Source organism: Pristiophorus japonicus, chromosome 9 (assembly GCF_044704955.1).
Source record: "Pristiophorus japonicus isolate sPriJap1 chromosome 9, sPriJap1.hap1, whole genome shotgun sequence".
Lineage (NCBI taxonomy): Eukaryota > Metazoa > Chordata > Chondrichthyes > Pristiophoridae > Pristiophorus > Pristiophorus japonicus.
This window is the reverse complement of record NC_091985.1, coordinates 189,439,908-189,511,996: the sequence shown is the minus strand read 5'-3', so window position 1 is coordinate 189,511,996 and position 72,089 is coordinate 189,439,908. Positions and strand designations below refer to the sequence as shown.

Below are 72,089 nucleotides of genomic sequence, written 5' to 3'. Positions count from 1 at the left end.
ACATTAAATGTGCTTTTTCTATACTACCTGTACTGGGCTCGACTGCTATTGACCTCTTTCACAGCACAAGCAGCTGCTGTCGGATAGTGATTTGCACATCTGAGTAACAGCAGAAAGACACAAGCCACTTTATAAACTCGCTATTGCAGCCAAAATCTTCCCTCGTGTTTCGTCTTCCACTCTGGGCTTAATGTATGTGTGGGTATTTACTGCGTCCTCCCCCTGATTTACAATGGTACCCATCCAGACACACAAGCTAAGTTCGATCAAAAATATATAGGTTATTAATTTAATATGTATTGACTTAAATCAAATCCAAATCAATTTTTAACATATAATTTAAATGTATTTCTTTTTTAAAACTTTTAAATATATACATTTTTATTGGCTTTTTTCTGAGTTGCTTTTATTTCCCAGCCCCTTCCTGCCTGTCTATCCCTGGGGCTTCAACAGCCGTCTCAGCACCCCGTGGTCCTGAGTTCCACGCTCAATCACGCACTGCACAATTAACTTCAGGGATGGTAGAAATCTCACTTATTTCTTTTAAAAGGGATGTGCTGTCAGTCCAGGATCATGATGCATCTGTGTAAAAGGGATTTGCTTGCAGTCCCGAATCATTCTGTGCCTGTTTAGAAGGGATATGTTATCAATTCCGTTTCATAATCTCTCCCTTTTAGGCGGGGTTTCTCATTGTACCGGATTATTCGGTGTATTTTTAAAAGGAATGCGATTTCAGCTGTGATGACCGGATTGTAAAGTTTTTGTGTTCCAAGTTACCTCGGGTTTCCCAGGGCCGCTGCGAACGCAGATCGGAGCGCACCTGTTCAATTACTCGAATTATGCTCATCTTTACATGAATACATTCCTCCAGAGAGCTGTTGCCCCGATTTTGCTCCCAATATAGCCAACAACAATTTTTTGTCGCAGACAGCGGAAGCGTGGACTAATGCAAACATTTCGGACTTCGGTTCTAACTCCGATTTTATTGGAAGATTGCAGGTTTGAGTCCTGCCGTGGTGAATTCAGTCGCTGCGCGAAATTTCATCTCATCTGTTGTGATAACCAAGAATGTCGTAAAGTTTCTCACTTGAAATAATGTTTGATTAAGAAGCTGATGGCACATTTTCAACAGTGTGGATCTGGTTCCACGCGTTGAACTAGACATTCTTGCAGAATATTTCTGCTTGGATGCCAAAAGCAGGAGATTGAATGGCTGATGTTGCTATATTTGGGGGAGGGGATGGCCAAGATGATTCAGGCGATGGACTTCGACTCCATTGTGCTGTGTACGCGTTAGGTTCGAATCCCATTCTCGTCGTTATTGTGTTACAGACTTTACGCTGCTGTCTGTTTTGTTAATTACAACTCCTTGATAAATTCAGCTTTTAATGTCAAGGATGTTGCACTTTGGTCATGTCCTGTCTTAAATGACTAATATATTCATCAAAGGGAAAACATGAATAGGGCGATGCTGAGGGGAACTTATACGACAGCACTCTCAGAGACATTACTCTGGAACAATGGGCCGAATAGCTTTCTCACCACCATTAGAAACTGAAAGCTACTCTGCTCATTGTCGCCGGCTCGTTTGTCTCGGGGTATGATTCTCGCTTTGGGATCTTCACAGTTGAAATGCGAGAGATCTCGGGTGCAAATCCCGGACGAGCCCCGCCATCTTTTAGTCAAATTTCTGCTTCTCACAGCCGGTCGATATGCGAGAAAACAGAAATATTTCAAATTAAAACGAGAGATTTCGCGCCTTGTTCCTACAACGTACAAATCCCAGACTTTCACAGGAGCAAAGTGAAATTCACCCTGCTGAGTAAAGTTAAAGTTCTCAGATGTACTCGGCTCTGTGTTTCATTGGAGAACCTAAACACGTGTTCGATTCCAGCTCAACTTGATCAGTATATCTTCCTTGCTGCACGCATGAGCTCACTTGAGTTGGGATAAACATACATTCAGCATCAATCTGTACGTCAACGTGAAACGCACTCTGCCCTGAATATGATTGTGTCATGATTACTCTAGCGCTGAAAAGATGTGAGAAGCTGACTTTTGAATTAATCACTTGGTTCCCGAATTCAAACCGTACAAGAAATTAATCTGTGGTGGCCAAGCTATCTAATCTGATTAAAAGGTTTTTGCAACCTACCTTTCGATTAGATATGTTATAGTCTTCTGGCCTCAGCAGTACGTTCAACAACTCGGATTATAAGCACCGCTCCCATTGTCTGGGGCAGCAGATGATGCTAATGGTTCTGCTGCTCCCACTAACAACTCCTCGCAACCATCCTTTGTTACTTTATTGCCCGATTACCACCCACTTTGCCTTTTCCCATTATGCCATTTATTATTTATTCACTCCTGCGATCCTCTGAATCACAACACTTTTGTCCTTTCTCGTTGCTTAGTTGTTCCAGGCGCTGCTGTTGTTGCAATAATCTGTAATGTTTAACTTTTTCAAAAAAGATCGAAATGATCATCCGACTGAACTTGAAACCGGGTTCTTCATCTACGAAATCTGCACGACCTGCAGAGTTTTACGGAATTCTTTGTTTTATTCATTCTGTTTCCGTATCCCTTTTAAGGCGCTATGCTGTCTGCCCGGGATCATTCTCTGTCTGTTTAAAAGGATGTGAGATCAGTCCCGGATCATTCTGTCTCTGTTTCAAAAGGATGTGCTGTCTGTCCCGGATTTCAAATGTCAAATATCGAAAGATGCCTTTGAAGGATGCAGAAATTTTAGTTTGTTTGAGAGTTTGGGTTTTAGGAAGATAGCGAGTGAAAACGTGCTGTGCAATCTGACAGTACATGTCATGTCATCTCTGAAAAAAGGCATTACATGCAAATTGATGCCATGATGATTTGATTGAACACTTTTTGAGAACAGTGTGACAGTAGAATTATCTGCTGTGGGATTTTGCTATTCCACATCTGAAAGAAGGCAAAATACACAAGTTAGGAACATAGCGATTTCAGCTCGGGCTTGCGTTTGGGCTGTGTGACATGACGCCCTCCTCCTCCTTTATTCTCAAATTCAAATCAAATCAAGACAAGACAAGACATGACTGACTGACAGACTGACATTGTTTATATATATAAATATATTTAATACATATATTGATGTTTCATGTATACATCTCTGCTTTGTAACTTTCACATTAAATGTTCTTTTTCTATACTACCTATACTGGACTCTACTGCTATTGACCACTTTCGCAGCACAAGCAGCTGCTGTCGGATAGTGATTTGCACTCTATTAGGCGGGTTTTCTCATAGCACCGCATCATTCTGTGTGTTTTTAAAAAGAATGCGATTTCAACTGTGAAGACCGAATTGTTAAGCTGTTGTGTTCCAAGTTACCTCGGGAACACCAGAACCATTAACACCATCTGCTGCCCCAGACAATGGGAGCGGTGCTTATAATCCGAGTTGTTGAACGTACTGCTGAGGCCCGAAGACTATAAAATGCCGAATCTAAAGTTAGGTTGCAAAAACCTTTTTATCCGACCAGGTAGCTTCACCACCACGGATTGATTTCTTGTACGGTTTGAATTCGGGAACCAAGGGATTAATTCAAAAGTCAGCTTCTCACAGCTTTTCAGCGCTAGAGAAAGCATGACACAATCATATTCAGGGCAGGGTGTATTTCACGTTGACGTACAGATTGATCCTGAACGTATGTTTATCCCAACTGAAGTGAGCTCATCCGTGCAGCAAGGAAGATATACTGACCAAATTTAGCTGCAGTCGAACACGGATTTATGTTGTCCAATGAGACACAGAGCCGAGTACATCTGAGAACTTTAACTTATTTCAGTCGGGTGAATTTCACTTTGTTCCTGAGAAAGGCTGGCATTTGTACCCAGTGCGAACAAGGCGCGAAATCTCTCGTTTTAATTGGAAATATTTCTGTTTTCTCGCATGTCGACCGGCTGTGAGAAGCGGATTTTTGACTAAAAGATAGTGGGGCTCGTCCGGGATTTTAACCCGAGACATTTCGCATTTCAACTGCAGATCCCAATGCGTGAATCATACTCCTGTACCAACGAGCCGCCGACAATGAGCAATGTACCTCTCAGATTCTAACTGTGGTGAGAAAGCTATTCGGCCCATTGTGCCAGTGTAATGTCTCTGAGAGTGCTGTCTAATAAGTCCCCCTCTCCATCGCCCTATTAATGTTTTCCCTTTGTGATATATTAGTAATTTGAGACAGGAGATGACCAAAGTGCAACATCCTTGACAATAAAAGCTGAATTTGGCAAAGAGTTGTAATTGACAAAGCAGACAGAAGCGTAAATTCCGTAATACAATAACGACGAGAATTGGATTCGAGCCCCACGCGTATAGAGCACAATGGACTAGTAGTCCATCGCTTGAATCTTCTGGCCACCACATAGCAGAATTGTAGCAACGTCAGCCATTCACTCTCCTGCTTTTGACATCCAAACAGAAATAATCTGCAAGAATGTCCAGTTCACCGCGTGCAACCAGATCGACACTGTTGAAAATGTGCCATCAGATTCCTAATCAAACATTATTTCAAGTGAGTAACTTTACGACATTCTTGGTTTTGAGACAGATTCAGATATCAAATTTCACGCAGCGAGTTAATTGAACAGGGCAGGACTCGAATCTGCAATCTTCTAATAACTTCACAGTTAGAACCAAAGTCCGAAATTTTTCCATTAGTCCACGCTTCAGCTGTCTGCGACAAAAAATTGTTGTTCGCTATATTGGCAGCAAAATCGGGGCAACAGCTGTATGTAGGAATGGATATTGGTAAAGATGAGCATAACTCGAGTAATTGAATAGATGCGCTCCGACCTGCGTTCGCACCGGCACTGGGAAACCCGAGGTAACTTGGAATACAACAACTTAACCACTCGGTCATCAAACCTGAAATCGCATTCCTTGACGTGTTGCCTTGACTTCCCCTATTTCTAATGAATGAGTTAATGTGCAACCCTGACAGTCACGTTTCCTGTATTTGTTATTAAACAGTTAAAATCTCTCCATATCTTCTAGTTCTAAATAATGGTGTAGCTGCCACACCACGCCCCTATTGGTATTAAACCTAAATTTTCCTCTTTGTTTATACTTAAACTTTTGCGGCATTCCACTAACATTTACCATTCTCTAATTCGAATGAAGCATTCACTGTTTTCCACTTACTGCCCCCATTCTCGATTTCTAATTAAACACTCAATGTGTTCCCCTTATTGCCCCCATTCTCTATTTCTAAATAAACACTCACTTATTCCCCTTACTGATCCCACTCTCTATTTCTAATTATACACTCACTGTTTTTGCATTACAGTCCCCACTCTCTATTTCTAATTAAACACTCACTTTGTTCCCCTTAGTGCCCCCATTCTCTATTTCTAATTAAACACCGTGTTTCCCTTCCTGCTCCCACTCTCTATTTCTAATTAAACACTCACAGTGTTCCCCTTACTGCTCCCACTCTCTATTTCTAATTAAACACTCACTGTGTTCCCCTTACTGCTCCCATTCTCTATTTCTAATTAAACACTCACTGTGCTCCCCTTACTGCCCCCACTCTCTATTTCTAATTAAACACTCACTGTGCTCCCCTTACTGCCCCCACTCTCTATTTCTAAATTAAACACTGATTGGCAGGGGGCGGGACAGTGTGTGGGACAAGCTGCGGTACAGTGGGCGCGGCAGTGGGCGGGACAAGGGGCGGGCAGTGGGCGGGAAACTGGGCGTGGCAGAGGGTGGTGCAGTAGGCCGGACAAGGGACGGGACTGTGGACGGGACAAGTGGCGGGACAGTGGGCATGTCCGGGGGCGGGATAGTGGGCTGGACAAGTGGTGGGGCAGTGGACATGTCCGGGGGCGGGATAGTGGGTGGGACAGTAGGCAGGACATTGTGCGGGAAAGTTGTCGGGACTTTGGGCGGGACAGTGGGCGGGACAAGGGGCGGGACTTTTGGCGGTACTTTGGGCGAGAAAGTGGTCGGAACAGGGGGCGTAATAGTGGGCGGAACTTTTGGCGGGAAAGTGGGCGGGACAGTGGGAGGGATAAGGAGAGGGGCAGTGGAATCGACAGTGGGCTGGCTGGAAAAATACCAATGTTCGCCTGTTGGAAACAAGGCGACTTCACCCAGGGGTGTGTTTTAGGCAACCAAACAAGATGGCTAGGTTCCGGCAGTATCTGCCCTTTCTTTAGCTCAGCTCAGCTCATGCTCATGTCAAGTCATGTCTTTTGGTAATCAATGCTGCTGCTGCTGCTAGGGAAGCAGGCAATGCTTGAGGAGGGTCACTATGGAATGCAGCCAGCCGGCCAGCTATTCCACATGGCTCCCTTCTGTTTGGGACATTGAGCGGGACAGTTGCCGGGACAAGGTGAAGGACAAGGTGCAAAACAGTGAGCGGGACAGTGGGCCGGACAAGGGGCATGGGGCCGGACAGCGGGCGGGGCATTGGCCGGGACAGAATTTTCGGCGAGGCCATAGGTGGGAGAGTGGGCAGAACAAGAGGCGGTACAATGAGCGTGTCCAAGGGGCGTGGCAGCGGGCGGGAAAGTAGGCGGGCCAGGGGGCGGTGCAGTGTGCATGACAAGCGACGTGGCAGTGGGCGGTGCAGTAGGCGGACAACGGGGTGTAGTGGGTGGGGCAGTGGGCGGGACAAGAGCCATGGCAGTCGACTGGGCAGTGGGCGGAGCAAGGGGCGGGGTTAGGGGTGTGGCAGTGGCCGGGACAACGAGCGGGGCAGTAGGCGACTCAGGGGCGAGACAGCGGGCGGGAAAATTAGCGGGGCTGTGGGGGGGAATGTCTTTGGGAAACAGTGTGGGACAGGAGCGAGAATAGGGGAGTGGCAGTGGGTGGGTCAGTGGGCTGGACAAGAGGCGTGGCAGTGGGCGGCGCAAGGGGCGTCGTAGAGGGCGTGTCAAGGGTCAGGCCAGGTGGCGGTGCAGTGGGTGGGACATTGGCCATGAGTGGGCGGGGCAAGGGGCGCGACATTGGGCAGGTCAGTGGGCAGGACAATATGCTGGAGAGTGGGCGAGACAAGTGACGAGGCAAGAAGCAGGGCAAGGAGCGGGAAAAGGGGCGAGAGAAAGGACGTGGCTATGAGCGGGCCAAGGGGCGGGGCAGTGGGCTTGGCATGGGCGGACCAAGGGGCGGGGCAATGGGCGGGGCAGTGGGTGCGACAACGGGCGGGGCATTGGGCGGGACAGTGGGCAGGAAAATGGGCCGATCAAGGGTCGGGGCATTGGGCCGGACAAGGGGCGGATGAAAGGGTGTGGCAGTGGGCGGGACAAGGTGCGTGGCAGTGAGCGGGGCAAGGTGCATGGCAAGGGGCGGGAGAATGGGCGGGAAAAGGGGCGGATCAAGGGTCGGGTCATTGGGCGGGACACGGGGCGGGACAAGGGGCGCGGCAGTAAGCGAGGCAAGGTGCATGGCAAGGGGCGGGAGAGTGGGCGGGAGAAAGGGCGGGTCAGTGGGCGCAGAAGTGGGCGTGGCAGTGGGCGGGAAAATGGGCGTGGCATTGGGGGGGACAAGGGGAATTCCTGTGACGGTAAGGATAACGAGGTTAGGTGCAAGCAGAACCCAAGGAGAGTAGAGTTAAGACGGTCTGGAAAACATCACGAGGCCATGAGTAAGCCCCTCGTTAAACATAAGATGATCACGCAGTCTCCTGGTGCCTGGGGGTCAATTCCATTTGGCCCAAAGAAACCGATTTGCTATCAATAATCATTATGATTGGATTGTGTCCAGCTGACATGGGCTGAGAAATTGTGATGAACTGTTGTAAAACATACACATATTGGCAGATTTCTCTGGTCAGCAGAGGGTAGTGCCTCGAGTAACCCAGAGGCTTTCTCATTGCTGGCATAAATTAACGGTTTTGACGTTTGGAACCGACCAGAGTGACGAGTGATTCTTCCGGAAAACATTCGCGCTAACAGTCCTGTTGGAGGATAAGCCGCACCCTGAAATTTCACAGGGATGCTTCACTGGCCCTGCCCATACCAAGGTCACCATTAGGATGGTTAGAGTAGGGACACCATCGGTAATGTTAGAGAAGGGTCACCACTAATAATGTTAGAGAATTGCCAATACCAATATTGTTCGAGTTGGATCACCACCAGCAGTTTAGGGAGGGGGATACCCTTCCGATAATAAGGCGACCAGAACTGCAGTACTCCAGCTGCGGCCTTCCAAAGAATTATACAATTTAAGCATAACCCCCCTGCCCTTATATTCTAAGCCTTGGCCAATAAAGCAAGCATTCCATATCCCTTCTTAACCGCCTTATCCACCTGGCCTGCTACTTTCAGTAATCTGTAGAAAAATGGGTGGAGCTTTGGAGGCGTGGCCTATTCAGTTGGAGCTGAGCTGCTGTGAGAGAAGGAACTCCCTGCTGAAGCTCCTGTCTCGAAAGCCTGGAGCGAACCCTGAGAACAGCCCAGGAAGAGGAGGAGAGTGCTGGCTTACTACACATTCAACGTCCAGAGGGAGAGGAGGAGAGCAGAAAATGTATCATTTATTGCTACTACAGAGAGTTGGAGCGAGGGGGAAAAGAGCAACAACCTGTGTGGTAGGAGGGAGACTCTACGACATTCTACAGGTGGGTGTTGGTGCATTCCACGAAAGACATTGTTTTATTGGTGGGGGGCGGAAAGAAGACTTGCTAGAGGCCTGGAACATCGCGGGGGTGTGTGTGTGTGGAAGTGTGTGTGGGGGTCTTGCTTACAGCTAGGCCCCACACACCACGGAAGCACCCCTCCCCCATTGCCTAGCCTGGGATAGCTGGAGCTACCTGGCTGAAGATTTACTAATCACCCTATTAAACATCGTTGGGAGTGTGTGCCTGGGTGGCTTCAGCTGTCCCAGGTGAAGACATCTTCTCCTACCACCCGAAGACCATCCCATAAGACTGTGCCTTGCTTTGTTTTCCATCATCTAGTGAGTGCGCCCCAGAAAAACACCCACCCATCGCTGTGAGGGGAGACCTGCCCTCACAGCTTCCCTCTTTCCCACCCCCCACCCTCTCTCTCTGTTACTCGCTCTGTCTCTCCCCTCTCTCTATGAGAGCTCCTTTCCTCCTTAATTGGAAAAACAATTAAGATAACTGAGCAGAGGGAGTAAGGCCCCTTCCCAATTGACAACTAGGGGAGAGGTGTGCCTCATTGAGAGCTCCTCTGCTCATACATTCAAACGAGGACAATTTAAGACCATTAAGGCCTGTGACTCTGGGGTGGGTGTAGCCCTTAAAGGGGCCCCGTGATGGGGACTCCATCCACGCCGGTGGCAGGGCCAGCTAAGACTTATGCGCAGGCGGCGTCCTCATCCACGGCGCCTCCTGTGCCTCCTGCTGCCCTGCCACCATTCAGACTAATTACTAAGAAACACAGGGTCAAGAGCTACACTCACCCCACAATGAGCATTGAGGAGTGCGTGCGGGCGATGGCCGGGGTAGTCGGCTCCTCGGCCATTGTCGCGGCCTCCAAGATGTCTGGGAAGGCTGTATTCTTCCTGGGGTTGGAGCGGGCAATGTCCCTGGTCCTGGAAAAGGGGCTCACGGTGGCCGGGACGTTCCTGCCCGTGGACCCTCTCGAGGCCACCGCGCAGAGGGTCATCCTTTCTAACGTCCCGCCCTTTGTTCCCGCTGAGCACCTCCTCCCTCACCTACACCAACTGGGGGAGTTAAGGTCAGGGATCAACCCCATACCGCTCGGCCTCAGGGAGAGCAGCCTGCGCCATGTGTTCTCCTTCCGCCGCCAGCTCTTTGTCCGGCTGGCGCGGGAGGAGACAAAAGAGGGATCATTTAATGTGGTGCACGAGGGGACTGCTTACCGCGTCTTCTGGACGGCAAGAACTGCCCCGCCTCCAAGGCCACCAAACCACCGAGGGCGGCCAAGGCTGGCGCCGCCGCCACCCCTCCCCCTAGTAGCGTCCGCGTGCCGGGAGCTGTAGGTGCGCGGGCATCGTCGGGGCCTTTGCTTTTACGGCCACCAGCGGGGGGGAAGGAGAGCGTCCGATCATAAGGAAGGTGCGGAGGAAGGCGAAACATCTCGAGGCGGGTCCCCTCATTGCGCCAGACAGCTTGACCATCGCGCTCAGCCCCAACCCGTCACCGGCGAGAGCAGGGTGCCCTGAGTCCGTGCCCGAGCCCTTGTCCAATACCACAGAGGGGCTCGGGCGTGGGCAAGATAAGAAAAAGGGAGGGGTGGAGTGGGAGGCCTCGGCAGACATGGAGGTTTCCCTGCCTCCGCGCACCCCCAGGAACAAAAGGATTCGCCGCTCCAATGAGGCGGAGGGGGAACAACATCCCTCCGCGGAGGAGTCGGTGCCCGCCGTGTGTGCCGCGTCCCCCACCAGCGCCCCCAAATTGCGCCGTAGACGGGAGGAATCTGTCCCCGGGGAGGGTGAGACTGTCGAGGCTGCCCAGCCTGTGCCTCCCGGGGATGGTGTGGAGGATCTGTCTGTCGTGGGGGGCGTGGGGCCAGCGGAAGAATACGATGCCGCCGGTTCGAGCGTCCTGGGGAATGAGGCGGGCGGGGCCGAAAAGGCCAGCCAATATCCAACTTCCCCTGGGACTTGCTCGACTCGGCAGAAATACACAGTATTAACAATTTTAATGAATCTGTACACGCTGGGCCGGGTGGTGGCGGCGGGGAGGGAGAAGAACACCAACCCTCGCCCCCTACTTTGGAGCTGGGTTACTTGGAGGACCTGGAGAATTACTTTGGCCTGGTCTCTCCGTGTTCCCCAGTTCCTGGGGCGGAGGAGGAACCCCTTCCGCTGTCAATTCCTGACCCAGCACCGCTTTTAAAGAGCCGAGTGGGGACTCCTCTGTCGATGATCCTGGGGGTGGGATCGGGGCAGAGCCAGGGCCGGATGGAGCGGCCGGGCCGTTTACCGTACCTCGTGCGGTCGACGGGCCGGCTGCTAGCGGCGACCTCCCGGAGGAGGACAGGGACTGGGTGGAGGACGCGGGTGAAGATCTCGAGTCCATCGCCAGTGAAGCGGTGGATCTCCTCGTCCCCGCCGCTGAGTCCCCCCTCATTCCCGTAGAGGAACTCCGGGACTTTTTGGTCCAGAGACAGGGTCGCCGCAGCCGAACCCATCTGGCCCGGGAAAGATGGTCCGAGCCGGGACTGCTCATCGCTTCCGTCCGCGTCGCCACTAAAACCATGGCCGCGGGCGGGCCCTTATCAAAGGCGCAAGGCCTTGAGCTGCGCCAGCTCAAAAAGTTCCTCGCTGGGCTGCTGAAGGAGTGGAGGTCAACAAACGACTCCACTCCACCCCCCACAATAGGTTAGGTAGAGGTTGCACTATGCTTTTGTCATGAAGATAACCATAGCCAGCCTCAACATCAACGGCGGCAGAGAGGTACACCGTAGATTTAACAATTTTTCGCTCCCGCGGGAGGGGAAATATGCGGTGTGCTTCCTGCAAGAAACCCACACCGTTCCGGGAGACGAAGTCACGTGGCTCCTGGAATGGAGAGGAGAGGTCCGCATGAGGCACCTCACTACCACTTCTTGTGGGGTGGCCATCTTGTTGGCCCCGCATTTTCAGCCAGAGATCTTGGGGGTCGAGGAGCCCGTGCCAGGCTGCTTGCTGCATGTCACGGTTCACCTGGGGGACGTGACGCTCCATTTCGTGAACGTGTACGCCCCTCAGCCCGGCCTGCAGCAAATGCGATTCTTTGAAGAAGTGTCTGCTTTTCTTGGCTCCGTTGACGTCCACGACCTCATTGTCCTCGGGGGGGATTTTAACTGCACCCTCGAGGCGAGGGACCGCTCCGGTGCCCCGCAGAGCATGACGGCAATGGTGAAGTTGAGGGACCTGGTCGACTTGGTGGACGTCTGGCGAAATCTCCATCCCGACTCCAGCGCCTTTACTTGGGTGAGGCCGTAGTAGGATGGTCCAGAGTCGACCGCCTTCACGTGTCTCGGGCGTACGTTTCCTGTGTCCCGGCGGCCTCCATGCGACAGGTGCCGTGTTCGGACCACCACCTGGTGTGGGCGGAGCTCGCTTCACTCAGCGCGAGGACGGGGTCCGCGTACTGGCATTTTAACAATCAGCTGCTGGAGGACGTGCGGTTCCACGACTCGTTCCGTCGTTTCTGGGCCGACTGGAGAAGGAAGCAGGGGGGCTTCCCCTCCTTGAGGCTATGGTGGGACGTGGGCAAGGCTCACGTCCGCATCTTCTGTCAAGAGTACGCGAGTGGGTCGACCAAGAGGCGGGCGGCCAGGGTCGGGCGCCGATAAAAAGAGATGCTCGAACTGAAGTCCCGTCTCGGTAAAGTCGTCGAGGACCCGGCCCTGCGGATGGTGTATGAAGCAAAGAAGGCCGCGCTGAAGGACCTGCAGCTCGTCGGGTCCCGAGACGCGTTCGTGAGGTCGCGGATCTGGTTTCTGTGGGATCTGGACCGCGGCTTCCCCTTCTTCTACTCGCTGGAAAAAAGACAGAGTGTCCATAAGCAGCTCTTGAAACTGCTGGCCGACGACGGCTCTCTCGTCTCGGATCCGGAGGGCACCAACAACAGGGCCCGTGATTATTACGGGGCTCTGTTCTCTCCGGAGCCGTCCAGCGAGAAAGCACGTAGAGCTTTGTGGGAGGACCTGCCGAAGGTCAGCCCGGAGGGCGCCGAAAATCTGGAAGCTCCGCTAAGCCTGGCGGAGCTGACCGGCGACCTCGCCCGGCTCTCAAGGGGAAAAGCCCCGGGGATGGATGGGCTGACCGTGGAGTTCCACAGGGTGTTCTGGGACGTCCTGGGGAGCGACTACGCGCGGGTCCTGGGGGAAGGTCTGACGAACGGACCGATGCCCCTCTCTTGGCGCAGGGCAGTCATCGACCTGCTGCCTAAGAAGGGCGATCTCCGCCTCCTTAAGAACTGGCGCCCGGTCTCCCTCCTCAGCACGGACTACAAAATCTTCGCCAGGGCGATGTCTGCTCGCCTTGGCACTGTGCTGGACCACATGATCCACCCCGACCAGTCCTACATGGTCCAGTGCCGGACAACCCACGATAACATCCATCTGGTCCGGGACCTCATCCATCATTCCCAGGAGGCTGGTCTGTCGGTCGCCCACCTATCTCTCGACAAAGCGAAGGCGTTCGACAGGGTGGATCACGGCTATCTGTTTGGAACACTGCGCGCTTTCGGGTTCGGGACGCATTTCGTCGCCCGACTTTTGTACGCCGCCGCGGAGTGTCTAATAAAGGTTAATGGGTCCTTGACGGCGCCCCTTCACTTTGGGAGAGTGGTGCGCCAGGGATGCCCCATGTCCGGCCAGTTATATGGCATCTGCGTGGAGCCTTTCCTGCGCCTCCTGCGGACGAGGTTGACGGGACTGGCTCTGCAAGGGCCGTGCGTGGAGGTCGTCCTCTCGGCTTACGCCGATGACATGCTCCTCGTGGAAGAGGGTCCCGCTGACCTGCGGAGGATGCGTGAGTGCCAGGAGATTTACTCGGCCGCATCCTCTGCCAGGATCAACTGGGAGAAATGTTCCGGACTCCTGGTGGGTCAGTGGCGGGTGGACTCCCTGCCGGAGGAGCTCAGGCCTTTTGCCTGGAGCACGACCCATCTCCTCTATCTGGGAGTCTACCTTAGCCCCGACGAGGAAGCCTGGCCGCCGAACTGGCAAGAGCTGGAGGCCAAGGTCACCGCTCACCGAGGGCGCTGGACAGGACTGCTCCGAGTGCTGTCCTACAGGGGTCGAGCGCTAGTCATAAACCAGCTCGTGGCCGCCATGTTGTGGTACCGACTGGCCACTTTGACCCCTTCCCCTGCGTTTGTCACCAAGATACAGAAGAAGCTGGTGGACTTCATCTGGAACAACAGGAGGCACTGGGTCTCTGCCGCGGTCTTGAGTCTCCCGCTTGGGGAGGGCGGTCAATCGTTGGTGTGCATCAGCACCCAGCTCGCGACTTTCCGTCTTCAGACCCTGCAGAGATACCTTTACGTCGAGCCCCCTCCTAGGTGGCGTGCTCTGGTGACGTATTTCTTCCGCCAGCAGCGCGGCCTCAACTACGACACGCAGTTCCTGTTTGTGAGCTTGGGGGGCGTCAGGACCGCCTTCCAGGAGCTGCCTGTCTTTTACAAGGAACTCACCAGGGTCTGGAACAAAGTCTCCACCAAGCGCAGCTCTCCACCGGCTGGAGTGGCGGCTGTCCTGCAGGAGCCGCTGCTCGGGAATCCGTACCGCCACGACCGAGGTTTTAGATGGCGGTCGGACGAGAGGGCTGTGGCTGGTGACGTGACCAGGGTCAGGGACCTGCTCGATAGCGGAGGAGCGGGCGGGATGGCGCCAGACACGCTGGCGCGGCGCCTAAATTCCACCAACGTCCGCCGCACAGCTGATGCCATCGAGTCGCTAAAAACAGCTCTGGGCCCTGACTCCGTTAGGTGCATCGAGGAGGCTCAAGCACGTGGGGAGATCCCGTCCGAACTGAAGCCCGTCCGGACGGAATCCTCATCGGCGCCAAACCCCGGAACCTCCGTCGGGAGCCGGCGCCTCACAACTTGAGCCGGCTCGAGGAAATCCCCTCCGTGCCTTTCAGTTCCGCGCGGAGGGGTTTCCTGTACGGGCTGCTCCTGCACACTCTCAACTTTGCCATCCTCGCCTGCCGTCCGGACACGCCATGGCATACCATCTTGCCATCTGGAGGAGGCGGGAATCCCCGATGGAGGGCACTCTACGCGGGAGTCATCCCAGTATTTATCGGGCACTTGGCCTGGAGGGTGGTGCACGGAGCAGTGCCGTGCAATAAATTTTTAAGCCGGTTCACCGGCTCCCAAGCCGCCTGCAATTTCTGCGGTCTGGAAGTCCGTGTTCCATGTTTTTATTGAATGCACGAGGTTGCAGCCCCTGTTTTGTTGTTTAAAGGGGCTGCTCCTAAAATTCTGGCTGCACTTCAGTCCCACACTCCTGATCTTTGGGCTCCCTGTGTGGAGGGGAGCGGGTAGGTCCGAGGGCCTCCTCGTAGGACTGCTCCTGGGAACGATGAAGGGTGCCATCAGCCGGTCCAGGCAGCGGGCGGTCGAGGGGGTCGTTCAACCTGACTGCCTGTCTCTCTTCCGCGCGTACATATGCGCCAGGGTGTCCTTGGAGATGGAGCACGCGGTGTCCACCGGTACGCTCGCGGCCTTCCGCGAGAGGTGGGCACCGGAGGGACTGGAGTGCATCATCACGCCCGGCAACCAAATTTTAATTTGATTTTATGTTTTAAAGTTTAATTTGTTTTAATTGCCAGTGTTTTTAGTGTCCCCCTCCCCTTTTATAGGGGGCACTTGGAGGAAAAATATATGATTTTAGTGCCTAAAAAAAAAACTTTAAAAAAAAAACAACAAAACAAAAAAAAACACAAAAAAAGGGCCTTGGAAATTTTGGTGCGCCCCCCAGATCGGGGGGACACGATTTTATGATTTCATGTTTTAATTTCTTCCCAAAAAAGAGTTCTGTAGACCAATGGTGGAGCTTTGGAGGCGTGGCCTATTCAGTTGGAGCTGAGCCTCAGTGAGAGAAGGAACTCCCTGCTTTTGCTCTGTCTGGAAGGCCTGGAGTGAGCCTTGAGAACAGCCCAGGAAGAGGAGGAGAGGGCTGGCTTACTACACATTCAACGTCCAGAGGGAAAGGAGGAGAGCAGAAAATTCATCATTTATTGCTACTGCAGAGAGTTGGAGAGAGGGGGAAAAGAGCAACAACCTGTGTGGAAGGAGGGAGATTCTATAACATTCTACAGGTGGGTGTTGGTGCATTCCCCGAAAGACATTGTTTTATTGGTGGGGGGAGAAAAGAAGATTTTCTTCGAGGCCCAGAACATCGCGGGGAGTTTGTGTGTGGAAGTGTGTGGGGGTCTTGCTTACAGCTAGGCCCCACACACTACTGTAGTACCCCTCCCCCATTGCCGAGCCTGCGATTGCTGGAGCTACCTGGCTGAAGATTTACTGATCACCCTATTAAACATCGTTGGGAGTGTGTGCCTGGGTGGCTTCAGCTGTCCAAGGTGAAGACCTCTTCTCCTCCCACCCGAAGACCATCCCATAAGACTGTGCCTTGCTTTGTTTTCCATCATCTAGGGAGTGCGTCCCAGAAAAACACCCACCCATCGCTGTGAGGGGAGACCTGCCCTCACAGCTTCCCTCTTTCCCACCCTCTACTCTCTCTCTCTGTCACTCACTCTCTCTCTCCCCTCTCTCGCTGAGAGCTCCTTTCCTCCTTAATTGGAAAAACAATTAAGACAACTGAGCAAAGGGAGCAAGGCCCCTCCCCAATTGTCAACTAGAGGAGAGGTGTGCCTCATTCAGAGCTCCTCTGCTCATAACTTCAAACAAGGTCAATTTAAGACCATTGAGGCCTGTGACTCTAGGGTGGGTGTAGCCCTTAAATGGACCCCGTGATGGCGACTCCATTCACGCCGGTGGCAGGGCCAGCTAAGACTTATGAGCAGGCGGTGTCTGCATCCACGGCGCCTCCTGCGCCTCCTGCTGCCCTGCCACCATTCAGAATAATTACTAAGAAAAACGGGATCAAGAGTACACTCACCCCACAATGAGCATCGAGGAGTGCGTGCGGGCGATGGCTGGGGTAGTCGGCCCCTCGGCCATTGTAGCAGCCTCCAAGATGTCTGGGAAGGCTGTATTCTTCCTGGGGTCGGAGCGGGCGGTGTCCCTGGCCCTTGAAAAGGGGCTCACGGTGGGCGGGACGTTCCTGCCGGTGTACCCTCTCGAGGCCGCCACGCAGAGTGTCATCATTTCAAACGTCCCGCCCTTTGTTCCCGCTGAGCTTCTCCTCCCTCACCTACACCAACTGGGGGAGGTAAGGTCAGGGATCAACCCCATACCGCTCGGCCTCAGGGAGAGCAGCCTGCGACATGTGTTCTCCCTCCGCCGCCAGCTCTTTGTCCGGCTGGCGCGGGAGGAGACAACAGAGGGATCATTTAATGTGGTGCACGAGGGGACTGCCTACCGCGTCTTCTGGACGTTGGACGGCGTGCGGTGCCATGCCTGTAGGGAGGTGGGGCACGTTCGCAAGAACTGCCCCGCCTCCAAGGCCGCCAAACCACCGAGGGCGGCCAAGGCTGGCGCCGCCGTCACCCCTCACCCTAGTAGCGTCCACGTGCCGGGAGCTGTAGGTGCGCGGGCATCGTCGGGGGCCTTTGTTTTCACGGCCTCCGGCGGGGGGGAGGGAGAGCGTCCGATCGGAAGTAAGGCGCGGAGGAAGGCGAAACATCTCGAGGTGGGTCCACTCAGTGCGCCAGACAGCTTGACTACCGCGCTCAGCCCAACCCCGTCACCGGCGAGTGCGGGGTGCCCTGAGCCCGTTGCCGAGCCCTTGCCCAATACCGCAGAGGGGCTCGGGCGTGGGGAAGATAAGAAAAAGGGGGGGTGGAGCGGGAGGCCTCGGCAGACATGAAGGTCTCCCTGCCTCCGCGCACCCCCAGGAACAAAAGGAGGCGCCGCTCCAATGAGGCGGAGGGGGAACAACATCCCTCCGCGGAGGAGTCAGTGCCCCCCGTTTGTCCCGCGTCCCCCACCAGTGCCCGCAAACTGTGACGTAGACGGGAGGATTCTGTCCACCGGGGAGGATGAGACAGTTGAGGCTGCCCAGCCTCTGCCTCCCGGTGATGGCGTGGAGGATCTGCCTGTCGTGGGGGGCGTGGGGCCAGCGGTGGAATGCGTAGCCACCGGGTTGAGCATCCCCGGGACTGAGGCGGGTGGGGCCGAAAAGGCCAAACCTGAGCCCGCCCTGCCAATATCCAACTTCCCCTGGGACTTGCTCGACTCAGCAGAAATACACAGTATTAACAATTTTAATTAATCTGTACATGCTGGGCCGGAGGGTGGCGGCGGGTAGGGAGAAGAACACCAACCCTCGCCCCCTACTTTGGAGCTGGGGTACTTGGAGGAACTGGAACATTACTTTGGCCAGGTCTCTCCGTGTTCCCCGGTTCCTGGGGCGGAGGAGGAACCCCTTCCGCTGTCACTTCCTGACCCAGCACCACTTTTAAAAGAGCCCAGTGGGGACTCCTCTGTCGACGATCCTGGGGGTGGGATCGGGACAGAGCCAGGGCCGGATGGTTCGGCCGGGCCGTTTGCTATACCTCGTGCGGTCGACGGGCCGGCTGCTAGGGGCGACCGCCCAGAAGGGGACGGGGACTCGGTGGAGGACTGGGTGAAGATCTCGAGTCCATCGCCAGTGAAGCGGTGGATCTCCTCGTGCGCGCCGCTGATTCCCCCCTCATTCCCGTAGAGGAACTCCGGGACTTTTTGGTCCAGAGACAGGGTCGCCGCAACCGAGCCCATCTGGCCCTGGAAAGATCGTCCGAGCCGGGGCTGCTCGTCGCGTCCGTCCGCGCCGCCTCTAAAACCATGGCCGCGGGCGGGCCCTTATCAAAGGCGCAAGGCCTTGATCTGCGCCAGCTCAAAAGGTTCCTCGCTGGGCTGCTGAAGGAGTGGAGGTCAACAAACGACTCCACTCCCCCCCACAATAGGTTAGGTAGAGGTTGCGCTGTGCTTTTGTCATGAAGATAACCATAGCCAGCCTCAACATCAACGGCGGCTGAGAGGCACACCATAGATTTAACAATTTTTCGCTCCTGCGGGAGGGTAAATATGCGGTGTGCTTCCTGCAAGAAACCCACACCGTTCCGGGAGACGAAGCCACGTGGCTCCTGGAATGGCAAGAAGAAGTCCGCATGAGCCACCTCATTACCACTTCTTGTGGGGTGGCCTTCTTGCTGGCCCCGCATTTTCAGCCGGAGATCTTGGGGGTCGAGGAGCCCGTGCCAGGCCGCTTGCTGCACGTCACGGTTCGCCTGGTGTCCGCTCTTCTTGGCACCGTCGACGTCGGCGACTGCATTGTCCTCGCGGGGGATTTTAACTGCACCTTCGAGGCGAGGGACCCCTCCGGTGCCACGCAGAGCATGACGGCGAATGAGAAGTTGAGGGACCTGGTCGGGTCCTTCGAGTTGGTGGACGTCTGGCGAAATCTCCATCCCGACTCCAGCGCCTTTACTTGGGTGAGGCCTGTAGTAGGATGGTCCAGAGTCCACCGCCTTTACCTTTCTCGGGCGTACGTTTCCTGCATCCCGGCGGCCTCCATGCGATCGGTGCCGTGTTCGGACCACCACGTGGTGTAGGCGGAGCTCGCTTCGCTCCGCACGAGGACGGGGTCCACGTACTGGTATTTTACCAACCAGCTGCTGGAGGACGTGCGGTTCCAGGACTCGTTCCGTCGTTTCTGGGCCGACTGGAGAAGGAAGCAGGGGGGCTTCCCCTCCTTGAGGCTATGGTGGGATATGGGCAAGGCTCATGTCCGCGTCTTCTGTCAAGAGTACGCGAGGGGGTCGACCAAGAGGCAGGCGGCCAAGGTCGGGCGCCTAGAAAAATAGTTGCTCCAACTGGAATCCTGTCTCGGTCAAGTCGTCAAGGACACGGCCCTACGGATCGTGTACGAGGCGAAAAAGGCCGCGCTGAAGGACCTGCAGCTCGTCGGGTCCCGAGGCGCATTCCTGAGGTCGCGGATCCGGTTCCTGCGGGATCTGGACTGCAGCTCCCCCTTCTTCTACTCGCTGGAAAAAAGACAGAGTATCCATAAGCAGCTCTTGACGCTGCTGGCCGACGACGGCTCTCTCGTCTCGGATCCGGAGGGCGTCAACAACAGGGCCTGTGCATATTACGGGGCTCTGTTCTCTCTGGAGCCATCCAGCAAGGAAGCGCGCAGAGTTTTGTGGGACGACCTGCCAAAGGACGGTCCGGAGGTCGCCGAAAATCTGGAAGTTCCGCTAAGCCTGGCGGAGCTGACCGGCGCCCTCGCCCGGCTCTCGAGGGGAAAAGCCCCGGGGCTGGACGAGCTGACCGTGGAGTTCCACAGGGCGTTCTGGGACATCCTGGGGGGCGACTACGCGCGGGTCCTGGGGGAAAGTCTGGCGACCGGGGAGATGCCACTCTCTTGGCGCAGAGCAGTCATCGTCCTGCTGCCTAAGAAGGGCGATCTCCGCCTCCTTAAGAACTGGCGCCTGGTCTCCCTCCTCAGCACGGACTACAAAATCTTCGCCAGGGCGATGTCTGCTCGCCTTGGCACCGTGCTGGACCACATGAGGCATCCCGACCAGTCCTACACAGTCCCGGGCCGGACAATCCACGATAACATCCATCTGGTCCGGGACCTCATCCATCATTCCCAGGAGGCTGGTCTGTCGGTCGCCTTCCTATCTCTCGACCAAGAGGAGGCGTTCGACAGCGTGGATCATGACTATCTGTTCGGAACTCTGTGCGCTTTCGGGTTCGGGATGCATTTCGTCTCCCGGATCCGACTTTTGTACGCTGCCGCGGAGTGTCTGATAAAGGTTAACTGGTCTTTGACGGCGCCCCTTTGCTTTGGGAGAGGGGTGCGCCAGGGATGCGCCATGTCCGGCCAGTTATATGCCATCTGCGTGGAGCCTTTCCTGCGCCTCCTGTGGACGAGGTTGACGGGACTGGCTCTGCAAGGGCCGCGCGTGGAGGTCGTCCACTCGGCTTATGCCGATGATGTGCTCCTCGCGGTAGAGGATCCTGCTGACCTGTGGAGGATGCGTGAGTGCTAGGAGATTTACTCAGCCGCATCCTCTGCCAGGATCAACTGGGAGAAATGTTCCGGACTCCTGGTGGGTCAGTGGCGGGTGGACTCCCTGCCGGAAGAGCTCAGGCCTTTTGCCTGGAGCACGACCCATCTCCTCTATCTGGGAGTCTACCTTCGCCCCAACGAGGAAGCCTGGCCGGCGAACTGGCAAGAGCTGGAGGCCAAGGTCACCACTCGCCTAGGGCGCTGAACAGGACTGCTCCAAGTGCTGTCCTACAGGGGTCGAGCGCAAGTCATAAACCAGCTGGTGGCCGCCATATTGTGGTCCCGGCTGGTCACTTTGACCCCTCCCCCTACGTTTGTCACCAAGATACAGAAGAAGCTGGTGGACTTCTTCTGGAACAACAGGAAGCACTGGGTCTAAGCCACGGTCATGAGTCTCCCGCTTGGGGAGGGCGGTCAGTCGTTGGTGTGCGTCAGCACCCAGCTGGCGACTTTCCATCTTCAGAACATGCAGAGATACCTTTACATCGCGCCCCCTCCTAGGTGGCGTGCTCTGGCGATGTATTTCTTCCGCCAGCAGTACGACCTCAACTACGACACGCAGCTCCTTTTTGTGAGGTTGGGGGGAGTCAGGACCGCCTTCCAGGAGCTGCCTGTCTTTTACAAGGAACTCACCAGGGTCTGGAACAAAGTCTCCACCAAGCGCAGCTCTCCACCAGCTGGAGTGGCGGCTGTCCTGCACGAGCCGCTGCTCGGGAATCCGTACCTCCATGACCGCGGTTTTTTGTGGCGATCGGACGAGAGGGCTGTGGCTGGTGAGGTGACCAGGGTCAGGGACCTGCTCGATGGCGGAGGAGCGGGCTGGATGGCGCCAGACACGCTGGCGCAGCGCCTAAATTCTGCCAACGTCCGCCGCGCGGCCGATGCCATCGAGTCGCTAGAAACAGCTCTGGGCCCTGACTCCGTTAGGTGCATCGAGGAGGCTCAAGCACGTGGGGGGATCCCATCCGAACTGACCCCCTCATTCCTCATCGGCGCCAAACCCCGGAACCTCCCTCGGGAGCCGGCGCCTCACAACTTGAGCCGCCTCGAGGAAATCCCCTCCGTGTCTTTCAGGTCCGCGCATAGGGGTTTCCTGTACAGGCTGCTCCTGCACACTCTCAACTTTGCCATCCTCGCGTGCCGTCCGGACACGCCATGGCATACCATCTTGCCGTCCGGAGGAGGCGGGGTCCCCGTTGGAGGGCACTCTACGCGGGAGTATTCCCAGTATTTTTCGGGGACTTGACCTGGAGGGTGGTGCACGGAGCAGTCCCGTGGAATAAATTTTTAAGCCGGTTCACGGGCTCCCAGGCCGCCTGCAATTTCTGCGGTCTGGAAGAGTCCGTGTTCCATGTTTTTATGGAATGCGCAACGTTGCAGCCCCTGTTTAATCATTTAAAGGGGCTGCTCCTGAAATTCAGTCCCACACTCCTGATCTTTGTGCACCCTGTGCGGAGGGGAGCGGGTACGTCCGAGGGTCTCCTCGTAGGACTGCTCTTGGGCACGGCCAAGGGTGCCATCAGCCGGTGCAGGCAGTGGGCGGTCGAGGGGGTCGTTCAACCTGACTGCCTGCCTCTCTTCCACGCGTACATACGCGCCAGGGTGTCCTTGGAGATGGAGCACGCGGTGTCCACCGGTACGCTCGCGGCCTTCCGCGAGAGGTGGGCACCGGAATGACTGGAGTGCATCGTCATGCCCGGCAACCAAATTTTAATTTGATTTTATGTTTTAAAGTTTAATTTGTTTTAATTGCCGCTGCTTTTTAGTGTCCCCCTCCCCTTTTATAGGGGGAACTTGGAGAAAAAAAATGATTTTAGTGCCCAAAAAAAACTTTAAAAAAAACAAAAACACAAAAATATACAAAAAAACACAAAACAAGGGCATTGAAAATGTTTGGTGCGCCCCCCAAATCGGGGGGACACGATTTAATGATTTAATGTTTTAATTTTTCACAAAAAGAGTTCTGTGGACAAGCACTCCAAGATCCCTTTGTTCGTCTGCACTATTAAGTGGCCTATCGTTTAATGTGTATAACCTTTCCTTATTATCACTCCCAAAGTGTATCACCTCACACTTCTCTGAATTAAATTCCATTTGTCACTGCTCTTCCCACCTGACCATTAGATTGATATCTTCATGTAGCCCATGACTTTCCTTTTCATTAACAACCACAATGCCAATTTTGGTGTCGTCTACAAACTTCTTAATCATACTCCCTATATCCAAATCTAAATCGTTGCTATATACACAAAAATCAAGGCACCCAGTACTGAGCGCTGCGGAACACCACTGGAAAATTCCTTCCAGTCAAAAATATCCATTAATCATTTCCCTTTGCTTCCTACCTCATAACTCCTACCTTCCTACACTCGAGTTGGTGCAGAGGAGAATTACTAGGATGCTTCCTGGCAATCTTAGTTCTGAAAGGCTGGGTTTCTTCTCATTGGAACAGAGGAGGTTGAGAGGAGACCTCATTGAGGTGTACAAACTATTGAGGGGCCTATAAATAGTGGATAGTAAGGGCCTATTTCCATTGGTGGATGGGACTATTACGAGTGGGCATAGATCCAAGGTGGTTGGCTGGAATGTTTAGAGGGGATTTGAGGATGGGGCTTCTTTACACAGAAGGTTGTGGGGATCTGTAACTCGCTGCCTGGAAGAGTGGTGCATGCAGAAACCCGCACCACTTTTAAGAGATGTTTGGATGGGCACTTTAAGTGCCGTAACCTGCAGGATTACAGACCTAGAGCTGATAATTGGAATTAGACTGGATGACCTTTTGTTGGACGGCGCAGATATAAAGGTAAGTGCTGCAGGGAGTAGAATACGGCCAGGTTGATCTCCTGGACCATTTTCGATCGTCTGGATGGATCGGTGAGGAATTTTCCGAGATTTTCTCTCCATAAATTGACCTGGGTTGTTACCTGGTTTTTGCCTCTCCCAGGAGATCACATGGCTCTCGTTGGGGTGCAGTGTAGAATGTTTCAGTACAAGTGGTGTTACATTTGTGGGGGCCGGCTGGTTGGGCTGGGCGCTTTTTGCCTTTCCATCGTTGTTCGTAGGTTTATATGTAACCTATAGGACTGCTGACCAAGTGCCGTGCAGCTCTTTGTCAGCCAGCGTGGACAGAATCGGCCGAAATGACCTCCTTCTGCGCTGTAAATTTCTGTGTTTCTATGTGACCACCGGTCTTGCAAAAGTAAGATCACCACCAGTAATGTTAACACCAAAATGATAGAGTTGAGGCACCATCAATAATGTTCAAGTAGTATCAGCTCCAGTTATGTTGGCGTTGGATCACCACCAGCAATGTTAGTGCAGGGACAAAACTAGTAATGTTAATTTAGATTAACCAGCAGTACTTTAGAGTAGGGAAACCACCAGGAATGTTAGAATAGCGTCACCACCAGTATGTTGGAGCAGGGTCACCAAAATTAATGTTATTGTAGCGACACCAAAAGTAAGTTTGGAATAGGGTCATCAGCAGTAATGTAATAGTTGTCTCAAAACCAGTAATAATAGAGTAGGGACACCAGCAATAATGTTAGAGTAGGACCATAATCAGCAATGTTAGAATAGGGTCACCACCAGTAATGTTATATTTGGTTCACCACCAGTAATGTTGGAGTAGATTCAACAACAGCAATGTTATATTTGATTCACGACGACTAATGTTGGAGTAGATTCAACACCAGTAATGTCAGATTAGAGCCAGTACCAATAACGTTGTAGATGGGTCACCATCGATAATGCGAGGCTCGGGTCAATATCATTAATGTTAAATTAGGGTCAATAACTTTATGATCAGTGTAGAATCTGCACCATTAACATTAAAGTAAAATCTCCAACAGTAATGGAAGTGTAGCGTCATCACCAATAACGTTAGCATAGGGTCGCCACCAGTAGTGACAAAGAAGGGTCACGACCATTAATATTAGATTAGAGTCACCACTAGTAATGTTAGCGTAGAATCACCACTAATAATGTTAGAGTAGAGTTCACACCTGTAATGTTAGAATAGTGTCACCACCAGTAATGTTAGACTAGGTTCACTACAAGTAATGTTGGAGTAGGGTCACAACCAGGAATGTTAGAGGAGGGTCACCACTAGTAATGTTAGAGTAGAGTCGTCACTACCAGTTATGTTAGAGTAGGGTCACCACAAATAAAGTTAGATATGGTCACCGCCATTAATGTTAGAGTAGGGTCACCACCATTAATGTTAGAGTAGGGTCACCATCAGTAATGTTAGAGTAGGGTCACCACCAATAATGTTAGATATGGTCACCGCCATTAATGTTAGAGGAGGGTCACCACCAGTAATGTTAGAGTAGGGTCACCACCAATAATGTTAGATATGTTCACCGCCATTAATGTTAGAGGAGGGTCACCACCATTAATGTTAGAGTCGGGTCACCATCAGTAATGTTAGCGTAGGGTCACCACCAATAATGTTAGATATGGTCACCGCCATTAATGTTAGAGTAGGGTCACCACCAGAAATGTTAGAGTCGGGTCACCACCAGTAATGTTGGAGTAGAGTCACCATCAGTAATGTTAGAGTAGGGTCACCACCAATAATGTTAGATATGTTCACCGCCATTAATGTTAGAGGAGGGTCACCACCAGTAATGTTGGAATAGAGTCATCACCAGCAATGTTAGAGTAGGGTCACCACCAGTAATGTTAGAGTAGGATGACCACCAGTAATGTTCGAGTAGTGTCACCATCAGTAACGTTACAGTATGTTCCCCATCACTAATGTTCGAATCACCTCCAGTAATGTTAGAATAGCTTCACCACCAGTGATGTTACAATACGGACACCACCAGTAATGTTAGAATCACAAGCAGTAATTTTAGAGCAGCGTCATCTCCAGTAATGTTCGTATAGGGGCACACCATTAATGTTAAAGGTCATTCATGATCACAATACAGAGCAATTGTACTTATGTACAGCACTCACTGAAGTAATATGAGGCTGCAAAAATCTGATGCAGAACCCGGGAGGGATCGTCCCTTGAGCGTAACTTCCCTCTGGGTTTATTTTCAGTTCATTGATTTAATGGACGGAGTTTCACTGACGGAGTTGTACAATTTCCCCATAGGCTTCCGGCCGCGCTGCAGTGGAAAATCTAGTCTTGTTTGTTAAGTGACTGGAACTAACGCCAATTATTGTATAAATTTACTTTCTCACTGGGGCACCGATTATCCTATAAAGGGCGAGCGTTAACGGGATCACTGAGAAACTACAGTCAGAATCGTGAAGCCGGACAGCGGTCAGATATTTTTCCAAAATGGCACGGCCAACAATTATGCAGTTTAGGGACATTTACTATCCTTTCCTCGCAACATTCGGTGTTCCCGGTAAGTCAATATATCCTGTTGCCTAACAGCTTTTGACAACGTTACTGTTAATGATTGTATTACAGATTTCCGATAACTCATTCATTGCAGTCATTGATGCACTGAGAGAAGTCGGTGAATATCAGCGGGAATCCTCCCAGTCCGTGCAGCCGCTGAGGCGCTGTTCTGGTTGTTGGTGAGTGGGTGCCAGGAGCTCAACTTTGGTCCGTATACTGAGGGAAGGCGAGGCTGGTGCCCCACCGCTCTAACAGTACATAATTCACGACAACTTAGCAAAGTCATCACATAGGTGCCTTTGTTCCCTGTCTCCATAAAGCTGATAATCCCTTGTACTGCAGCCAGCACCACCCAACAGGGGACTGTGAAAGATATTTGGAGCAATAATTGTCGCTCACGTAGCTTCTCCCCTCCCCTCGGCTTCCAAGAAGCTTCGCAGCTCCACCAGCTCCCGCCCTGTTACCGAACAGCGCCTCCGGGTGATTGGATACAGAAAAGCGCGACGCTTTTTCCCAAACTTAATGTTTGTCTCAGCTGGATGCTTTATTTGTAGTGATATATTTCTGGTAATTGTTTTGAAATTATATTTAAGACAGCTGACACCCGGTGCACTCCCGGGATCCACTTCGCCAATTAAACCGATCAAATTCAATGTAAAATCCCATCGTTTACCCCCTGCATAATACCTTATAAAACTGGCTCCTTGCATCACTCAGTACCCGCCTAATGGTGGGATGGTTTCAGTGCTCCACACTGCATTGAAATGTGTGTTTGGATGTATGTAAGGGAATCTGCTTCTTTATTATCTCTCGAATATGAACAAGTTACAGAACCATCCAAAGATGTAATACTTTTGCACATATGGTCATCACCACTCGCCTTTAGAGGGGCTTTTGTCTGTAACTGTACCACCCCGGAGAGGTACTGCAGCTTGGTGTGGACCGCAAAGTTAGATTGCGCATAGAGCCTCACACTGGTGTCAGGGGCGGTATCGGTTGGAATAATAACCAGGAGAGATGTATGACGGATGACTGATCCAATGTCGCCCAGATTGAAAGTTGGCCTCCGACCTCACCCCAGCCCTTGATCCATCTGTGCCTGGGTGTCGGTGGTGGTCGGGTCGCTCTCCGTTACAATTTCCCCGATTGATTCTGATTGACCCTCGGCCACAGCCCCGACAACAGCCGACTGCAGTAAAAACAGAAAATGCTGGAAATCTCAGCGGTCAGGCAGCAATTGTGGAGAGAGAGAATCGGAGGTAACTTCTCAGGTCGATGACCCTTCGTCAGAACAGGCAATAGTTGGAAAAGTAACAGATTTTATGGAAGTGCTCGGGCCCTGAACAGGGGAGGAGCTGGGTAGGTGGAAAGAACAAAATTGAAGCTTACTTGATTGGGGGGAAGGCAGAATAGGTTTGATGGACAAATGGGATGATGGGCAGTATTGAGATGGTGATAGCACAAGATAGGAAACAAAAGGTGAGTCTAGATAGGGTGTGAATGGCGGACTAATTGCCAGCTTCCATCGAAAACAGCTGGAAACAAAATAAAAATAAAGCATGGGGAAAGTTTTTATAAAAAGAAAGCGAGGAAAAGGAGTAAAATGTGGGGAGAGATTATGATCTGAAATTGTTGAACTCGATGTTGAGTTTAGAAGGCTGTAAAGTGCCTAAACGAAAGATGATGTGCAGTTCCCCGAGCTTGCCTTGATCTTCATTGGAACAGTGTTGGAGGCAGACGGTGGAGAGGTCAGTGTGGGAGTGAAGTGGAGAATTAAAGTGACAGGCGACCGGAAGCTCATGGTCACCCTTGCAGAATGAACAGAGGTGTTCCGCAAAGCGGTCACCTAATCTGCGTTTGGTCTTTCAATATAGTGGAGGACGTCTGACTTCACTGCTTTTATATTCCATCCCCTATGCCATACGTCTGACTGAAGTATGTTGGACTGCAGGTTCTCAGTCCCTCGATATTGATTGTAGAATGACGTAATATGTTTGCACAAAATGTCATCACCACTCGACTTTATAGAAATGTAATAGGAGGACATCTCAAAATCTCCCTAAAAGACCTGCAAGATTTACCTGAGTTCCCTGTTACTGATTATTTACAATCTATATTAACGTCTTGGAAGAAAGGACGGAGTGTAACCTATCCAAGTTTGCTGACAGTGCAAAGATGGGAGGAAAAGCAATATGTGAGGAGGATACCAAAAAGATCTACAAAAGGACATAGACAGGCTAAGTGAGTGGACAAAATTTTGTCAGATGGAGTATAATATTGGAAAGTTTGAGGTCATGCACTTTGTTGGGGAAGTCCAGAATCAGGGGTCACAGACTAAGGATAAGGGTAAGCCATTTAGGATCGAGATGAGGAGAAACTTCTTCACCCAGAGAGTGGTGAACCTGTGGAATTCTCTACCACAGAAAGTTGTTGAGGCCAATTCACTAAATATATTCAAAAAGGAGTTAGATGAAGTCCTTACTACTAGGGGGATCAAGGAGTATGGCAAGAAAGCAGGAATGGGGTACTGAAGTCGCATATTCAGCCATAAACTCAATGAATGGCGGTGCAGGCTAGAAGGGCCGAATGGCCTACTCCTGCACCTATTTTCTCTGTTTCTATGTTTCTATGTTTGTCAAAAAAAGTCAAAGAGGAAGTTATTATTTAAATTGAGAAAGATTGGTAGGTGCCGCTGTACATGAAATACAAAAGGATAGTATGCAGCTACAGGAAGTGACCAGTAAGGGCAATGATATCTTGGCATTTATTGCAAAGGGGATGGAGTTTATAAGCAGGGAAGTCTTACTACAGCTATATAAAGTATTGGTGAGGACACACCTGGAATACTGCGTGCAGTTTTGGTTTCCATATTTACGAAAGGATATACTTGCTTTGGAGGCAGTTCGGAGAAGGCTCAGTAGGTTGATTCCGAGGATGATGGGGTTGACTTATGAGGAAAGTTGAGTCGATTGGGCCTCTACTAATTGCAATTCAAAAGGATAAGAGGGGATCTTATCGAAACGTATAAGCTTATGAGAGGGCTTGACCAGGTGGATGCAAAGAGCAGGTTTCCAAGGATGCGGGAGACTAGAACTGGAGGGCACGATCTTCGAATAAGGGGCCGCCCATTCAAAACAGAGATAACAGAGATGTGGAGAAATTTCTTCTCTCAGTGGGTTATAAATCTGTGGAATTTGCAGCTTCAGAGAGCTGTTAAAGCTGGGACATTGAATAAATTTAAAGAGAAATAGACAGTTTCTTAAATATAAAGGGATAAGCTGTTATGGGAAGCTGGCGCGGAAGTAGAGCTGAATACATAAGCAAATCAGCCATGATCTAATTGAGTGGTGGAGCAGGCTCGAGGAGCCGTATGGCCTACTCCTGTTCCTATTTCTTATGTTCTTATGTTTTATGTTCTTATGAGCTCCTGTCTCTCTCTCTTACAGCGAACCTACTGACAATCTTGATCCTCTCCCGCGGAAATTGCGGCCTTTCCAAATGTATCTCTGTCTACATGGTGGCCATGGCAACAGCAGATCTACTGGTCATGATTTTCAATGTAATGGTGTATCACATTTGTACGTATCACTTTCCACATTCCTTCCTGTCCTACACTGCCGTTTGTAAGTTTATTATTTACATCAATGTTACCAGCCTGAATATGTCGGTGTGGTTTACAGTCTTGTTCACAGTTGACCGATTTGTAGCTATATGTTGTCAAAGTTTTAAAACAAAGTATTGCAGAGTGAGAGCGGCAACCTTGCTAATAACAACGGTCTCTGTCCTGATCTATTTCCAGAGCATCCCATTTTTGTTTGCGTATAAATTTGAACGAATAATTAACAATATTGATTGGGGTTGTCGCCCCAGAATTGACTTTTTTACTTCGCCTGCAGGCGTCGGATTCTCATGGATGCAAAGTATATTAACGACATGGATTCCGTTTGCTTTGATATTACTGTTGAATTGCTTGACAGTCAGACGTATTTTAGTGGCCAGTAGAGCGCGCAGGGGACTCCGGGGTCACAGCAGTGAGAATCAGAGCGATCCCGAGATGGAGCACCGAAGAAAATCAATTATTTTATTGTTCAGTGTGTCGGGCAGTTTTATGGTGTTGTGGCTAACAGCTATGGTTAGTTCTTTGACTACCGGACTCAGGAACACTGCGCATTACCGAGGTGATTATAAAGCTCCTGCATACATCGCTGCAGAAACCGGATATATGCTCATGTATTTGAGTTCATGTACAAACACGTGTATCTATGCAGCGACCCAAACTAAATTCAGGGAAGAGCTGAAGAAGGTGTTAAAATCTCCTTGGACATTGATTCTGATGTTGGTTAAAAAGTAAAGAATGGGCCCAAAGTATCCTGTCCTAACGAGAGCTAATTTACAGCCTGTGTTCCAGTTTAGAATGGCCGTCTCTCTGTTAGAAGTAAAATGGTTTGTTTTTGTTATGATGAACAGGTATCATAAAATATTTCTCCCACGTTGTGCCGTACGTGTGATGCCTGAGATTTCCCCGGCTGAACATTATCAATTCCCGCTGAAACAGCTTTCATTCCTTTCAAGGTTCAAAGCGATTTCATATAAATGCAATTGATGTTTTAGACTAATTGATAAGATGTTGTTTGCTGTGACTCGTCAAAAGCTCAGTTATCAGCTACAACAAGATTCACAAATGACACCGATTAACAATGCTACACAAAAGCAAACCAAGCACTGGGGTTCATTTCTATGGCGATAGAATTGAAAATAGAGAAGTTATGTTGAAATACATGGAAACGTGGTTAGACCGTACTTGGAGTACTGAGTGTAGCAGTGGTCTCCATATTAGAAAAAGGCTATACAAGCACTCTAGAAGGTGAAAAAACGACTGACCAGAACTACGAGTTTATCTCCTGGACCAATATAACGAAGCCCTATCTCCTGATCAGTGTCTAATGATGGAGACAATAGGAACTTGACACTTTAACATCTTTGTTCTCAGATATTTGCTAAATATCTCACCTGGTCATCACAATGTTGAAACGTTCGAACAGGAGAATTACCCATTCGACCCAACCAGTCTCAGTCGGCGTTTAGCCAACACCCTAAAAAGCATTTTGAGTCACTTTATCGGCTCTGTATCAACATCCCTTCCACCTACATTTTTTATTGATCTTCTCAATTTAATCTTGAATATTGACATATTTTCTGACCAGGTCCATGCCACTATGCCACAACTCTCCCTGTATAATGGGTTCTCCTACTATCACTTATCGATTAATCTTTAATCTATGGCTTTTCTTTGCAGATTCCACAACTAATGGAAGCAGCCTGCATGTACCTGCCCTGTCCCATCCCTTCTTAAAATAAATCACCTGCTTACTACGGGACAAATGATATCAGCCTGGTATCAACGCACAATCTATTAAAAGTTAGAAAAGTGTAGCTAAAATTGTAAATTGATACCGTACGTTTGGAGATGGTTGTGTCCTCGAACACAGTGAAAAATGTGTTTGATAGCTTGATCAATAAACAAAATCAGGACATTCAAGGGGAGATTCCAGTCCATCATGCCCACACCCCATATACATTGATCGGTCGAATAAAGGGCAGCTTGGCTTGTATGAGATATTTGATGCTGCCTGATCTTAATATATTGGTGGGAAAATTGCGGTCGGAGGATTCTTTTGGACGATCACATCTGACCAGAAACAAATCTACAAAACTACCTGTGAGCTGGAAATACGTTGGATTCCGGTCTGAGGCCTTCATTCATCATGAACGCGGATATGATTTTCACGTTCAGATGTCTATGTTGCAATGACGTGGTCTGGAACACCAATCACAACCTAGTATTCTCATTGATAAACATGGGAACTCCCTCTGTACGTGTTCCCATTACTATCAATGAGAATAACCGCTAAAATAAGAAACACAGCAGAAAAAAATAAAGAATGCACCTCACATACTTAAAATTAATTGATATTAAACGTAATTAAATGTTTTAGAAAAAATATATATTTTTCAATGTATTTTAGCACGGTTAACAGTAAAATTACCTCAATGGTCAGGGTTTTTAACTTAAAAATAAAAGAGTAAAGTAAATTGTCTTTGTTTTAAAAGTGTTACGCTAGTAAAAGTAAGCTACGCACCTGCTTTTACCAGATGTAAAATTTTGAAGGAGATTCGCTGGGCATGAGTTGGGCAAATAGCCCAATCTCTGCCGCGTGGATGTCCTTCTCCTGGGCATGCGTTCCCTCTATCTAAAGAAACTTTGCCAGATCGTTAAAGCCGATTTTTGGCGCATGTGCATTGCACCCCGAAATCAGGTTTTTGCAAGGCCTCTCCGGGTCCATGCATACTTCGCTTGGACACGGTGAGATCGCAATTATCGGTCCATTGATATATGTGCAGAAATAATGTCCAATCCATGAAGCAACCGGCATCTGATATGCATGAAAAATCTGTCTTGAGGAACGGTTCCAAAACAGTCAAGCTGACAACATCACTGCATGAAATGGTTAATTTGGCTCTAGAGATGAGAATATATGTAAAACCAAAGAGTAGAAATCGGCGAAAATGTCAAGATAGATATATGATAATAATGAGATGTTGTTTCGTGACAGCATTACGTATTCTATTGTCAACAGAGGAGGCACAGTAACGGATTGATTAAGCAGACTGCCCTGAACTGTGATAATGTCATATTGTATTGGTTTCACTTTATATTGCAGTAATGTCAATCTTTAGCCTTTACATATTAAGTAGGGAAGTATAAATGACTCGAAAGTACAGTTGGATGTTGGGTCATGGGTAAATGCTGAATAAATGAATACGAGCTATAATTAAAGACATGCATTGTATACAGATTCATAAATCTCAGAGAAAGTTAATCATTTGAGAAAGTGTTGGGTGGTGCTGGTCTGCAAGTGAAAATATCTGGGCACGCATCATCATTTTCATTGCCATCAATGATACATAAACAAAACAAGACTCATAACTTAAAGTTTCCCTTGGTACGATTGCAATTATATTGATCAAGAGTGAAACTATCGATAAGCTAACAAGCTAAGATTATAATGCTTGTTCGGCCACTGGGAAAAATAGATTGTTTGGCAAAAAAAAACCTAATTTGATTGATAAACGTTATGTAAATTAATTATCAAAATATCGCGTTGAATTTTAACTATTATATAATTATGTAATACAGAATTGTGTGGTAGGGGAGTGAGAACAATTTAAAGAAAATAACTGTTTGTAATGAGTATTAGACATTTTAAATGCCTAAGATACCCAGCTCAGAACTGTGACACATTTGAGACATTAAGCAATCATCATCAGAAGTCGATGTAATGTTCACCTTTTAAGTGTGTGATTAAGTTCTATTGCATGTACTGCATGCTCAACACACCTATACCACCTCACTTCAATGTTGAAGACCCAATTGAAAACCTCCCTCTAACAATAGCCTTCGTACTTTAAGTGTTAATGGGCTTCATTTATTAATTATGATTAAGTGGACACTTTACCCGTTGCACTTTAAGGTTTCATTGATCCTGAGATTCACCAAATGCCAAACTCCACCTGGTTGCATGTCTTCGTGTAACCCAGGCTCTGCCAGTCCAGCTGGCATCGAGCTCCCGGGTAAAGTGCTAGTGCATTGCGGATAGTTCTGTGCACTAGGCACATTCTCATTGAACGTGCAACAAATTTAATTCCAACTGGCAACAGGCAGAAGTCTTAATTCCTTCGGGCAGCGATGTATCTGCACGCAGCTGCCATCATGAGAAGCCGAGGTGCAATTGACCCTATCATTCAATATGTACAGGTAAAATAGAAATCAAAGTTTATCATTACATTATCGTATAACACTCCATCCCATACATTCATTGCCCCTGTTTCTAATTACACAGTTGATGTGTTGCCTTGATTTTCTCTATTTCCAATGAATGCATTAATGTGTAAACCTGACAGCCCGATTTCGACTATTTGTTATTAAACAGTTAAAATCTTCCCATGCCCTCTATTTCTAAATACATAGTTTCTCTGCCACCCCGTGCCCCTATTTCTAAACATATAGCTGCAGCAATCCCTAAAATTCCCAGCTTTGTTTCTACTAAAACATTTACTGCGTTCCACTAACTTTCCCCATTCTCTATTTCGATTTAAGCAGTCACTGCGTTCCACTTACTGCCCCCATTCACTATTTCTATTTAAGTACTCAACCTTCAGTTTTGTGCTTATCGCCCAAAAATGGCCGTTATTTTCGGTGTGGGCATTAAAAAATAGAGTTCAGATGGCCGGTTTCTCACCCATTCTCACACCACCTTTCCACTTCATATCGACCATCTATAGCTTATCTATCGTCCAAAATGGACTTCTTTCACCCATTTTGAGCAAAAAGTGCAAACGAGGCCCAAAACATCGCCGGAAAAACAGGTGCCAAAATTTCCACTTTAATCGCCGAGATGATCACCCAATTGATTGCCCACACAAGGCCCATCCCAAGTTTCGGTACGTAGCATGCACTTCGCTGGGCCGATGCAAGGCGCAAACGAGTGTTGAGAAATAGATTTACTGGGCTGAAGCGAAGGAAATGGGCACAACGGACGCCATTTTGAAGATCGGAGGAAGGTCGAGGCAACAGAAAAGGAGCTAAATAGCTGTGAGTTATTTAGAGGATTAATTTAAAGATAATTCTACTCAGAATATTTGATCAGGGTATATAAGTTATTTTGGAAATAGCTTTTATACAGTGAAATTCTTCTGGAAAAATCATTTACACAGTGAAATTATTTAATGATATTGTTGGGGCCTATTAAACTGACTGGTATACAATCTATAGAGTACAGAGTGTACAGAGTACAGCGATTAGAGAGTAGAGAGATTATTTTAAATTAGTGAAAGTAATTATTGATAGTGATATGGGGCCATTAATTGCAACTGCGCACACACTGGTTACTGAAAGGATCAATCGAAGAGGTGGCAGAGTAATGCGTAGACAGAGGCAAAGACATAGGAGGAGACTATATAGCCAACGAAGGTACTTGGAAAAGCAATATTACCTGAACTTGTCTGAACATGCTTGTCTTAGGAGGCTGCGATTACAGAAGGAGATAATCGATGAGATATGTCAACTCGCCAAGGCTGATCTGCAGCCTTCCAGCACCATCAGAACCGCACTGTCCGTTGAACTGAAGGTTACTGCTGTCTCTCCTTCTATGCATCGCAATCTTTTCAGGCTTCAGCTGGTGACATTTGCCATATCTCTCAGCACGCTGTACACTGCTGCATTCGACAGGTGACCGAATCCTTTTAAGCTCGCAGGATGGACTTCATAAGCTTCCGAATGACCAGCGAGGCACAGACCGAGAGGGCTTTGGGTTTTCGAAGAATAGTACACATCCCCAAGGTGCAGGGAGCAATCGACTGCACGCACATTGCCTTGAAAGCACCCTTAAAGAACGCAGAGGTGTTTCGTAACAGAAAAGGGTGCCACTCACTAATTGCACAGCTTGTTGTCGACCACAATCAAACAATTCCGACAGTAAATGCTACATTTCCTGGCAGCATCCATAATATGTATATCTTATGTGAAAGTGCTATTCCTGACTTGTTTGTCAATCAGCCAGAAGGTCACGGTTGGATGCTGGGGGACAGAAAATATGGCGTGGCCAGTTGGCTGATGACCCCTCTGCATAATCCCGTCACTGAAGCACAGAAGCGGTATAACGAAAGTCACATGGCGTCTTGCAACATCGTTGAACAGACAATTGGAATCCTAAAGCAGCGCTTCAGATGCCTGGATCATTCAGGAGGCAGCCTGCAGTACCACCCTGACTCGGTCGCAGAGCTTATTGTGGTATGTTACATTCTGCATAACCTAACTATAAAGAGAGGATAAGTAATGCCAGGTCAGCCTGCAGGTCCACGTCCAGAAGGAGCGGAGAAAGAAGAACCAGTTGGCGAGGATGAAGAGGAGGAAGAGGTGGAAGAGGATGCAGGCGAGTACATAGCAGAGGGCAATCAGCCATGCAGTCTAGCACGGGTACCACCATCCCCTCCAGAAGACCAGTGGCAGTTACACGGTTGCTAAGCTGTTGTGTCAGCAGCTCACTAATGAACGCTTTGCATGAACCATCATTGTGGATATTCAAATGTTCATTTACAGTTACGGTTATTCAAAAATTTCATTTGCGTGGGGTTTCCCTGTTGTCTTGCCTGCACTGGCCCACCATCGGCATTAATGCTTACTTTAAGTAAAGTTTTAGTAAAGTACTGCTATAATAAAATGATAAAGAAATAAGGATGAATAACTGTAAATTTGTGAACTAATATAGCTAAGAGAGAATTTGTTGAATTAAAGATTTTTTTTTATTAACAAAGACAACAAACGAAATTTTTTTTAACTATTTAGTAACACCCTCCCTCCACCCCCGCCCCAGCCTCCAACCAACCCTTCCCCTAAATCCCAATGATCCTTGAACAAAACGTTAAAAATAAAAAAAAAAGGAAAAACAATTCAATAATGAAAAAACACCCCTTCTCTACATCTGACCACGTTTCCCTCCAGGTCCACTACCCCAAGTTCTTAACCCACCCGCCCGTTTTGATCGACGCCGACCGACAGAAACGTGTTGTGCAGTGTGGGATGGCAAGACTTCCAGCCGTGGTGGAGGTGACAGAATGGAAACAGAAGCCTGAGGCTCCACGTCTGAGTCAGGAGGAAATGTGGCCTCTGTACTCGCTTGCATTCTCGGGGTCTCGCTGTGAGCTGAAATGACACCTTGGAGTGCAACGCCGTGTCCAGTCAGCAATGCATGCCGAAGGACATTGGTTGCACCTGTCTGCTGATGAATGGCCTCCATTGCAGAGAAACCCTGGATAAGGTTGCGACCAATCACGACCGTCTCCCTGCACAGGGCTATCGAGCTCTCCGTCTGGCCCTCCATGGTAGGCGATTGCTCACCCCGCTGACTGGGCCTCCGTGGGCTCATTGTTTGCATGATTTCACGCCTTGGCATCACCACCTGCACACTGCTTGGTCCTGGTGCCTCATCCATCTCAATAGAGATGGCCGCAGGTTGTTCCCCCCCCAACAAGAAGAATTTTGTCGTCGTCCTCCTCCTCCTCCTCCTACTCTTGCTCCACAGTTGGCAGGAGTTCCTCCTATTCTTCCTGCAAGGTAGTTGACTGTGCAGGAGTAGCGGATGAGGCCATTGATTTGAACCACACTTGACCTTAAAAAGACAAATGACATTTATGAACAACTTATTAGGACATTAATTGTGCTCATTATTAGTAAACATACATATCAATACATATCAATGTTTTAATAACCCATAACATAAGAATACTTTTCAAAACCCCATATGAACGAGGGTGCAACTGGGCTACCATGACCGCATTCGTAAATCAAGTGTACATCAAATGTATATATCATATTGCATTATAATTGCAGAACATTACATGTGTAATTAAAATATTTTTAACATGTATTTAATAAAGTTTGACACATTGCCCAGTTCCCATTACTCACGAGACTCAAAGGTGGGTTCGGCCACACCACGGATTGTAACTGGACGACTGTCAGGCCTCACTAAGGCGACAGCAAGCCCCTCGTATTCAGATAAAATCAGCATCTGAGCAGAGCCGCTGCCCATCCTCCTCCACTCAGTGCGATTGATAGATATCTTCTTCTGTAAATGATAAGATAACTTTGCACAGCATAAGCTAATGGACTTGGTAATAAACATTTAAGACTGACAGATTTAAATGTTCGATTAGAAATTAGCATTGCATTGCAAATGAATAATATTTTCATAATATAAAATTCAACATAAATTTATTCATTATTTAATTAATACTCTAAAGAAATTACATTTTAGATTCAAATTAAAATTTGCATACATCGTTTAAATATTCCATATGTAAAATTTAAAATACAAAATGCAACTTACTTTGGCTGCTGTCAGCAATCTGTTCCACCGTTTCCTGCACTGGTCAGGTGTATGTACTTCAATTGAGGCCGATGTTATAACATCAGAAACCTCGGCCCAGATTCACCTATATGGATGGCGCGGAGGTTTTCCATGCCCACCCCGTGTTAAATCATCCCACCTGCCGCTAAATATGTTCATAATGCCTCGTTGGACCCCTCGCTAAAGGTTTCAGCCCTTTTACGTTCAGTTACTCCTTCCGTAGTAATATATATTTAAATTTATTTTTCAATATATTAGAAAATATATTATATCTTATCTAACTTCAAATATTGGTCAACAAAATACTGAAAAGACAAAAAGAATGAATAATTTCCAACAAGATTTCGCTTTTTCAATCCAACCACACTCAAACAGCTCCTATTTCCTTCCTTCCTGTCGCTTTCTCTCTCACACTTCCTGTGCTTCTGAGCATGTGTGATGACCCCTGACCTCTCAAAATGCGGCAAAGAAATTCAATCACAAAAAAAATCCCACATATGCGCAGAATAGCATTGCTAGGGAAGCTTTTACTTCTTCTTTGACTTCCGTTTTCGGTGGGCGATCGTGAGTTCACGGAAAAATCACATCGCCCATTTGATATCGCCTCCATAAGGCCGAGTGGAAAATCGCAAAATAAATGAGCCTTCTGCCACCGACATCCCACATCGCTGGAACATGTCCCATTTTTGGGGGCCTTAGCTAATTCGTGGAAATTGTAGCCCAAAGTTTCTAACTTGTGTTATATGAAATCACTATGTTTCTGCCTTGTGTTAGAAACGGAGGCTGCAAAAAATCGGCAACTAGAAACGACAAAAGGGCAGTACTGTGATACACAGGAGTGATTAAGTAATAAATGGCACAATGGGAAAAGTCAAAGTGGGTGGTAATCGGGCAATAAAGTAACAAAGGATGGTCCAGAGGAGTTGTTAGTGGGAACAGTCGAACCATTACCAGCATCTGATGCCCAGACAATGGGAGCGGTGCTTATGATCAGAGTTATTGAACGTGCTTTTGAGGCCGTAGTACTATAAAATGCCGAATGGAAAGAGAGGGTGCGGAGCACTTGTAATCAGACCAGGCAGCTTGGCCACCACGGATTGATTTCCTCTGCGGTTTGAATTCGGGAACCAAGGGATTAATTCAAAAGCTAGCTTCTCACATCTTTTCAGCGCTAGAGAAAGCAGGAGACACTCATATTCAGGGGAGGGTGTGTTTCAAGATGACGTACAGGTTGATCCTGAATTTATGTTTATCACATCTGAGGTGAGCTCATGCGTGCAGAAAGGAAGAAATACTGATCAAATTTGGCCGAAAACGAACACGGATTTAGGTTGTCCATCGAAACATAAAGCCGAGTACATGTGAGATACGTTAACTTTTCTAGGTTGGGTGAATTTCACTTTGTTTCAGTGAAACTTTGGGATTTTGACGCTGTGGGAACAAGGCGCGAAATCATACGTTTTACTTGAAATCGTTCTGTTTTTCCTCACATGTCGACCGTCTGTGAGAAGCGGAACTTTGACAAAAAGATGGCGGGCTCATCCGGGATTTAAACCCGGGACCACTTGCATTTCAACTCTGAAGATAACAAAGCGCACATCATACCGCTAGACCAACGAACCGCCGATGTTGAGCGTCGTAGCTCTTAGATTCTAACGGTAGTGAGAAAGCTATTCGGCCCATCGTGTCTCTGAGAGTGCTATCTAATTTGTCCCCATCTCCATAGCCCTATTAATGTTTTCCCTTTGATGAATATGTTATTAATTTGAGACAGGAACTGACCAACGTGCAGCACCCTTGACAATAAAAGCTGAATTTGGTAATTGAAAAACAGGCAGAAGCGTAAAATCTGTAACACAATAGCGACGATAATGGAATTCCGAAATCATTCGTGCAGAGTGCAAAGGATTAGCAGCCCACCTCTTGGACACTCGTCAACCATTTGTGGCAACGTCAGCCATTCGATCTCCTGCTTTTTGGAGATGTTATTTGAAGATGGCAGATTTGAGTCCTCCTGTGATCAATGAACACGCTGCGCGAAATTTGATATCATCTGTTGTGAATCTGTCTCAAAATCAAGAATGTCGTAAAGTTACTCACCTGAAATAATGTTTGATTAAGAAGCTGATGGCACATTTTCAACAGTGTCGATGTGGTTGCACGCGGTGAACTGGACATTCTTGCAGATTATTTCTGGTTGGATGCCAAAAGCAGGAGATTGAATGGCTGATGTTGCGATACTTGAGGGCGGCCAAGAGGTTCAGGCAAGGAGCTATTAATCTATTGTGCTCTATACGCGTGGGTTTCGAATCCCATTCTCGTCGTTATTGTGTTACAGAATTAACGCTTCTGTCTGTTTTGTCAATTAGAACTCCTTGCCAAATTCAGCTTTTATTTTCACGGATGATGCACTTTGGTCATGTCCTGTCTCAAATTACTAATATATTCATAAAAGGAAAAACATTAATAGGGCGATGGAGAGAGGGACTTATTAGGCAGCACTCTCAGAGACATTACACTGGCACAATGGGCCGAATAGCTTTCTAACCACCGTTAGAATCAGAGAGGTACGCTGCTCATTGTGGCCAGCTCGTTCGTCTCGGGGTATGTTTCTCGCTTTAGGATCTACACTGCTGAAATGCGAGAGGTCCCCGGTTCAAATGCCAGACGAGCCCACCCCCATATTTTAGTCAAAGATCCGCTTCTTACAGCCGGTCGACATGCGAGAAAAACATAGATATTTCAAACTAAAATGGGAGATGTCGCGCCTTGTTCCCACAGAGTACAAATCCCAGACGTTCACAGGAGCAAAGTGAAATTCACCCTACTGAGTTAAGTTAAAGTTCTCAGATGTACTCGGCTCTCTGTCGCATTGGAGAACCTAAACCCGTGTTCGATCCCAGCTAACAATTGATCAGTATATCTTCCTTGCTGCCTGCATGAGCTCACATCAGTGGGGATCAACATAGATTCAGGCTCAATCCGTACGCCAACGTGAGACACACTCTGCCCTGAATATGATTGTGTCATGCTTTCTCTAGCGCTGAAAAGATGTGAGAAGCTGACTTTTGAATTAATCCCTTGTTTCCAGAATTCAAACCTTGCAAGAAATCAATCCGTGGTGGCCAAGCTACCTGGTCTGATTAAAAGATTTTTGCAACCTACCTTTCGATTACGCATTTGATAATCTTCTGGCCTCAGCAATACATTCAACAACTCAGATGAAAAGCACCGCTCCCATAGTCTGGGGCAGCAGATGATGCTAATGGTTCTGCTGTTCCCACTAACAACTCCTCTGGACCATCCTTTCTTACTTTATTGCCCGATTACCACAAACTTTGCCTTTTCCAATTGTGTCATTTATTATTTAATCAATCCTGCGCTCATCTGTATCACAGCCATTTTGTCCTTTCTCACTGCCTATTTTTTCCAGGCGCTGCTGTTATTGCAATACTCTGTAAAGTTTAACTTTTTCAAAAAGATCGGAATGATCATCCGACTGAACTTGAAACCGGGTTCTTCATCCACGGAATCTGAACGACCTGCTGAGTTTTACAGAATTCTTTGTTTTTATTCATTCTGTTTCCGTATCGCTTTTAAGACGCTCTTCTGTCTGTCTGGTATCATTCTCTGTCTGTTTATTTGGATGTGCTAGCAGTCCCGGATCATTCTGTGTCTGTTTAAAAAGTATATGCTGTCTGTCCCTGAATTCAAATGTAAAATTTCGAAAGATGCCTTCGGAGGATGCAGGGATTTTAGTTAGTTGTTGAGTTTGTGTATAAGTGAGATAGCGAGTGCAAACGTGCTGTGCGATCTTACTGTACATGTCATGTCATGTGTGAAAAAAGGCATTACATGCAACTTGATGCCATGCTGATTTGATGGAACACTCCTTCGAGGACTGTCTGACAGTAGAATAATCTGCTGCAGTATTTTGTTATTCCACATGTGAAAGAGGGCAAAATACAAAAGTTAGAAACATAGCGATTTCAGCCAGGGCTTGCGCGTGGGCTGTGTGACATGACACGCTCCTCCCCCTTTATTTTCAAATTCAAATCAAATCAAGACAAGACAAGACATGACTGACTGACTGACTTTGTTTATATACATATATATATATGTATATTGATACATAATATATACATCCCTGCTTTGTAACTTTCACATTAAATGTGATTTTTCTATACTACCTGTACTGGGCTCTACTGCTATTGACCTCTTTCACAGCACAAGCAGCTGCTGTCGGCTAGTGATTTTCACATCTGAGTAACAGCAGAAAGACACACGAAGCTTTATAAGCTCGCTATTGGAGCCCAAATCTTCCATCGTGGTTCGCCTTCCAATATGGGCTTAATGTATGTGTGGGTATTTACTGCGTGCTCCCCCTGATTTACAATGGTACCCATCCAGGCACACAAGCCAAGTTCGATCAAAAAATATAGAGTTTATTAAGTTATTATATAGTGACTAAAAACAAATCCAAATCAATTTTTAACATATAATTTAAATGTATTTCTTTTTAAAATCTTTCATGTATATACATTTTTATTGGCTTTTTTCTGAGTTGGTTTTATTTCCCAACCCCTTCCTGCCTTTCTATCCCTGGGGCTTCGATAACTGTCTCAGCACCCCGTGGTCCTGAGCTCCACGCTCAATCACGCACTGCACAATTACCTTCAGGGATGATAGAAATCTCACTTCATTCTTTTAAAAGGGATGTGCTATCAGTCCAGGATCATCCTGCATCTGTGTAAAAGGGATTCGCTTGCAGTCCCGAATCATTCTGTGCCTGTTTAGAAGGGAAGGTTCTCAGTTCCGTTTCATCATCTCTCTCTTTTAGGCGGGTTTTCTCATAGCACCGGATTATTCTGTGTGTTTATAAAAGGAATGCGATTTGAGCTGTGATGACCGAATTGTTAGGCTGTTGTGTTCCAAGTTACCTCGGGTTTCCCAGCGCCGGTGCGAACGCAAAGTGGAGCGCATCTGTTCAATTACTCGAATTATGCTCATCTTTACCTAAATCCATTCCTCCATATAGCTGTTGCCCCGATTTTGCTCCCAATATAGCGAACAACAATTGTTTGTCGAAGACAGCGGTAACGTGGACTTATGGAAAAATTTCGGACTTCGGTTCAAACTGCGATGTTATTAGAAGATTGCAGGTTTGATTCCTGCCGTGGTGAATTAACTCGGTGTGCCAAATTTGATATCATCTGTTGTGATAACCAAGAATGTCGTAAAGTTACTCACCTGAAATAATGTTTCATTAAGAAGCTGATGGCACATTTTCAACAGTGTCGATCTGTTTGCACGCGGTGAGCTAGACATTCTTGCAGATTATTTCTGCTTGGATGCCAAAATCAGGAGATTGAATGGCAGATGTTGCTATACTTGGGGGAGGGGATGGCCAAGATGGTCAGGCAATGGACTAGTAATTCATTGTGCTCTGTACGCGTGGGGTTCAAATCCTATCCTCGTCATTATTTTGTTACGGAAATTAAGCTTCTGTCTCTTTTGTCAATTACAACTCAATGCCAAATTCAGCTTTTATTGTCTAGGATGCTGCACTTTGGTATTGACCTGTCTCAAATTACTAATATATTCATCAACGCGAAAACATTAATAGGGCGATGGAGAGCGGGACTAATTAGATAGCACTATCAGAGACATAACACTGCACATTGGGCTGAATAGCAATCTCACCACCGTTAGAACGTGAGAGGTATGCTAATGATTGTCGGCAGCTCTTTGGTCTCGTGGTCTGGTTCTCGCTTTCACAGTTGAAATACGAGTGGTCCCGGGATTAAGTCCTGGACGAACCCCGCCGTCTTTTAGTCACAGATCCGCTTCTCACAGCCGGTCGACATGCAAGAAAAAAGAAATATTTCAAATTAAAACGGGAGATTTCGCGCCTTGTTCCCACAGCGTACAAATCCCAGACTTTCACAAGAGCAAAGTGAAATTCATCCTACTGAGGAAAGTTAAATTCTCAGATGTACTCGGCTCTGCGTCTCAGTGCACAACCTAAACCTATATTCGATTCCAGCTAAACTTGATCAGTATATCTTCCTTGCTGCACGCATGAGCTCACTTCAGTTGGGATAAGCATACATGCAGGATCAATCTGTACGTCAACGTGAAACGCACTCTGCCCTGAATATGATTGTGTCATGCTTTCTCTAGCTGAAAAAATGTGAGAAGCTGACTTTTGAAATAATCCCTTGGTTCCCAAATTCAAACCATACAAGAAATCAATTCGTGTTGGCCAAGCTACCTGGTCTGATTAAAAGGTTTTTGCAACCCACCTTTCGATTACGCATTTGATAGTCTTCCGGCCTCAGCAGTACGTTCAACAACTCGGATCATTAGCACCGCTCCCATAGTCTGGGGCAGCAGATGATGCTAATGGTTCTGCTGTTTCCATTAACTCCTCTGGACCTTCCTTTGTTACTTTCTTGCCCGATTACCATCCATTTTGTCTTTTCCCATTGTGCCATTTATTATTTAATCAATCTTGCGCTCCTCTGTATCACAGCCCTTTTGTTCTTTCTCGCTGTCTATTTTTCCACGCTCTGCTGTTGTTGCAATCAATCTGCAATGTTTAACTTTTTCAAAAAAGATCGAAATAATCATCTGACTGAACTTGAAACCGGGTTCTTCATCTACGAAATCTGCACGACCTGCAGAGTTTTAATGAATTCTGTGTTTTTATTCATTCAGTTTCCATATCACTTTTAAGGCACTGTCCGGGATCATTCTCTGTCTGTTTAAAAGGGTGTGAGATCAGTCCCGGATCATTCTGTGTCTGTTTAAAAAGGATGTGCAGTCTGTCCCGGATTTCAAATGTCAAATATCGAAAGGTGCCTTTGAAGGATGCAGAAATTTTAGTTTGTTTGAGAGTTTGGGTATAAGAGAGATAGCGAGTGAAAACGTGCTGTGCAATCTTACTGTACATGTCATGTCATCTCTGAAAAAAGGCATTACATGCAAATTGATGCCATGATGATTTGATTGAACACTCCTTCGAGAACAGTCTGACAGTAGAATTATCTGCTGTGGGATTTTGCTATTCCACATCTGAAAGAAGGCAAAATACACAATTTAGGAACATAGCGATTTCAGCTCGGGCTTGCGTTTGGGCTGTGTGACATGACGCCCTCCTCCTCCTTTATTCTCAAATTCAAATCAAATCAAGACAAGACAAGACATGACAGACTGACAGACTGACATTGTTTATATATATATAAATATATTATATACATATATTGATGTTTCATGTATACATCTCTGCTTTGTAACTTTCACATTAAATGTTCTTTTTCTATACTACCTGTACTGGACTCTACTGCTATTGACCACTTTCGCAGCACAAGCAGCTGCTGTCGGATAGTGATTTGCACTCTATTAGGCGGGTTTTCTCATAGCACTGCATCATTCTGTGTGTTTTTAAAAGGAATGTGATTTCAGCTGTGAAGACCGAATTGTTAAGCTGTTGTGTTCCAAGTTACCTCGGGAACACCAGAACCATTAACACCATCTGCTGCCCCAGACAATGGGAGCGGTGCTTATAATCCGAGTTGTTGAACAGACTGCTGAGGACCGAAGATTATAAAATGCCGAATCGAAAGTTAGGTTGCAAAAACCTTTTTATCCGACCAGGTAGCTTCGCTACCACGGATTGATTTCTTGTACGGTTTGAATTCGGGAACCAAGGGATTAATTCAAAAGTCAGCTTCTCACATCTTTTCAGCGCTAGAGAAAGCATGACACATTCATATTCAGGGCCGGGTGTATTTCACGTTGACGTACAGATTGATCCTGAATGTATGTTTATCCCAACTGAAGTGAGCTCATCCGTGCAGCAAGGAAGATATACTGACCAAGTTTAGCTGGAATCGAACACGGATTTATGTTGTCCAATGAGACACAGAGCCGAGTACATCTGAGAACTTTAACTTATTTCAGTAGGGTGAATTTCACTTTGTTCCTGAGAAAGGCTGGCATTTGTACCCAGTGCGAACAAGGCGCGAAATCTCTCGTTTTAATTGGAAATATTTCTGTTTTCTCGCATGTCGACCGGCTGTGAGAAGCGGATTTTTGACTAAAAGATAGTGGGGCTCGTCCGGGATTTTAATCCGAGACATTTCGCATTTCAACTGAAGATCCCAATGCGTGAATCATACTCCTGGACCAACGAGCCGTCGACAATAAGCAGCGTACCTCTCAGATTCTAACAAGGTGAGAAAGCTATTCGGCCAATTGTGCCAGTGTAATGTCTCTGAGAGTGCTATCTAATAAGTCCCCCTCTCCATCGCCCTATTAATGTTTTCCCTTTGATGAATATATTAGTAATTTGAGACAGGAGATGACCAAAGTGCAACATCCTTGACAATAAAAGCTGAATTTGGCAAAGAGTTGTAATTGACAAAGCAGACAGAAGCGTAAATTCCGTAACACAATAACGACGAGAATCGGATTCGAGCCCACGCGTATAGAGCACAATGGACTAGTAGTCCATTGCCTGAATCTTCTGGCCACCTCATAGCAGAATTGTAGCAACGTCAGCCATTCACTCTCCTGCTTTTGACATCCAAACAGAAATAATCTGCAAGAATTTCCAGTTCACCGCATGCAACCAGATCGACACTGTTCAAAATGTGCCATCAGATTCATAATCAAACATTATTTCAGGTGAGTTACTTTACGACATTCTTGCTTTTGAGACAGATTCACAACACATGATATCAAATTTCGCGCAGCGAGTTAATTGAACAGGGCAGAACTCAAATCTGCAATCTTCTAATAACGTCACAGTTAGAACCGAAGTCCGAAATTTTTCCATTAGTCCACGCTTCAGCTGTCTACGACAAACAATTGTTGTTCGCTATATTTGCAGCAAAATCGGGGCAACAGCTATATGTAGGAATGGATATTGGTAAAGATGAGCATAACTCGAGTAAGTGAATAGATGCGCTCCGATCTGCGTTCGCACCAGCCCTGGGAAAGCCAAGGTAACTTGGAACACTACAGCTTAACCACTCGGTAATCAGACCTGAAATCGCATTTTTTGACGTGTTGCCTTGACTTCCCCTATTTCTAATGAATGAGTTAATGTGCAATCGTGACAGTCACGTTTCCTCTATTTGTTATTAAACAGTTAAAATCTCTCCATGTCCTCTCGTTCTAAATAATGATGTCGCTGCCACGCCATGTCCCTATTGGTATAAAACCTAAATTTTCCTCTTTGTTTATACTGAAACATTTGCGGCATTCTACTAACATTTACCATTCTCTAATTCTAATGAAACACTCACTGTGTTCCCCTTACCGCCCCAATCTCTATTTCTATTAAAACACTCACTGTTTTCCAATTACTGCCCGCATTCTCGATTTCTAATTAAACACTCACTATGTTCCCCTTACTGATCCCACTCTCTATTTCTAATTAAACACTCACTGTGTTCCCCTTACTGCTCCCACTCTCTATTTGTAATTAAACACTCAATGTGCTCCCCTTCCTGCTCCCACTCTCTATTTCTAATTAAACACTCACTGTGTTCCCCTTACTGGCCCCATTCTCTATTTCTAATTAAACACTCACTGTGTTCCCCTTACTGCCCACACTCTCTATTTCTAATTAAACACTGATTGGCAGAGGGTGGGGCAGTGGGCGCGACAAGGGGTGGGACAGTGGGTGGGACAAGCTGCGGTACAGTGGGAGCGACAAGCTGCGGTACAGTGGGCGCGGCAGTTGCGGGACAAGTGGCGGGCAGTGGGCGGGAAACGCGGCGTGGCAGAGGGTGGTGCAGTGGGCGGGACAAGTGGTGGGACAGTGGGCATGTCCGGGGGCGGGATAGTGGGTGGGACAGTCGGCGGGACTTTGTGCGGGAAAGTTGGCGGGACTTTGGCGGGGCTTTTGGCGGTACTTTGGGCGAGAAAGTGGGCGGGACAGGGGGCGTGATATTGGGCGGGACATTATGTAGGAAAGTGGGCGGGACAGTGGGAGGGATAAGGAGCGGGGCAGTGGACTCGACAGTAGGCTGGCTGGAAAAATACCAATGTTCGCCTGTTGGAAACAAGGCGACTTCACCCAGGGGTATGTTTTACGCACCCAAACAAGATGGCTAGGTTCCGGCAGCGTCTGCCCTTTCTTTAGCTCAGCTCAGCTGATGCTCATGTCAAGTCATGTCTTTTGGTAATCAATGCTGCTGCTGCTGCTAGGGAAGCAGGCAATGCTTGAGGAGGGACACTATGGAATGCAGCCAGCCGGCCAGCTATTGCACATGGCTCCCTTCTGTACGGGACATTGGGCGGGACAGTTGGCGGGACAAGGTGAAGGACAAGGTGCAAAACAGTGAGCGGGACAGAGGGCCGTACAAGGGGCGGGGCTGTGGGCGGGACATGGGGCGGGACAGCGGGCGGGGCATTGGCCGAGAAAGAATTTTAGGCAGGGCCATAGGCGGGAGAGTGGGCGGAACAAGAGGTGGGACAGTGAGCGTGGCCAAGGGGCGTGGCAGGGGGCGGGAAAGTAGGCGGGCCAGGGGGCGGTGCAGTGTGCGTGACAAGCGACGTGGCAGTTGGCGGTGCAGTAGGCGGGACAACGGTGGATAGTGGGTGGGGCAGTGGGCGGTACAAGAGCCATGGCAGTTGATTGGGCAGTGGGCGGGGCAAGGGGCGGGGCTAGGGGCGTGGCAGTGGCCGGGGCAAGGAACGGGGCAGTAGGCGAGTCAGGGGCGAGACAACGGGTGGGACAATGGGCGGGGCTGTGGGGTGGAATGTATTTGCGAAAGAGTGTGGGACAGGAGCGAGAATAGGGGAGTTGCAGTGGGTGGGTCAGTGGGCTGGACAAGAGGCGTGGCATTGGGCGGCACAAGGGGCGTCGTAGTAGGCGTGTCAAGGGTCAGGCCAGGTGGCGGTGCAGTGGGTGGGACATTGGTCATGGCAGTGGGCGGGGCAAGAAGCACGACATTGGGTGGGGCAGTGGGCGGGACAAGATGCTGGAGAGTGGGCGAGACAAGGGACGAGGCAAGAGGCAGGGCAAGGGGCGGGAAAAGGGGCAAGACAAAGGACGTGGCAATGGGCGGGCCAAGGGGCGGGACAGTGGGCTTGGCAAGGGCGGGCTAAGGGGCGGGGCTGTAGGGGGGAATGTATTTGGGAAAGAGTGTGGGACAGGAGCGAGAATAGGGGAGTGGCAGTGGGTGGGTCAGTGGGCTGGACAAGAGGCGTGGCATTGGGCGGTGCAAGGGGCGTCGTAGTGGGCGTGTCAAGGGTCAGCCCAGGTGGCGGTGCAGTGGGTGGGACATTGGTCATGGCAGTGGGCGGGGCAAGGGGCGTGACATTGGGTGGGGCAGTGGGCGGGACAAGATGCTGGAGAGTGGGTGAGACAAGGGACGAGGCAAGAGGCAGGGCAAGGGGCGGGAAAAGGGGCGAGACAAAGGACGTGGTATGGGCGGGCCAAGGGGCGGGGCAGTGGGCTTGGCAATGGCAGGCCAAGGGGCGGGGCAATGGGCCGGACAGTGGGTGCGAACACGGGCGGGCATTTGGGCGGGGCACTGGGCGGGATAAGGGGCGGGGCATTGGGCGGGACTGTGGGCGGGAAAATGGGCCGATCAAGGGTCAGGGCAATGGGCCGGACAAGGGGCGGATGAAGGGGTGTGGCAGTGGGTGGGTCAAGGTGCATGGCAGTGAACGGGGCAAGGTGCATGGCAAGGGGCGGGAGAATGGGCGGGAAAAGGGGCGGATCAAGGGTCGGGTCAATGGGCGGGACACGGGGCGGGACAAGGGGCGTGGCAGTAAGCGGAGCAAGGTGCATGGCAAGGGGCGGGAGAAAGGGCGGGTCAGTGGGCGCAGAAGTGGGCGTGGCAGTGGGCGGGAAAATGGGCGTGGCATTGGGGGGGACAAGGGGAATTCTTGTGACTGTGTTAGGATAACGAGGTTAGGTGCAAGCAGAACCCAAGGAGAGTAGAGTTAAGACGGTCTGGAAAACATCACGAGGCCATGAGTAAGCCCCTAGTTAAACATAAGATGATCACGCAGTCTCCTGGTGCCTGGGGGCCAATTCCACTTGGCCGAAAGAAACCGATTTGCAATCTATAATCATTATGATTGGATTGTGTCCAGCTGACATAGGCTGAGAAATTGTGATGAACTGCTGTAAAACATATACATATTGGCAGATTTCTCGGTTCAGCAGAGAGTAGTGCCTGGAGTAAACCAGAGGCTTTCTTATCGCTGGCATAAATTAACGGTTTTGACGTTTGGAACCGACCAGAGTGACGAGTGATACTTCCGGAAAACATTCGCGCTAACAGTCCTGTTGGAGGATAAGCCACACGCTGAAATTTCTCAGGAATGCTTCACTGGCTCTACCCATACCAAGGTCACCATTAGGATGGTTAGAATAGGGTCACCATCGGTAATGTTAGAGAAAGGTCACAACTAATAATGTTAGAGAATTGCCAATACCAATATTGTTCGAGTTGGATCACCACCAGCAGTTTAGGGAGGGGGATATCCTTCCGATAATAAGGCGACCAGAACTGCAGTACTCCAGCTGCGGCCTTCCAAAGAATTATACAATTTAAGCATAACCTCCCTGCCGTTATATTCTAAGCCAAGCATTCCATGTCCCTTCTTTACCGCCTTATCCACCTGATCTGTTACTTTCAGGGAATCTGTGGACCAATGGGGGAGCTTTGGAGGCGTGGCCTATTCACTTGGAGCTGTGCTGCTGTGAGAGAAGGAGCGTGATGCTGTTGCTCCTGCCTGGAAAGCCTGGAGTGAGCCCTGTGAAACAGCCCAGGAAGAGGAGGAAAGGGCTTTCTACATTCCAATCTATCCAGAGGGAGAGGAGGAGAGCAGGAAATTTAACAACCTTTAATACTGCTGCAGAGAGTTGGAGAGAGGGGGAAAAAGATCAACAACTATCCAGTGTGGAAGGTGGGAGAAACTTCATCAACCAAAGGTGGGTGTGTTTTGGTGCATTCCGCTAAAGACTTCGTTATATCGGTGGGGGGAGGAAAGAAGACTTGCTAGAGGGCCGGAACATCGCGGGGTGTGTGTGTGTGTAGTAGTGTGTGTGGGGGTCTTGCTTACAGCTAGGCCCCACACACCACTGAAGCACCCCTCCCCATTGCCTAGCCTGGGATAGCTGGAGCTACCTGGCTGAAGATTTACTAATCACCCTATTAAACATCGTTGGGAGTGTGTGCCTGGGTGGCTTCAGCTGTCCCAGGTGAAGACATCTTCTCCTCCCACCCGAAGACCATCCCATAAGACTGTGCCTTGCTTTGTTTTCCATCATTTAGGGAGTGCGCCCCAGAAAAACACCCACCCATCGCTGTGAGGGGAGACCTGCCCTCACAGCTTCCCTCTTTCCCACCCCCACCCACTCTCTGTCACTCTCTCTGTCTCTCCCCTCTCTCTCTGAGAGCTCCTTTCCTCCTTAATTGGAAAAACAATTAAGACAACTGAACAGAGGGAGTAAGGCCCCTCCCCAATTGTCAACTAGGGGAGAGGTGTGCCTCATTGAGAGTTCCTCTGCTCATACATTCAAACGAGGCCAATTTAAGACCATTAAGGCCTGTGACTCTGGGGTGGGTGTAGCCTTAAAGGGACCCCGTGATGGGGACTCCATCCACGCCGGTGGCAGGGCCAGCTAAGACTTATGAGCAGGCGGCGTCCACATCCACGGCGCCTCCTGTGCCTCCTGCTGCCCTGCCACCGTTCAGACTATAACAAAGAAACACCGGGTCAAGAGCTACACCCACCCCTCAATGAGCATGAGTACCTGGCTGAAGAACAGTTAATCACCTATTTAACCTCGTTGGGAGTGTGTGCCTGGGTGGCTCCAGCTGTCCTAGGAGAAGACATCTTCTCTCCCCAACCCAAAGCCCATCTACAAAGACTGTGTTTGTTTTTCCATCATCTGGGGAGTGCACCCCAAGAAAAACACCCACCCATCGCTGTGAGGGGAGACCTGCTCTCACAGCTTCCCTCTTTCCCACCCCCACACTCTTTCTCTCTCTCTCTGTCTCTCCCCTCTCTCTCTGAGAGCCGCTTCCTCCTAATTGAAAAACAAATTAAGACAACTGAGCAGAGGGAGCAAGGCCCCTCCCATATTGTCAACTCATTTAGAGCTCCCTCTGTGCAAACACCAACGAGGCCATTTAAGACCATTAAGGCCTGTGACTTTGGGGTGGGTGTAGCCCTTAAAGGGACCCCGTGATGGCGACCCTATCCACGCCGGTGGCAGGCCAGCAAAGACTTATGCGCAGGCGGCGTCGACATTCACGGCGCCTCCTGCTGCCCTGCCACCGTTCAGACTTATCACAAAGAAACACCGGGTCAAGAGCTACACTCACCCCTCAATGAGCATCGAGGAGTGCGTGCGGGCGATGGCTGGGGTAGTCGGCCCCTCGGCCATTGTCGCAGCCTCCAAGCTGTCTGGGAAGGCTGTATTCTTTCTGGGGTCGCAGCGGGCAGTGTCCCTGGCCCTTGAAAAGGGGCTAACGGTGGGCGGGACGTTCCTACCGGTGGACTCTCTCCAGGCCACCGCGCAGAGGGTTGTCCTTTCTAACGTCCCGCCCTTTGTTCCCGCTGGGCTCCTCCTCCCTCACCTACACCAACTGGGGGAGGTAAGGTCAGGGATCAACCCCATACCGCTCGGCCTCAGGGACAGAAGCCTGCGTTACGTGTTCTCGTTCCGCCGCCAGCTCTTTGTCCGGCTGGTGCGGGAGGAGACGACGGAGGGATCATTTAATGTGGTGCACGAGTGGACTGCCTACCACGTCTTCTGGACGTCGGACAGCGTGCGGTGCCATGCCTGTAGGGAGGTGGGCCAAGTTCGGAAGAACTGCCCCGCCTCCAAGTCCGCCAAACCATCGAGGGCGGCCAAGGCTGGCGCCGCCGCCATCCCTCCCCCGAGTAGCGTCCGCGTGCCGGGAGCTGGGTGCGCGGGCATCGTCGGGGGCGTTTGTTTTCACGGCCTCCGGCGGGGGGGAGGGAGAGCTTCCGATCGGAAGGAAGGAGCGGAGGAAGGCGAAACATCTCGAGGCGGGTCCCCTCAGTGCGCCAGACAATTTGATCCCCGCGCTCAGCCCAACCCTGTCACTGGCGAGTGCGGGGTGCCCTGAGCCCGTGCCCGAGCCCTTGACCAAAATCACAGAGGGGCTCGGGCACGGGCAAGAGAAGAAAAAGGGGGGAGTGGAGCGGAATGTCTCGGCAGCCATGGAGGTCTCCCTGCATCCGCGCCACCTCAGGAACAAAAGGAGGCGCTGCTCCAATGAGGGGGAGGGGGAACAACATCCCTCCATGGAGGAGTCGGTGCCCGCCGCTTGTCCCGCGTCCCCCACCAGCGCCCCAAAACTGCACCGTAGGCAAGAGGAATCTGTCCCCGGGGAGGGTGGGGCAGTCGAGGCTGCTCAGCCTCTGCCTCCCGGGGATGGCGTGGAAGATCTGCCTGTTGTGGGGGCCGTAGGGCCAGCGGAGGAATGCGTAGCCGCCGGGTCGAGCGTCCCGGGGACTGAGGCGGGCGGGGCCGAAAAGGCCGAACCTGAGCCCGCCCAGCTATTAACCAACTTCCCCCGGGAGTCGCTTGAAGAAACAAAATATGTTAACAATTTTAATGATTCTGTACACGCTGGGCCGGGGGTTGGCGGCGGGGAGGGGGAAGAACAACAATCCTCGCCCCCTACTTTGGAGCTGGGGTACTTGGAGGTCCTGGAGAATTTCTTTGACCAGGTCTCTCCGCGTTCCCCGGCTCCTGGGGCGGAGGAGGAAACCCTTCCGCTGTCGCTTCCTGACCCAGCACCGCTTTAAAAAGAGCCCAGTGGGGACTCCTCTGCCGACGAACCTGGGTTTGGGATCGGGGCAGAACCAGGGTCGGATGGAGCGGCCGGGCTGTTTGCCGTACCTCGTGCGGAAGACGGGCCGGCTGCTGGCGGCAACTTCCTGGATAGGGGACGGGGGCTCGGTGGGGGACGAGGGAGAAAATCTCGTGACCTTCGCCAGTGAGGCGGTGGAACTCCTCGTGCCCGCCGCTGAGTCCCCCCTCATTCCTGCAAAGGAACTCCGGGACTTTTTGGTCCAGAGCCAGGGTCGCTGCAACCGAGTCCATCTGGCCCTGGCAAGATGGTCCGAGCCGGGGCTGCTCGTCACTTCCGTCCACGCCACCGCTAAAACCATGGCCACGGGTGGGCCCTATTCAAAGGCGCAAGGCCTTGAGCTGCGCTGGCTCAAAAGGTTCCTCGCTGGGCTGCTGAAGGAGTGGAGGTCAACAAACGACTCCACTCACCCCCACACAATAGGTTAGGTAGAGGTTGCACTATGCTTTTGTCATGAAGATAACCATAGCCAGCCTCAACATCAACGGCGGCAGAGAGGCATTCCGTAGATTTAACAATTTTTCGCTCCTGCTTGAGGGGAAATATGCGGTGTGCTTCCTGCAAGAAACCCACACCGTTCCGGGAGACGAAGTCACATGGCTCCTGGAATGGCAAGGAGAGGTCCGCATACCCACCTCACTACTACTTCTTGTGGTGTGGCCATCTTGTTTGCCCCGCATTTTCAGCTGGAGATCTTGGGGGTCGAGGAGCCCGTGCCAGGCCGCTTGCTGCACGTCACGGTTCGCCTGGGGGACATGCCGCTCCATCTCGTGAACGTGTACGCCCCTCAGCCCGGCCCGCAACAAACGTGCTTCTTCGAAGAAGTGTCCGCTCTTCTTGGCTCCGTCGACGTCGGCGACTGCATTGTCCTCGGGGGGGATTGTAACTGCACCCTCGAGGCGAGGGACCACTCCGGGCCCCGCTGAAAATGACAGCGATGGAGAAGTTGAGGGACCTGGTCGGGTCCTTCGACTTGGCGGATATCTGGCGAAATCTCCATCCCGACTCCAGCGCCTTTACTTGGGTGAGGCCTGGAGCAGGATGGTCCAGTGTCGACTGCCTTTCGGTGTCTCGCGGGTACGTTTCCTGCGTCCCGGCGGCCTCCATGCGGCCGGTGCCATGTTCGGACCACCACCTGGTATGGGCGGAGCTCACTTCGCTCCGCACGAGGACGGGGTCCGCGTACTGGCATTTTAACAACCAGCTGCTGGAGGACGTGCGGTTCCAGGACTCGTTTTGTCATTTCTGGGCCGACTGGAGAAGGAAGCAGGGGGGCTTCCCCTCCTTGAGGCTATGGCGGGACGTGGGCAAGGCTCACGTCTGCCTCGCCTGTCAAGAGTATGCGAGGGGGTCGACCAAGAGGCGGGCGGCCAGGGTCGGGCGCCTGGAAAAAGAGGTGCTCGACCTGGAGTCCCGTCTCGGTCAAGTCGTCGAGGACCCGGCCCTGCGGATGGTGTACGAAGTGAAGAAGGCCGCGCTGAAGGACCTGCAGCTCGTCGGGTCCTGAGGCGCGTTCGTGAGGTCGCGGATTCGGTTCCTGCGGGATCTGGACTACGGCTCCCCCTTCTTCTACTCGCTGGAAAAAAGACAGAGTGTCCGTAAGCATCTCTTGACGCTGCTGGCCGACGACGTGTCTCTCGTCTCGGATCCGGAGGGCGTCAACAACAGGGCCCGTGAATATTATGGGGCTCTGTTCTCTCCGGAGCCGTCCAGCGAGGAAGCGCATAGAGTTTTGTGTGAGGACCTGCTGAAGGTCAGCCCGGAGGGCACCGAAAATCTGGAAGCTCCGCTGAGCCTGGCGGAGCTGACCGGCGCCCTCGACCGGCTCTCGAGGGGAAAAGCCCCGCGGCTGGACGGGCTGACCGTGGAGTTCCACAGAGCATTCTGGGACGTCCTGGGGGGTGACTACGTGCGGGTCCTGGGGGAAAGTCTGGCGACCGGGGAGATGCCCCTCTCTTAGCGCAGGGCAGTCATCGTCCTGATGCCTAAAAAGGGCGATTTCCGCCTCCTTAAGAACCGGCGCCCGGTCTCCCTCCTCAGCATGGACTACAAAATCTGCGCCAGGGCGATGTCTGCTCGCCTTGGCGCCGTGCTGGATCACATGATCCACCCCGACCTGTCCTACACGGTCCCGTGCCGGACAATCCACGATAACATCCATCTGGTACGGGACCTCATCCATCATTCCCAGGAGGCTGGTCTGTCCGCCGCCTTCTGATCTCTCGACCAAGAGAAGGTGTTCGACAGGGTGGGTCACAACTATCTGTTCGGAACTCTGCACGCTTTCAGGTTCGGGACGCATTTCGTCGCCCGGATCCGACTTTTGTACGCCGCCGCAGAGTGTCTGATAAAGGTTAACGGGTCCTTGACGGCGCCCCTTCACTTTGGGAGTGTGGTGCGCCAGGGATGCCCCATGTCCGGCCAGTTATATGCCATCTGCGTGGAGCCTTTCCTGAGCCTCCTGTGGACGAGGTTGACGGGACTGGCTCTGCAAGGGCCGGGCGTGGAGGTCGTCCTCTCGGCTTATGCCGATGACGTGCTCCTCGCGGTAGAGGATCCCGCTGACCTGTGGAGGATGCGTGAATGCCAGGAGATTTACTGCGCTGCATCCTCTGCCAGGATCAATTGGGAGAAATGTTCCGGACTCCTGGTGCGTCACTGGCGGGTGGACTCCCTGCCGGAGGAGCTCAGGCCTTTTGCCTGGAGCACGACCCATCTCCTCTATCTGGGAGTCTTCCTTAGCCCCGACGAGGAAGCCTGGCCAGCGAACTGGCAAGAGCTGGAGGACAAGGTCGCCGCTCGCCTAGGGCGCTGGACATGACTGCTCCATGTGCTGTCCTACAGGGGTCGAGCGCTAGTCATAAACCTGCTTGTGGTCGCCATGTTGTGGTACCGGCTGGTCACTTTGACCCCTCCCCCTACGTTTGTCACCAAGCTACAGAAGATGCTGGTGGACTTCTTCTGGAACAACAGGAAGCACTGCGTCTCTGCCGCGGTCTTGAGTCTCCCGCTTGGGGAGGGCGGTCAGTCATTGTTGTCCTTCAGCACCCAGCTCACGACTTTCCATCTTCAGACCCTGCAGAGATACCTTTACGTCGAGCCCCCTCCTAGGTGGCGTGCTCTGGCGACGTATTTCTTCCGCCAGCAGCACGGCCTCAATTACAACACGCAGCTCCTGTTTGTGAGCTTGGGGGGCGTTAGGACCGCCTTCCATGAGCTGCCTGTCTTTTACTAGGAACTCACCAGAGTCTGGAACAAAGTCTTCACCAAGCGCTGCTCTCCACCGGCTGGAGTGGCAGCTGTCCTGCAGGAGCCGCTGCTCGGGAATCCGTACCTCCACGACCGAGGTTTTAGGTGGCGGTCGGACGAGAGGGCTGTGGGTAGTGAGGTGACCAGGGTCAGGGACCTGCTCAATGGCGGAGGAGCGGGCTGGATGGCGCCAGACACGCTGGCGCAATGCCTAAATTCCGCCAACGTCCGCCGTGCGGCCGATGCCATCGAGTCACCAAAAACAGCTGTGGGCCCCGACTCCGTTTGTTGCATCGAGGAGGCTCAAGCACGTGGGAAAATCCCGTCCGAACTGACCCCCGTCCGGACGGAATTCCTCATCGGCGCCAAACCCCGGAACCTCCCTCGGGAGCCGGCGCCTCACAACTTGAGCCGCCTCGAGGAAATCCCCTCCGTGTCTTTCAGTTCCGTGCGTAGGGGTTTCCTGTACGGGCTGCTCCTGCACACTCTCAACTTTGCCATCCTCGCCTGCCGTCCGGACACGCCATGGCATACCATCTTACCGTCCGGAGGAGGCGGGGGTCCCCGTTGGAGGGCACTCTACGCGGGAGTATTCCCAGTATTTATCGGGGACTTGACCTGGATGGTGGTGAACGGAGCAGTCCCGTGCAATAAATGTTTAAGCCGGGTCACGGGCTCCCAGGCCGCCTGCAATTTCTGCGGTCTGGAAGAGTCCGTGTTCCATGTTTTTATGGAATGCGCAACTTTGCAGCCCCTGTTTTATTATTTAAAGGGGCTGCTCCTGAAATTCAGTCCCACACTCCTGATCTTTGGGCACCCTGTGCGGAGAGGAGCGGGTAGGTCCGAGGGCCTCCTCGTAGGACTGCTCTTGGGCACGGCCAAGGGTGCCATCATCCGGTGCAGGCAGTGGGCGGTCGAGGGGGTCGTTCAACCTGACTGCCTGCCTCTCTTCCACGCGTACATACGCGCCAGGGTGTCCTTGGAGATGGAGCACGCGGTGTCCACCGGTACGCTCGTGGCCTTCCGCGAGAGGTGGGCACCGGAGTGACTGGAGTGCATCGTCATGCCCGGCAACCAAATTTTAATTTGATTTTATGTTTTAAAGTTTGATTTGTTTTAATTGCCGGTGCTTTTTAGTGTCCCCCTCCCCTTTTATAGGGGGCACTTGGAGAAAAAAAATGATTTTAGTGCCCAAAAAAAAATAAAAAAAAAACAAAAACACAAAAATAAACAAAAAAAACACAAAAAAAGGCATTGAAAATGTTTGGTGCGCCCCCCAGATCGGGGGGACACGATTTAATGATTTAATGTTTTAATTTTTCACAAAAAGAGTTCTGTGGACAAGCACTCCAAGATCCCTTTGTTCGTCTGCACTATTAAGTGGCTTATCGTTTAATGTGTATAACCTTTCCTTATTATCACTCCCAAAGTGTATCACCTCACACTTCTCTGAATTAAATTCCATTTGTCACTGCTCTTCCCACCTGACCATTAGATTGATATCTTCATGTAGCCCATGACTTTCCTCTTCATTAACAACCACACTGCCAATTTTGGTGTCGTCCGCAAACTTCTTAATCATACTCCCTATATCCAAATCTAAATCGTTGCTATATACACAAAAATCAAGGCACCCAGTACTGAGTGCTGCGGAACACCACTGGAAAATTCCTTCCAGTCAAAGATATCCATCAATCATTTCCCTTTGCTTCCTACCTCATAACTCCTACCTTCCTACACTCGAGTTGGTGCAGAGGAGAATTACTAGGATGCTTCCTGGCAATCTTAGTTCTGCAAGGCTGGGTTTCTTCTTATTGGAACAGAGGAGGTTGAGAGGAGACCTCATTGAGGTGTACAAAATATTGAGGGGCCTATAAATAGTGGATAGTAAGGGCCTATTTCCATTGGTGGAGGGGAGTATTACTAGTGGGCATAGATCCAAGGTGGTTGGCTGGAATGTTTAGAGGGGATATGAGGATGGGGCTTCTTTACGCAGAAGGTTGTGGGGATCTGTAACTCGCTGCCTGGAAGAGTGGTGCATGCAGAAACCCGCACCACTTTTAAGAGATGGTTGGATGGGCACTTTAAGTGCCGTAACCTGCAGGATTCCAGACCTAGAGTTGATAATTGGAATTAGACTGGATGACCTTTTGTTGGACGGCGCAGATATAAAGGTAAGTGCTGCAGGGAGTAGAATACGGCCAGGTTGATCTCCTGGACCATTTTCGATCGTCTGGATGGATCGGTGAGAAATTTTCCGAGATTTTTTCTCCATAAATTGACCTGGGTTGTTACCTGGTTTTTGCCTCTCCCAGGAGATCACATGGCTCTCGTTGGGGTGCAGTGTAGAATGTTTCAGTGCAAGTGGTGTTACATTTGTGGGGGCCGGCTGGTTCGGCTGGGCGCTTTTTGCCTTTCCATCGTTGTTCGTAGGTTTATATGTAACCTATAGAACTGCTGACCAAGTGCCGTGCAGCTCTTTGTCAGCCAGCTTGGACAGAATCGGCCGAAATGACCTCCTTCTGCGCTGTAAATTTCTGTGTTTCTATGTGACCACCGGTCTTGCAAAAGTAAGATTACTACCAGTAATGTTAACACCAAAATGATAGGGTTGAGGCACCATCAATACTGTTCAAGTAGTATCAGCTCCAGTTATGTTGGCGTTGGATCACCACCAGCAATGTTAGCGTAGGGACAAAACTAGTAATGTTAATTTAGATTAACCAGCAGTACTTTAGAGTAGGGAAACCACCAGGAATGTTAGAATAGCGTCACCACCAGTATGTTGGAGCAGGGTCACCAAAATTAATGTTAGTGTAGCGACACCAAAAGCAAGTTTGGAATAGGGTCATCAGCAGTAATGTAATAGTCGTCTCAAAACCAGTAATAATAGAGTAGGGACACCAGCAATAATGTTAGAGTAGGACCATAATCAGCAATGTTAGAATAGGGTCACCACCAGTAATGTTATATTTGGTTCACCACCAGTAATGTTGGAGTAGATTCAACACCAGCAATGTTATATTTGATTCACGACGACTAATGTTGGAGTAGATTCAACACCAGTAATGTGAGATTAGAGTCAGTACCAATAACGTTGTAGATGGGTCACCATCGATAATGCGAGGCTCGGGTCAATATCATTAATGTTAAATTAGGGTCAATAACATTATGATCAGTGTAGAATCTGCACCATTAACATTAAAGTAGAATCTCCAACAGTAATGGAAGTGTAGCGTCATCACCAATAAATTTAGCATAGGGTCGCCACCAGTAGTGACAAAGAAGGGTCACGACCATTAATATTAGATTAGAGTCACCACTAGTAATGTTAGCGTAGAATCACCACTAATAATGTTAGAGTAGAGTTCACACCTGTAATGTTAGAATAGTGTCACCACCAGTAATGTTAGACTACGTTCACTACAAGTAATGTTGGAGTAGGGTCACAACCAGGAATGTTAGAGGAGGGTCACCACTAGTAATGTTAGAGTAGAGTCACTACCAGTTATGTTAGAGTAGGGGCACCACCAATAATGTTAGATATGGTCACCGCCATTAATGTTAGAGTAGGGTCACCACCATTAATGTTAGAGTAGGGTCACCATCAGTAATGTTAGAGTAGGGTCACCACCAATAATGTTAGATATGGTCACCGCCATTAATGTTAGAGGAGGGTCACCACCAGTAATGTTGGAATAGAGTCATCACCAGCAATGTTAGAGTAGGGTCACCACCAGTAATGTTAGCGTGGGATGACCACCAGTAATGTTCGAGTAGTGTCACCATCAGTAACGTTACAGTATGTTCCCCATCACTAATGTTCGAATCACCTCCAGTAATGTTAGAGTAGCTTCACCACCAGTGATGTTACAATACGGACACCACCAGTCATGTTAGAATCACAAGCAGTAATTTTAGAGCAGCGTCATCTCCAGTAATGTTCGTATAGGGGCACACCATTAATGTTAAAGGTCATTCATGATCACAATACAGAGCAATTGTACTTATGTACAGCACTCACTGAAGTAATATGGGGCTGCAAAAATCTGATGCAGAATCCGGGAGGGATCGTCCCTTGAGCGTAACTTCCCTTTGGGTTTATTTTCAGTTCATTGATTTAATGGACGGAGTTTCACTGACGGAGTTGTACAATTTCCCCGTATGCTTCCGGCCGCGCTGCAGTGGAAAATCTAGTCTTGTTTGTTAAGTGGCTGGAACTAACGCCAATTATTGTATAAATTTACTTTCTCACCGGGGCACGGATTATCCTATAAAGGGCGAGCGTTAACGGGATCACTGAGAAACTACAGTCAGAATCGTGAAGCCGGACAGCGGTCAGATATTCTTCCAAAATGGCACGGCCAATAATTATGCAGTTTAGGGACATTTACTATCCTTTCCTCGCAACATTCGGTGTTCCCGGTAAGTCAATATATCCTGTTGCCTAACAGCTTTTGACAACGTTACTGTTAATGATTGTATTACAGATTTCCGATAACTCATTCATTGCAGTCATTGATGCACTGAGAGAAGTCGGTGAATATCAGCGGGAATCTTCCCAGTCCGTGCAGCCGCTGAGGCGCTGTTCTGGTTGTTGGTGAGTGGGTGCCAGGAGCTCAACTTTGGTCCGTATACTGAGGGAAGGCGAGGCTGGTGCCCCACCGCTCTAACAGTACATAATTCACGACAACTTCGCAAAGTCATCACATATGTGCCTTTGTTCCCTGTCTCCATAAAGCTGATAATCCCTTGTACTGCAGCCAGCACCACCCAACAGGGGACTGTGAAAGATATTTGGAGCAATAATTGTCGCTCAGGTAGCTTCTCCCCTCCCCTCGGCTTCCAAGAAGCTTCGCAGCTCCACCAGCTCCCGCCCTGTTACCGAACAGCGCCTCCGGGTGATTGGATACAGAAAAGCGCGACGCTTTTTCCCAAACTTAATGTTTGTCTCAGCTGGATGCTTTATTTGTAGTGATATATTTCTGGTAATTGTTTTGAAATTATATTTAAGACAGCTGACACCTGGTGCACTCCCGGGATCCACTTCGCCAATTAAACCGATCAAATTCAATGTAAAATCCCATCGTTTACCCCCTGCATAATACCTTATAAAACTGGCTCCTTTCATCACTCAGTACCCGCCTAATGGTGGGATTGTTTCAGTGCTCCACACTGCATTGAAATGTGTGTTTGGATGTATGTAAGGGAATCTGCTTCTTTATTATCTCTCGAATATGAACAAGTTACAGAACCATCCAAAGATGTAATACTTTTGCACATATGGTCATCACCACTCGCCTTTAGAGGGGCTTTTGTCTGTAACTGTACCACCCCGGAGAGGTACTGCAGCTTGGTGTGGACCGCAAAGTTAGATTGCGCAGAGAGCCTCACACTGGTGTCAGGGGCGGTATCGGTTGGAATAATAACCAGGAGAGATGTATGACGGATGACTGATCCAATGTCGCCCAGATTGAAAGTTGGCCTCCGACCTCACCCCAGCCCTTGATCCATCTGTGCCTGGGTGTCGGTGGTGGTCGGGTCGCTCTCCGTTACAATTTCCCCGATTGATTCTGATTGACCCTCGGCCACAGCCCCGACAACAGCCGACTGCAGTAAAAACAGAAAATGCTGGAAATCTCAGCGGTCAGGCAGCAATTGTGGAGAGAGAGAATCGGAGGTAAATTCTCAGGTCAATGACCCTTCGTCAGAACAGGCAATAGTTGGAAAAGTAACAAATTTTATGGAAGTGCTCGGGCCCTGAACAGGGGAGGAGCTGGGTAGGTGGAAAGAACAAAATTGAAGCTTACATGATTGGGGGGAAGGCAGAATAGGTTTGATGGACAAAGGGGATGATGGGCAGTATTGAGATGGTGATAGCACAAGATAGGAAACAAAAGGTGAGTCTAGATAGGATGTGAATGGCGGACTAATTGCCAGCTTCCATCGAAAACAGCTGGAAACAAAATAAAAATAAAGCATGGGGAAAGTTTTTACAAAAAGAAAGCGAGGAAAAGGAGTAAAATGTGGGGAGAGATTATGATCTGAAATTGTTGAACTCGATGTTGAGTTTAGAAGGCTGTAAAGTGCCTAAACGAAAGATGATGTGCAGTTCCCCGAGCTTGCCTTGATCTTCATTGGAACAGTGTTGGAGGCAGACGGTGGAGAGGTCAGTGTGGGAGTGAAGTGGAGAATTAAAGTGACAGGCGACCGGAAGCTCATGGTCACCCTTGCAGAATGAACAGAGGTGTTCCGCAAAGCGGTCACCTAATCTGCGTTTGGTCTTCCAATATAGTGGAGGACGTCTGACTTCACTGCTTTTATATTCCATCCCCTATGCCATACGTCTGACTGAAGTATGTTGGACTGCAGGTTCTCAGTCCCTCGATATTGATTGTAGAATGACGGAATATGTTTGCACAAAATGTCATCACCACTCGACTTTATAGAAATGTAATAGGAGGACATCTCAAAATCTCCCTAAAAGACCTGCAAGATTTACCTGAGTTCCCTGTTACTGACTATTTACCATCTATATTAACGTCTTGGAAGAAAGGACGGAGTGTAACCTATCTAAATTTTCTGACAGTGCAAAGATGGGAGGAAAAGCAATATGTGAGGAGGATACCAAAAAGATCTACAAAAGGACATAGACAGGCTAAGTGAGTGGGCAAAAATTTGTCAGATGGAGTATAATGTTGGAACGTTTGAGGTCATGCACTTTGTTGGGGAAGTTCAGAACCAGGGGTCACAGACTAAGGATAAGGGGTAAGCCATTTAGGACCGAGATGAGGAGAAACTTCTTCACCCAGAGAGTGGTGAACCTGTGGAATTCTCTACCACAGAAAGTTGTTGAGGCCAATTCACTAAATATATTCAAAAAGGAGTTAGATGAAGTCCTTACTACTAGGGGGATCAAGGGGTATGGCGAGAAAGCAGGAATGGGGTACTGAAGTCGCATATTCAGCCATGAACTCAATGAATGGCGGTGCAGGCTAGAAGGGCCGAATGGCCTACTCCTGCACCTATTTTCTATGTTTCTATGTTTCTATGTTTGTCAGAAAAAGTCAAAGAGGAAGTTATTATTTAAATTGAGAAAGATTGCTAGGTGCCGCTGTACGTGAAATACAAAAGGATAGTATGCAGCTACAGGAAGTGATCAGTAAGGGCAATGATATCTTGGCATTTATTGCAAAGGGGATGGAGTTTATAAGCAGGGAAGTCTTACTACAGCTATATAAAGTATTGGTGAGGACACACCTGGAATACTGCGTGCAGTTTTGGTTTCCATATTTACGAAAGGATATACTTGCTTTGGAGGCAGTTCAGGGAAGGCTCAGTAGGTTGATTCCGAGGATGATGGGGTTGACTTCTGAGGAAAGTTGAGTCGATTGGGCCTCTACTAATTGCAATTCAAAAGGATAAGAGGGGATCTTATCGAAACGTATTAGCTTATGAGAGGGCTTGACCAGATGGATGCAAAGAGGAGGTTTCCAAGGATGCGGGAGGCTAGAACTGGAGGGCACGATCTTCGAATAAGGGGCCGCCCATTCAAAACAGAGATAACAGAGATGTGGAGAAATTTCTTCTCTCAGAGGGTTATAAATCTGTGGAATTCGCAGCTTCAGAGAGCTGTTAAAGCTGGGACATTGAATAAATTTAAAGAGAAATAGACAGTTTCTTAAATATAAACGGATAAGTTGTTATGGGGAGCTGGCGCAGAAGTGGAGCTGAATCCATGAGCAAATCAGCCATGATCTAATTGAGTGGTGGAGCAGGCTCGAGGGGCCGTATGGCCTACTCCTGTTCCTATTTCTTATGTTCTTATGTTTTATGTTCTTATGAGCTCCTGTCTCTCTCTCTTACAGCGAAACTACTGACAATCTTGATCCTCTCCCGCGGAAATTGCGGCCTTTCCAAATGTATCTCTGTCTAATGGTGGCCATGGCAACAGCAGATCTACTGGTCATGATTTTCAATGTAATGGTGTATCAGATTTGTACGTATCACTTTCCACATTCCTTCCTGTCCTACACTGCCGTTTGTAAGTTTATTATTTACATCAATGCTACCAGCCTGAATATGTCGGTGTGGTTTACAGTCTTGTTCACAGTTGACCGATTTGTAGCTATATGTTGTCAAAGTTTTAAAACAAAGTATTGCAGAGTGAGAGCGGCAACCTTGCTAATAACAACGGTCTCTGTCCTGATCTATTTCCAGAGCATCCCATTTTTGTTTGCGTATAAATTTGAACGAATAATTAACAATATTGATTGGGGTTGTCGCCCCAGAATTGACTTTTTTACTTCGCCTGCAGGCGTCGGATTCTCATAGCTGCAAAGTATGTTAACGACATGGATTCCGTTTGCTTTGATATTACTGTTGAATTGCTTGATAGTCAGAAGTATTTTAGTGGCCAGTAGAGCGCGCAGGGGACTCCGGGGTCACAGCAGTGAGAATCAGAGCGATCCCGAGATGGAGCACCGAAGAAAATCTATTATTTTATTGTTCAGTGTGTCGGGCAGTTTTATGGTGTTGTGGCTAACAGCTATGGTTAGTTCTTTGACTACCGGACTCAGGAACACTGCGCATTACCGAGGTGATTATAAAGCTCCTGCATACATCGCTGCAGAAACCGGATATATGCTCATGTATTTGAGTTCATGTACAAACACGTGTATCTATGCAGCGACCCAAACTAAATTCAGGGAAGAGCTGAAGAGGTGTTAAAATCTCCTTGGACATTGATTCTGATGTTGGTTAAAAAGTAAAGAATGGGCCCAAAGTATCCTGTCCTAACGAGAGCTAATTTACAGCCTGTGTTCCAGTTTAGAATGGCCGTCTCTCTGTTAGAAGTAAAATGGTTTGTTTTTGTTATGATGAACAGGTATCATAAAATATTTCTCCCACGTTGTGCCGTACGTGTGATGCCTGCAGATTTCCCCGGCTGAACATTATCAATTCCCGCTGAAACAGCTTTCATTCCTTTCAAGGTTCAAAGCGATTTCGTATAAATACAATTGATGTTTTAGACTAATTGATAAGATGTTGTTTGCTGTGACTCGTCAAAAGCTCAGTTATCAGCTACAACAAGATTCACAAATGACACCGATTAACAATGCCATACAAAAGCAAACCAACCACTGGGGTTCATTTCTATGGCGATAGAATGGAAAATAGAGAAGTTATGTTGAAATACATGGAAACGTGGTTAGACCGTACTTGGAGTACTGAGCGTAGCAGTGGTCTCCATATTAGAAAAAGGCTATACAAGCATTCTAGAAGGTGAAAAAACGACTGACCAGAACTACGAGTTTATCTCCTGGACCAATATAACGAAGCCCTATTACCTGATCAGTGTCTAATGATGGAGACAATAGGAACTTGACTCTTTAACATCTTTGTTCTCAGATATTTGCTAAATATCTCACCTGGTCATCACAATGTTGAAAAGTTCGAACAGGGGAATTACCCATTCGACCCAACCAGTCTCAGTCGGCGTTTAGCCAACACCCTAAAAAGCATTTTGAGTCACTTTATTGGCTCTGTCTCAGCATCCCTTCCACCTACATTTTTTATTGATCTTCTCAATTTAATCTTGAATATTGACATATTTTCTGACCAGATCCATGCCACTATGCCACAACTCTCCCTGTATAATGGGTTCTCCTACTATCACTTATCGATTAATCTTTAATCTATGGCTTTTCTTTGCAGATTCCACAACTAATGGAAGCAGCCTGCATGTACCTGCCCTGTCCCATCCCTTCTTAAAATAAATCACCTGCTTACTACGGGACAAATGATATCAGCCTGGTATCAACGCACAATCTATTAAAAGTTAGAAAAGTGTAGCTAAAATTGTAAATTGATACCGTACGTTTGGAGATGGTTGTGTCCTCGAACACAGTGAAAAATGTGTTTGATAGCTTGATCAATAAACAAAATCAGGACATTCAAGGGGAGATTCCAGTCCATCATGCCCACACCCCATATACATTGATCGGTCGAATAAAGGGCAGCTTGGCTTGTATGAGATATTTGATGCTGCCTGATCTTAATATATTGCTGGGAAAATTGCGGTCGGAGGATTCCTTTGGACGATCACATCTGACCAGAAACAAATCTACAAAACTACCTGTGAGCTGGAAATACGTTGGATTCCGGTCTGAGGCCTTCATTCATCATGAACGCGGATATGATTTTCACGTTCAGATGTCTATGTTGCAATGACGTGGTCTGGAACACCAATCACAATCTAGTATTCTCATTGATAAACATGGGGACTCCCTCTGTACGTGTTCCCATTACTATCAATGAGAATAACGGCTAAAATAAGAAACACAGCAGAAAAAAATAAAGAATGCACCTCACATACTTAAAATTAATTGATATTAAACGTAATTAATTGTTTTAGAAAAAAAAATGATTTTTCAATGTATTTTAGCACGGTTAACAGTAAAATTACCTCAATGGTCAGGGTTTTTAACTTAAAAATAAAAGAGTAAAGTAAATTGTCTTTGTTTTAAAAGTGTTACGCTAGTAAAAGTAAGCTACGCATCTGCTTTTACCAGATGTAAAACTTTGAAGGAGATTCGCTGGGCATGAGTTGGGCAAATAGCCCAATCTCTGCCGCGTGGATGTCCTTCTCCTGGGCATGCGTTCCCTCTATCTAAAGAAACTTTGCCAGATCGTTAAAGCCGATTTTTGGCGCATGTGCATTGCACCCCGAAATCAGGCTTTTGCAAGGCCTCTCCGGGTCTATGCATACTTCGCTTGGACACGGTGAGATCGCAATTATCGGTCCATTGATATATGTGCAGAAATAATGTCCAATCCATGAAGCAACCGGCATCTGATATGCATGAAAAATCTGTCTTGAGGAACGGTTCCAAAACAGCCAAGCTGACAACATCACTGCATGAAATGGTTAATTTGGCTCTAGAGATGAGAATATATGTAAAACCAAAGAGTAGAAATCGGCGAAAATGTCAAGATAGATATATGATAATAATGAGATGTTGTTTCGTGACAGCATTACGTATTCTATTGTCAACAGAGGAGGCACAGTAACGGATTGATTAAGCAGACTGCCCTGAACTGTGATAATGTCATATTGTATTGGTTTCACTTTATATTGCAGTAATGTCAATCTTTAGCCTTTACATATTAAGTAGGGAAGTATAAATGACTCGAAAGTACAGTTAGATGATGGGTCATGGGTAAATGCTGAATAAATGAATACGAGCTATAATTAAAGACATGCATTGTATACAGATTCATAAATCTCAGAGAAAGTTAATCATTTGAGAAAGTGTTGGGTGGTGCTGGTCTGCAAGTGAAAATATCTGGGCACCCATCATCATTTTCATTGCCATCAATGATACATAAACAAAACAAGACTCATAACTTAAAGTTTCCCTTGGTACGATTGCAATTATATTGATCAAGAGTGAAACTATCGATAAGCTAACAAGCTAAGATTATAATGCTTGTTCGGCCACTGGGAAAAATAGCTTGTTTGGCAAAAAAAACCTAATTTGATTGATAAACGTTATGTAAATTAATTATCATAATATCGCGTTGAATTTTAGCTATTATATAATTATGTAATACAGAATTGTGTGGTAGGGGAGTGAGAACAATTTAAAGAAAATAACTGTTTGTAATGAGTATTAGACATTTTAAATGCCTAAGATACCCAGCTCAGAACTGTGACACATTTGAGACATCAAGCAATCATCATCAGAAGTCGATGTAATGTTCACGTTTTAAGTGTGTGTTTAAGTTCTATTGCATGTACTGCATGCTCAACACACCTATACCACCTCACTTCAATGTTGAAGACCCAATTGAAAACCTCCCTCTAACAATAGCCTTCGTACTTTAAGTGTTAATGGGCTTCATTTATTAATTATGATTAAGTGGACACTTTACCCGTTGCACTTTAAGGTTTCATTGATCCTGAGATTCACCAAATGCCAAACTCCACCTGGTTGCATGTCTTCGTGTAACCCAGGCTCTGCCAGTCCAGCTGGCATCGAGCTCCCGGGTAAAGTGCTAGTGCATTGCGGATAGTTTTGTGCACTCGGCACATTCTCATTGAACGTGCAACAAATTTAATTCCAACTGGCAACAGGCAGAAGTCTTAATTCCTTCGGGCAGCGATGTATCTGCACGCAGCTGCCATCATGAGAAGCCGAGGTGCAATTGACCCTATCATTCAATATGTACAGGTAAAATAGAAATCAAAGTTTATCATTACATTATCGTATAACACTCCATCCCATATACATTCATTGCCCCTGTTTCTAATTACACAGTTGATGTGTTGCCTTGATTTTCTCTATTTCCAATGAATGCATTAATGTGTAAACCTGACAGCCCGATTTCGACTATTTATTATTAAACAGTTAAAATCTTCCCATGCCCTCTATTTCTAAATAAATGGTTTCTCTGCCACCCCGTGCCCCTATTTCTAAACATATAGCTGCAGCAATCCCTAAAATTCCCAGCTTTGTTTCTACTAAAACATTTACTGCGTTTCACTAACTTTCCCCATTCTCTATTTCGATTTAAACAGTCACTACGTTCCCCTTACTGCCCCCATTCACTATTTCTATTTAAGTACTCAACCTTCAGTTTTGTGCTTATCGCCCAAAAATGGCCGTTATTTTCGGTGTGGGCATTAAAAAATAGAGTTCAGATGGCCGGTTTCTCACCCATTCTCACACCACCTTTCCACTTCATATCGACCATCTATAGCCAATCTATCGCCCAAAACGGACTTATTTCACCCATTTTGAGCAAAAAGTGCAAACTGGGCCCAAAACATCGCCGGAAAAACAGGTGCCAAAATTTCCACTTTAATCGCCGAGATGATCACCCAATTGATTGCCCACACAAGGCCCATCCCAAGTTTCGGCACGTAGCATGCACTTCGCTGGGCCGATGCAAGGCCCAAACGAGTGTTGAGAAATAGATTTACTGGGCTGAAGCGAAGGAAATGGGCACTACGGACGCCATTTTGAAGATCGGAGGAAGGTGGAGGCAACAGAAAAGGAGCTAAATAGTTGTGAGTTATTTAGAGGAATAATTTAAAGATAATTCTATTCAGAATATTTGATCAGGGTATATAAGTTATTTTGGAAATAGCTTTTATACAGTGAAATTCTTCTGGAAAAAGCATTTACACAGTGAAATTATTTACTGATAGTGTTGGGGCCTATTAAACTGACTGGTATACAATCTATAGAGTACAGAGTGTACAGAGTACAGCGATTTGAGAGTAGAGAGATTATTTTAAATTAGTGAAAGTAATTATTGATAGTGATATGGGGCCATTAATTGCAACTGCGCACACACTGGTTACTGAAAGGATCAATCGAAGAGGTGGCAGAGTAATGCGTAGACAGAGGCAAAGACATAGGAGGAGACTATATAGCCAACGAAGGTACTTGGAAAAGCAATCTTACCTGAACTTGTCTGAACATGCTTGTCTTAGGAGGCTGCGATTACAGAAGGAGATAATCGATGAGATATGTCAACTCGCCAAGGCTGATCTGCAGCCTTCCAGCACCATCAGAACCGCACTGTCCGTTGAACTGAAGGTTACTGCTGTCTCTCCTTCTATGCATCGCAATCTTTTCAGTCTTCAGCTAGTGACATCTGCCATATCTCTCAGCACGCTGTACACTGCTGCATTCGACAGGTGACCGAATCCTTTTAAGCTCGCAGGATGGAATTCATAAGCTTACGAATGACCAGCGAGGCACAGACCGAGAGGGCTTTGGGTTTTCCGAGAATAGTACACATCCCCAAGGTGCAGGGAGCAATCGACTGCACGCACATTGCCTTGAAAGCACCCTTAAAGAAAGCAGAGGTGTTTCGTAACAGAAAAGGGTGCCACTCACTAATTGCACAGCTTGTTGTCGACCACAATCAAACAATTCCGACAGTAAATGCTACATTTCCTGGCAGTATCCATAATATGTATATCTTATGTTAAAGTGCTATTACTGACTTGTTTGTCAATCAGCCAGAAGATCACGGTTGGATGCTGGGGGACAAAAAATATGGCGTGGCCAGTTGGCTGATGACCCCTCTGCATAATCCCGTCACTGAAGCACAGAAGCGGTATAATGAAAGTCACATAGCGTCTTGCAACATCGTTGAACAGACAATTGGAGTCCTAAAGCAGCGCTTCAGATGCCTGGATCATTCAGGAGGCAGCCTGCAGTACCACCCTCACTCGGTCGCAGAGCTTATTGTGGTATGTTACATTCTGCATAACCTAACTATAAATAGAGGATAAGTAATGCCAGATCAGCCTGCAGGTCCACGTCCAGAAGGAGCAGAGAAAGAAGAACCAGTTGGCGAGGATGAAGAGGAGGAAGAGGTGGAAGAGGATGCAGGCGAGTACATAGCAGAGGGCAATCAGCCATGCAGTCTAGCACGGGTTCCACCATTCCCTGCAGAAGACCAGTGGCAGTTACACGGCTGCTAAGCTGTTGTGTCAGCAGCTCACGAATGAACGCTTTGCATGAACCATCATTGTGGATATTCAAATGTTCATTTACAGTTACGGTTATTCAAAAATTTCATTTGCTTGGGGTTTCCCTGTTGTCTTGCCTGCACTGGCCCACCATCGGCATTAATGCTTACTTTAAGTAAAGTTTAAGTAAAGTACTGCTATAATAAAAGAATAAAGAAATAAGGATGAATAACTGTAAATTTGTTAACTAATATAGCTAAGAGAGAATTTGTTGAATTAAAGATTTTTTTATTAACAAAGACAACAAACGAAAATTTTTTAAACTATTTAGTAACACCCTCCCTCCACCCCCGCCCCAGCCTCCAACCAACCCTTCCCCTAAATCCCAATGATCCTTGAACAAAACGTTAAAAAGTAAAAAAAAAAGGAAAAACAATTCAATAATGTAAAAACACCCCTTCTCTACATCTGACCACGTTTCCCTCCAGGTCCACTACCCCAAGTTCTTAACCCACCCGCCCGTTTTGATCGACGCCG

The 72,089-nt window shown here is 48.7% G+C and overlaps 1 protein-coding gene across 1 annotated transcript; it reads left to right on the top strand.

Moving 5' to 3' along the window:
- Positions 1–25,890: 25,890 nt before the first annotated feature.
- Positions 25,891–30,307, top strand: LOC139272789 (probable G-protein coupled receptor 139). Its single transcript, XM_070888902.1, has 2 exons — positions 25,891–25,960; positions 29,403–30,307. The coding sequence occupies exons 1-2, from the start codon at positions 25,891–25,893 to the stop codon at positions 30,305–30,307; spliced, it is 975 nt and encodes a 324-aa protein (XP_070745003.1).
- The last annotated feature ends 41,782 nt before the right edge of the window (positions 30,308–72,089 follow it).

Coding starts and splice junctions, on each gene's coding strand:
- LOC139272789 (XM_070888902.1), top strand. CDS start 25,891: ATGGCACGGCCAACAATTATGCAGTTTAGGGACATTTACTATCCTTTC. Junction 25,961..29,402: donor CGCAACATTCGGTGTTCCCG/GTAAGTCAATAT, acceptor TCTCTCTTACAG/CGAACCTACTGACAATCTTG.